At 31.5% G+C, this 64587-nt stretch overlaps 7 protein-coding genes and 1 pseudogene across 8 annotated transcripts in view; 2 read left to right on the forward strand and 6 right to left on the reverse strand.

Moving 5' to 3' along the window:
* Positions 1–8297: 8297 nt before the first annotated feature.
* Positions 8298–14270, reverse strand: LOC107011404 (DEAD-box ATP-dependent RNA helicase 18). Its single transcript, XM_015210898.2, has 11 exons — positions 13898–14270; positions 12695–12931; positions 11762–12019; positions 11584–11663; positions 11366–11471; positions 11130–11243; positions 10395–10493; positions 10192–10281; positions 9240–9346; positions 9019–9162; positions 8298–8926 (listed from the first exon to the last, which is right to left on the reverse strand). The coding sequence occupies exons 1-11, from the start codon at positions 14159–14161 to the stop codon at positions 8641–8643; spliced, it is 1785 nt and encodes a 594-aa protein (XP_015066384.1). The 5' UTR covers positions 14162–14270; the 3' UTR covers positions 8298–8640.
* Positions 14271–20323: 6053 nt separating this feature from the next.
* LOC107011405 (internal alternative NAD(P)H-ubiquinone oxidoreductase A2, mitochondrial-like) lies at positions 20324–25398 on the reverse strand. The gene is made up of 9 exons (XM_015210899.2): positions 25010–25398; positions 22838–23523; positions 22338–22551; positions 22033–22193; positions 21870–21935; positions 21629–21792; positions 21419–21533; positions 20796–20975; positions 20324–20612 (listed from the first exon to the last, which is right to left on the reverse strand). Exons 2-9 carry the CDS (start codon positions 23423–23425, stop codon positions 20457–20459), a joined length of 1644 nt encoding a protein of 547 aa, XP_015066385.1. The 5' UTR covers positions 23426–23523; positions 25010–25398; the 3' UTR covers positions 20324–20456.
* A 2443-nt stretch (positions 25399–27841) lies between these two features.
* Positions 27842–29870, reverse strand: LOC107011877 (endonuclease 1). The gene is made up of 9 exons (XM_015211552.2): positions 29715–29870; positions 29463–29643; positions 29259–29366; positions 29128–29183; positions 28943–29026; positions 28721–28816; positions 28523–28587; positions 28313–28386; positions 27842–28203 (listed from the first exon to the last, which is right to left on the reverse strand). The coding sequence occupies exons 1-9, from the start codon at positions 29829–29831 to the stop codon at positions 28076–28078; spliced, it is 909 nt and encodes a 302-aa protein (XP_015067038.1). The 5' UTR covers positions 29832–29870; the 3' UTR covers positions 27842–28075.
* Positions 29862–39872, reverse strand: LOC107011878 (endonuclease 4-like). Its single transcript, XM_015211553.2, has 10 exons — positions 39712–39872; positions 39487–39623; positions 38132–38312; positions 37705–37812; positions 37580–37635; positions 36361–36444; positions 35851–35943; positions 35267–35328; positions 35115–35188; positions 29862–30326 (listed from the first exon to the last, which is right to left on the reverse strand). Exons 2-10 carry the CDS (start codon positions 39598–39600, stop codon positions 30208–30210), a joined length of 891 nt encoding a protein of 296 aa, XP_015067039.1. The 5' UTR covers positions 39601–39623; positions 39712–39872; the 3' UTR covers positions 29862–30207.
* Positions 39873–40924: 1052 nt separating this feature from the next.
* On the reverse strand, positions 40925–42465 carry LOC107010714 (annotated as a pseudogene).
* A 1250-nt stretch (positions 42466–43715) lies between these two features.
* On the forward strand, positions 43716–48034 carry LOC107011036 (quinone oxidoreductase PIG3). Its single transcript, XM_015210351.1, has 6 exons — positions 43716–44095; positions 45240–45419; positions 45622–45703; positions 45776–45883; positions 46133–46291; positions 47695–48034. The coding sequence occupies exons 1-6, from the start codon at positions 43844–43846 to the stop codon at positions 47889–47891; spliced, it is 978 nt and encodes a 325-aa protein (XP_015065837.1). The 5' UTR covers positions 43716–43843; the 3' UTR covers positions 47892–48034.
* A 352-nt stretch (positions 48035–48386) lies between these two features.
* LOC107011035 (beta-galactosidase 8-like) lies at positions 48387–54575 on the reverse strand. The gene is made up of 19 exons (XM_015210350.2): positions 54170–54575; positions 53959–54054; positions 53686–53798; positions 53517–53583; positions 53329–53421; positions 53030–53173; positions 52754–52842; positions 52554–52659; positions 52388–52475; positions 52165–52283; positions 51669–51833; positions 51262–51461; positions 50958–51064; positions 50609–50718; positions 50383–50487; positions 49849–49959; positions 49451–49662; positions 49015–49342; positions 48387–48661 (listed from the first exon to the last, which is right to left on the reverse strand). Exons 1-19 carry the CDS (start codon positions 54332–54334, stop codon positions 48551–48553), a joined length of 2529 nt encoding a protein of 842 aa, XP_015065836.1. The 5' UTR covers positions 54335–54575; the 3' UTR covers positions 48387–48550.
* A 7600-nt stretch (positions 54576–62175) lies between these two features.
* Positions 62176–64587, forward strand: part of LOC107011037 (transmembrane protein 184C-like) — a 5332-nt gene continuing 2920 nt past the window's right edge. The window contains exons 1-4 of one of the 2 annotated variants that reach the window (XM_015210352.2): positions 62176–62352; positions 63035–63338; positions 63462–63584; positions 64263–64553. In XM_015210352.2, coding sequence (XP_015065838.1) covers positions 63075–63338; positions 63462–63584; positions 64263–64553 — 678 coding nt within the window. In that variant the 5' untranslated portion in view covers positions 62176–62352; positions 63035–63074. Of the gene's footprint in view, positions 62353–62380; positions 62482–63034; positions 63339–63461; positions 63585–64262; positions 64554–64587 lie in introns of those variants that run through there. The other variant, XM_015210353.2, reaches the window with a different exon arrangement.

Raw genomic sequence — 64587 nt, forward strand, 5'->3', positions numbered from 1 at the left:
TATTTTTTTTCATATTTATGTTATTCTATCTTTAGAGAAAAAGTTTGAAACTCTATAAATTGAAGATCCTGATCTCTTATAATATCATATATACACAAGAGCATCCACAATATAAATATTTAGAGAGTTTTAGTTTTCATACGTAGGCCAAATGGTCAAACCATATAATAAATATTATGTTTTTAAAATAAATTTTTTTCATCTAATTTATCACCATCTTAATTTGCAATTATAAACTTTCGCATGACGTCCTAATTACTTTCGAACTTAATCAAAATCAATGTGATATATCAAGTAGTTTATCTACTTATCGAGAGCTTGAAAATATTTGCGATTGAAACAAATCATAATTTGACAATGTATATAAAATTTATTATTAAAATTATGAAATATCAAATATATTTATAATTCATATCAAATCAATAAATCATAAACATCGTCTGCTAGTATAAAAAATGATGCAAGTCATTATCGGCAAATCATGTCAATATATTAATAGGGATGATAATTAAAAATAAAGCTAGTCTGAATACAATGCAACGAGTCCATATTTTTTATCGTGAAAAATAATAAAATAATATAAAGCCATCGGGTCCCAATTATATTTTTTAATGATACACTTTTAATTATTATAATTGCTATGCTAAATGGACCCAATTATATTAATTCCCACGTGTTGTGGATGTAACATGACTACTAAAATATATTGCTTTCACATAACTTTATTGGGATTTTATATTTTGCTTCCACCAGACATATCTTATACGCTTAACTGGCATTGTACCCACCACTAAATCAACTTCCAATTAAAAATAATATTATTTTGAACACATAATTTATTCTAACTCTCTTTCTTTTCTTTTTTTTAAAACAAATTGGAGAAAAAGACAGAGAATGGAAAAGTAATAAAGACTCGGAAAAAAAAATGAGATGCAGTGAATAAAGTTATTTGAATCTGTATCTTGGATATGATATTTTTTAATAGGAAATATTTGTTCAAGTGAAGCTTTACATAATATAAATATAAATTAGTCATATTCTATTATTAACATCGAATACTATATTGTATTATACGATAAAGGAAAAAAGGTTTATAATAAATAAAGTGAATGGAACAAATAGTGTGTCACACTTACTCGGAGTAATTATTTATATAATTCAAGTAACGTGTCCGAAAAATTGAAGCCTATAATGTCATCATCTGTTTAAGCATATTCTTGACATGTAAGAATTCCACTTTTTAGAAGACAAACTTTTTTATAATAAAGAAATGGGATAATGTGAACAGAAAAGGAAAATGTTAAATAAATACGATATATATATATACATAATTTCTATAATAAAAAATTACTAAATCTCTTTATGAAAATAGAGGACAGTTATATGTGGGACTGCACGCGTACCTGTTAATAGTGAAGCTATAAATAATACGGAAATGCTTTTATACCACCGATACAATCTAAAAGTATCACATGCGAAACTATAGCTCGAATCCAGCTAAAGAGCGCGACAAATAATCTCTAGTTAGTCCTCGAGCTTATGAGATTTATGTACTTTATATCTAAAAAAAGGATTAGTATAGTCAATGAAATGTCAATAGTACTCCCTCCGTTTCATTTTATATGGCAATATTTGAGTCGGCATAAAATTTAAGAAATAATGAAGATTATGTAATGTTTATCAAATTGTCTTTCAAAAAAGCAATTCAGTTTTCTCTCTACTCATAAATATATTAGAATATTAAATGGGACCAATAAGTATAATAGAGAAATTATATCTTTAAATACTTACCATGACATTTCTTTTGGGACTGACAAAAAAAGAAATGATGCTACATAAAAATGAGACGGAGGGAGTACTTTATTACGACTCCAATAAATAATAAATGTAAAACTAATAATGGCTTAATACGTAAATTTCATAAAAAATCAGGGTGATTATCAAAATAGTGGCTATATATACATAGGCACGGTACCATTTCTTCTCACTCGATAAGCAAATCAAAGCAAACAAATCAGTTAACAGCAGCCAAATCGCCGGAGTCCAAAATTAAAGCAATTAAATCACATCGGAGATTTTCAAAAATGGCCGGAGTAAGAAAAGAGATGATCAATGGAGTAAATATGTCAAGAAGAGAGGAATATGGAAGACCGATTCCAAAAAGAGGGCAAGTGAAGGTTACCATAGTTTTGGGTTTAGCTCACTCTCTGTCTTCTATTTTCTCCAATCGCCGGTAGCTATGGAGTTAGTGAAGAGAGAGAACATCCAGTTTTGGTAAATTTAGAGAGTGTTGGAGGGTATTAATGTCCTTTAACAGGCTAGGATTTTGAGCTTGGTGTGTTTTGTATTTTGTAAATAGCTGGCGATTTTGATAAATACTTCCTCATTAGTTTATTGAGATGTTCAATAATATTTTTCCTATTTTACGAAATTAATGGCTAATTTATCGTTTTTAATTATATTTATTTTTTCATTATATTTTTAAACGTTACATCTATTATATTAAAATTATTACTTTTATTCATAATTTTTTGTGGAATATCTAAAATTAACAGTGGACAAATATTACTTGACAAAAAAATGTACTACTTTACAAAGATTCACTAATTAAAAATAGTAAAATTAATTATATTTTAATAAAATCCATTATATAATAAGGATAATATCTTCACACTAACCATGATATTTTTTATAAAATATGAATTGATAGGTCTTTTATGTTTTTTTTTTCAAAATATAAATCTATACATCAAATTTCACATTTTAAAAAATGAAATCAAGATTTAAAAATTCAAATCATATTTTTTCAGATTGCATACTCAAAAATAATTTGAAGTCATAATTGGGATCTCAAATTGCATAGTCAAAATAATTTGAAATCATGACTTTATATGGCATATTTAAACACGCACCTAAATTCTACGCCCCTTAACTATTTATTATGATACGTATATTACTTACTATTGTATAATCTTTAGTTAAGAATACGATAAAATAAAATAAAAGATTGTCTTTCCCATATATACTAAAATAGATAAATACAAGCAAATGATTATTCTCATAGTATATATATAAATTACAAAGGTGAGCGGATGGAATAAATGTATAGTTTTTTCATTCATTTTCAATTGTTATATTACGTTTTTAAAAAGTCAATTTCACTAATTTTCAGAGTTAATGAGATTACATAAATTGATATTTTGAACAAAAAAGTTTAGATATTCAAAAATTATATGAAAGTACTATAAATTTTAATTTTTTTTTGCAATATATTAATATGATGATAACATACATCATAAAATGTTACTCAGAGTTCTTATAAAAAATTAAAAACATGATAATTGAAAGTGGACAAAAGGAGTATGTAAAATATTTGAGTTCGGAGTCTAAAGGGTATAAAATATTAACAAAAATTTCAAAATGATATAAAATTTTATATTAACCAAAACGGCAAAATCGCTGGAACAACAGCGATTTACTCCACCGGAAAAAGCAGAATCACTGCTACTGCAGCAATTTTGCAAAATGTGATTTGTTTTTTTAAAAAATTCAAATCACTACCTTGGCAGCGATTTTCAATTTTTAAAAAAAAAATTTTTTTTTTAGAAAATCGCTGCCTAGGCAAAGATTGCATTTTTTAAAAAAAAAATTAATTGTTTGAAAATTGGCAGCGACTTATTAAAAAAAATTGAAAATGCAGCGTTTTTTTTTTAAAAAAATTGAAAATCACTGCCTAGGCAGCGATTTTCTTTAAAAATTTTTTTAAAAATGGAAATCGCTGCCTAGGCAGCGATTTTCAAAAAAAAAATTTAAAATAAAATTGAAAATCGCTGCCTAGGTAGCGATTTGAATTTTTTTTTTAAAAAAAATCACATTTTGCAAAATCGCTGCAGTAGCAGCGATTTTGTTTTTTCCAGTGGAGTAAATTGTTGTTGCTCCAGCGATTCTTCCGTTTTGATTAAAATAAAATTTTATATACCGTTTTAAAATTTTTGTTAATATTTTATACCCTTTAAGCTCCGAACTCTAAAATATTTCACCTAATGCGAAGGTGTGTGTCGTGTCAAATTTGATACTTTGTCATCATAAATTAATCCAAAATCAATGAACCATAAAACAAGAAATAAAAGAACTAATTAACAATCTTTGCAGCCTCTTATGATAATTTGATCCACTAAATTTGGACAAAGAATAATAAAGTAATTAGATTACAATCTAATTCCACTAAGCTATAGATTCTAAAACAAATAAATAAAAAGGAAAAAAGTCATTTTCATAGAAGCTTCATCCAATAATAAAACTATTTTTTCCTTTTGAAATAAAATGATTTCAAACTTTAAGTCTTAATTCATTGTATCTCTTAAACAACCAAAATGAACATGATTGAATCTTGTCTGCCTTTCTTATAACTTATTTTAGTCAAGATTGATTTATTTTTTTATGTTAAAAAAAGTACAAAGTTGTAATGAGATTGCAATAAAATTAGAAATTCTTAGATGTCAAACCTTATTAGTCTTTTTTGGAGAAAAAGTTTGAAATATATTTGAATTTTGATTGAAATTATTGTAATAATATCGAACTTTGTAAAAAGACATTTATTCATGTACTATTTAATAGTATATTTTTAAAATATATGTGTGTATGTGGACATTATAAATATGACGACATCATAAATAGTAACGTATTCACGTGAGCACATATATTCTTTTAAAATACACTATTAAAAAGCATAGAGATAAAAGATTCTCTATAAAATTTGATATCGTAATAATAATTTCGACCAAATAGAATTATTTTTCAAATCATTTTCCTTTTCAATTTTGACACGAAAAGGAAAAAAAGAAGAAGCTTGATCTTTTTTAAATTTTTTTCTTTGTAACAGAACATGTTTTTGGAATTTTCTATGAAATGGAATATTTTCTGGTCAACTTGTCTCCTAAAGAATTATATAGGAAAATAGAAGAAAAAAATAGTACTGACACTCAATAAATCTTTGTTATGGCTTGTCAAATTTTAATATCACAATTTAACATTTCTTATAAATCTTTTTTGTTAAAATATAGATGATTTGAAGTTCATCTTGACTTAGCATATAATTATAAGTTTCCATAATTTTAATTTTTTAAAATATTTTGAATTTTAGAGACTTTAGTTTTTAAATGGTCAAATAAATATTCTGGTCCATAGATATCAGTAACTTTAAAAAAATTCAATTAAAATCAAATCAATGCTAACAAAAAAAATACAAATAATAATTCAACACTAAGACTGACAATAATTTGAATATTTGTTTTCTTAGTTTTACAATGATTTAGATAATTTTAAATATATAACATAATTTTTTAATCTAATCATGTAATTAATATTTATAAGTCTTATTTTAACATGATTTGGTACTTTTTAATTATGATCGTTCTCATTGTGACTTGTTAATAGTCTTATTTTAGCATAATTTAATAGTTTAAATTATGATTCATTTTCATTATGACTTATTAATTTCTAATATTTATTTATGCAATTTCATTATTATCGTTTGTTGATTATTTTAGTTTAATCACTATCTCAATATTTTTTTGTTATTTCCTAAAAAAGCATCTTAGTTATATTTTTATGAGACTAAAAACATATTTAAAACATAAATTAATTATATATGTGTATGAATACTTTACCGTATAAACCCAAGAAAACTCAAAAAAAAATTGTGAATTCTATTAATGTTGGATAATAAATTTAACAATTCTATGTAAATAATTTATTTTGATATTTTAAAAAATCCAAACTAATTCGGCTATGAACTTCCCCCCTAATAAGAAAAAGAATTATAGATATGCAAAATTGATATATAAACGCTATTTATAATTCGTTTTACTTAACTTTAATCATCTAATATATGTTTTACTTTATTAAATAATATAATAATTAAATTTAATTAATTTAATACAAATACTCGATGTAGATAAAATATTTTCTCACATAAAAACAAACATTAAAAAACTACAAATAACTTAGGTGTGAATGCATCTTTTCGAACTCCACTGAAAATATATATATACGTGTGGAACCAAATTCATGCAAGTTGTATCACTAACCGCTCAAAATTACAACAACTATAAATTCAAATTTATTCACTAACAACCCTAAAATCGAAATTTCTCGTCAGCGAAAATAAAATTTTTTATCTTTTTAAATTGAGCTCATTACATTAAGCTTAATTATTTTTTATAAATTATCTTTTTTATGTGATTTGCAAGCTATTTATAAGAGTTAAAATTTTATCTATACACATCCAACGAATAGCAATTGCGATTTTCTATTGTCATAAAAAATTAAAAAGACTATATAAATTCGAGTCAATTAATAAGTGAAACTTAAATAACCAAGATAGTTGGGAAAATAGATTTGTAAATTAATTGCCATGTCATCTTCGATTCAATTATTTAATGACCAAAGGATAATAGAGAACCTAAAGGAACATTTTATTATTATTAAAAATTAATATTTCCATTATTCGGCAAAGCATATTAATTAATGTCACTAATTAAACGAAAAAACAAGTCTTAATGCAATGCACGAGTCAATAGTTTTCAATTAGATTATGATAAAAAGCCACCGAATCCCAGCTTTTCCTTTTTTATTTTAATGATTTAGATTTTTAATTAGCTACTATCTCTGTACACTACTGAAATTATATTGACTTGACATATTTTTTATATTAAAATATAGGGATAATGCACAAGTAATTTCTCAATCTATGTTCCAAATATTAGAGACACACTTATACTATACTAAGGTACTATTACTCTCCTAAATTTATTTTATTAATAATTTTCTACCTTTTTCGGCCTACGTGGCACTATCTTGTGGGCCCAATGCTGGTTGACTTTTTCTTTCAAGCTAGTGCCACGTAGGCAGAAAAGGGGTAGAAAATTACTTATAAAGTAAGTTCAAGAATGTAATAGGACCTTAGTATAATATAAGTGTGTCTCTGGAATTTCGGGAATATGTTGAGGGAGTACTTGTGCATTTTCCCTAAAATATATTTAGAAATATTGAATTTAATTATCATAATATGAAACTTTTTTGACGCGAATTCAAATTTAATTCACTCATCAAACGTCAATTAAATAAATGGATTTGGTGTCAATCATATATATTAATTCCCACGTGTTTCTTCATACAACTTGACAATTAAAAAATTAATTTTAGATATCCTATCTTTTGGTTCGACCAGACATATCTTATACGCTTAACTGGCCTGTGCCCACCACTTATCAATTTGCGATTAATAAAATATTTAATTAGTTCGAATCATTATCGTTTTTTAAGACATAATTTAACTTAAATCTGTTATATTTTGTTTTTTTACTTAAATTAAATTAAAGTAAACGACAAAGAAAAAAAAAGAACAAATTATATGTCACACTTAAAAAACATAATAAAAAAAGCAATGGCATAGTTTGTAATTTTCACCAAAAGCAGAGGCTATTACCCCAACTGCTGGACTATATATATCACGGATCATTTCACTATACCCACACCAACAATCAAAGCAAAAGCAGAGTAGTACATACCTACCACCGAAGCAACAACCAAACTCACCAGGGTAACCGCCGGCGAACAGATCCATCGCCGGAGTTCATTTACAGTAATTAAAGCTCGCTGTAGAAATTTAAAGATGGCCGGAGTAAGAAAAGAGATGATGATGATGAATGGAGGAAACATGTTACGAAGTGAGGAATATGGAAGACCGATTCCGAAAAGAGGGCAAGTGAAGGTTACCATAGTTTTGGGATTAGCTCACTCTTTATCTTCTATTTTCTCCAATCGCCGGTAGAGATGGAGTACTGAAGAGAGAACCCCGTTTTGGTAAATTTAGAGAGTGTTGGAGGGTATTATTGTCCTTCCACAGGCTAGGATCTTGAGCTTGGTGTGTTTTGTATTTTGTACATAGCTGGTGATTTTGGCGCCCATTATGTAGTGTTTTGGAACTTAATTTCCAACCAATACCACTTCTCTTTTACGAAAAAGGTGAAATTTTAAAAAATATCCACCGTTAATAGTTTGATTTGTCATTGAGATGTGCGTCAAGTTTTTTGTCTGTACACAAGCTTTAAAAGTATGAATGTAATGCAAGATTAATCAAATGATTCAAATCTGAGGAAAAATGAAACTTTTTATGAAAAATCACACCAATAATACTTTCTCCGTGAATATTCTGATCTGACATGAAATTAAAAAAAAATAAAGATTAAGTAGAAAAAAAGGTCTTTATTTCGAAACGAAAGGAGAGATACTACTTAGCAGGGAAACAAAAAAGAATTTGATTAATCTCGTATGTTACTCTTACCTACGAACAATACATAAAAATAAAACATTTATCATTCAGCTAAGTAATTGATAAAATTAAGTGTATCATGATATATGAATTACACACGACAAAAGTAGTACAAAATTTGGCTGCCCATCCATGGATCTGCAATCCAATGTAAGGTGGTGGATGCTTGATGAACTTCAGTTTCTGAGTGACCAGACATATACTTATCTTTCTTTGCTTGGTTGACTACTAACTAGTGTAACATCTGCAATCACCACCACATATGAATGCATTAGACCAGCAGAATTTGTGCCTTGATGTTTAAATCATATGTCAGAAAGCAAGTCTTCTGTGCCAGTCAATTTTGCAAACTCATTCTCATCGATAGCTCCCTTTTTTAGCTTTTTCAATAACCGGTACTCCCTTGTGATCTCATCTTCATCTTCAACCAACTGTGTAGCACGTCTTTGTTTCGCAGTTCTCTTTCTCGAGGCACTTGCTGTAGAATTTGGTTCTTTTTTAAGTCTCTGGGTCTTCTGTTCTTGTTGTTGTGCCATTGCAGCTTTTTTCACTTGTAAATTTTTCTTTCTTTGCTTCTCTCTGGACTTGTCCCTGAATGGAAAAAAGTAACAGCTAAGTATCAAAGGCCAAGACCCCACAACAGATCTAACATTTATTGACCAATCTTACGTGAATAAACTTACTTAAACTTGATGTTGTCCAGGTTGATATCTTCAACAGCAGTGAATCCCTTTGTAGAAAGAGAATGATGTTTCACATCAGGCACAGAAGGAAGCTGCAGAAGACCATATCCCATGCCCAGCTTCCCAATCTCAAGCTCCTTCCACCTGTAAATAGAAGACTAACCTGAAGACGTGGAATGCAACTACTGTAATTTTTGTATTGCACCATGGCCTTAACTTACCTTAAGATGTAAGAGCAGTGGTGCTCTTTATATGCACGGATGTATGATACAAAGGCTCTGAGTCCTTTCTCCATTACATCACGATCTTTCTTTGCTGCTGACCGTATCTAGAAAAAAGGAACATCAGTAACAGACAGAATTCATTAGTCAACTGCAGCCTCTTCAACCTTTCTGAACACCGAGGACAAGATTTTTTCTTGGGGGGGAGGGGGGGGGGGAGGTACACAATTCTGGATCCCATTATGTTATATCTAGTTACAATTTTTTTAAATTGATGAGGATCATGGCCTTGGAGGAACATATGAAGATCAAAGTCAACATGGAAAGTGACTTGTTTTGTGTCACAAGTTACAAGAAAAGCATGCTCAGACAACCTTCAGAAAAGAGGTTCTCAACTCTGTAACAGGTGCCATCTTTGTGGAAAGAATTCAGAAACCATCAACCAATTTATTTTTGTACTGTCCCATTGTTTCGCAACTTTGGAATTATTTATGAATATGCTGGGATTGCAATGGACAATGCCTGAAGATACAATTGATTGGACAAGAAGCTAGTATAGAAGGGACTTGTCAAAAGAACAACACAAATGGCAGAGAACTATCCCAGCTACTATATAGGTGGACTGTTTGGAAAGAGAGAAATGCAAGATGCTTTGAAGAAACAGCTAGTTCTATACAGAATATAAAAGCAAAGAACTGTATACTTTTGTTTCCTTTTTGGTGTGTAAAGAGGGTTTAATTAATGATGCAGAATCTCTGTTACACACACTTGAATCCATGCTGATATGATGTGAAGTTGGATCTTTTTGTAAATAGTTAAGCGCAATTCGTGTTGCATTTATAATACTTGCCCTTTTCTCAATTAAAAAAAGAAGGAATTAAAACTAGAGGAATAAAAGCATTCGCACTACAAAGCAAGGGGAAAGAGAAACATGGCATAATGTAATTCTTACTTCATCTATAATATCAAGAGCATCAGAGGCACATTCTCCCTCTTCTAAAAAAACGTCTTTTATACGCAAGAACTCCACATATGCTTCCTCCTAAAAAGACCAAGATATATCATAGTTAATAAGTAAGTTTGGAGTAACCCTGATAGAGACTATATCCAAACAACCTTCAAAAAGTTTGATACACTAGAAGTGCAAGACCTGACCTTTGGTAATAGAAAAACAACAGCACTACCTTGTCGGCCCAGCCTAGCTGTTCGGCCTACTCTGTGTATGAACATTTTATCATCCTGAGGAAGGTCATACTGCACAATAAACAGAATTAAAGAATAATACATCCATATAAGTTCCAGCTGCTTATTATCATGCTCACAATTACATGCATGACTGACTATAGAACTATATTTCTTTAGGAGAGCAGTGGTTCATATTCCTACCACAAACTTCCATCTGATACCTGTTCATGAAGGATTTAGTGCCTTTGGTGTGGCTAGCTGGGTGTACACAAAAGACTTAAGCATTTATTTGTTTTAAAAAAAAAATGAAAATATTTCCTGAATTATTTTTAGATTTTGCAAAAACTGAAAAGCTTTTCTTTGGTGTTTGACCGAATCAAATTTTCAGAAAATTGAAGAAGTTTGTCGAAATGATTTTTCAACACTTCTCGAAAACAAATGCCAACTAGATCATTACTATACAAAATGCAGTCTGTGTGAACTATTCTTTAAATACTGTAGTGTTATATAAACCAGGTAACTTTTTCTTATAATGATATCATGTTATTATTCTATAGGGGAAGGCAACAGTAAACAATATGTAATACTAACTTGACTACCATCGGAAATTATTAATTCTGCGGCACACATTCTCAGTTCTTTAAGTTCAAGATGGTGAAGGAGTGATAAACATAGCCAAAATTATTATGTCCAATAAGAAAGTACCTGTATTATATAATCAACACCTGCAATATCAAGTCCACGAGCTGCTACATCTGTGCATAAAAGAACACCACTGGAAAGAGATGTAAATGATGCTAGTGCTTTCTCCCTTGCACTCTACAAAAATTATAAGAGAGTTAATTTCCTGAGCTGCTATAGAACCTTCTTTAAATAATAGGCCTTAATTAACAATTTCATAAAATAATAGACCTTTATTATTAAGACGTCAATAAATGTACCTGCTTCATCCTTCCATGAAGAGAGATTAATGAAAAACTTTTCAGACAAGAGAGACGTGGAAGAACAGTTCCCCAATAATCAACACAAGCACAAGTCATGAAATAACTGCAGGAGTAAAAAATATCAAGTACTAAACACCAACGTGATCTCCTACCATCTATGCAGGTATGTAAAAATATATGATATACAATTCAAGATTCCAGGATAGTAAGCTCACACTATAATTTTTTTTGACTTGTTCTTTGTTATGAGGTGTACAAGCTGCGATGATTTCTTGTCCGCTTCACATTCCAGATACTGCCAAATTGAAGAGACATTAGAATATGGTAACCTATTCCTTGATATAAATAAATTCTTTAGGAACAAACAAACACTGTGAAACAGTGGGAGCATACCTCAATATGAAGGCCAGAAGGTGTTTTTGACGAGGTCGAATTCCCAGACGCAGATCCGCTCAACTGTTTTGCTTCTGCCCGAACTTCAACCCTGACAGGATTTCTCAATCCTGCCTTTGATAGTTCTTCAACTGCTTCAGTTTGAGTAGCAGAGAAGAGACCCGTTCTACGAAGCTTAGGTAAACGAGAAATGATTGAATTTAGCTGCTTCTCGAATCCCATGCCTAATAGCCTATCAGCCTCGTCTAATATCAGGATCTGCAAATGATATGGTTTTTTCTGAGTGCCTAATTGAGATGTAGTATTTCATATATCACTACCAAATCCTGAACACACATGGACAAAAGAAGGTTGAGGAAAGGGGGCGAACTCAACGCCCATTGTTCTATTTATTGACAGCCAATTGACTGCGGTAAGAACATGTAGGAAATCAGAGATTAATTTTTCTTTTAAAATGTAGGAAATCAGAGACCACTTAAGTCAGAATGTGATTATAGGCAATCATGAAAGTCAGCCTTGAGTATGAACATATGATCTAGGAGGTAAAACTTAACTCCTTTTGGGGTAAGGCTGAACTTAGTTAGCATTACATCAGTGCACAAATGGAAAGCTTTATATGCAGCTAAATGGTTTAAACACAGGGCTTATGGCAACTTCATTTTTCCTTTTTAAAGTATCATATGCAAAACATAGATTATCATCTATCAAGTAAAAGATTTGACACTCTTAATCCCAAGCAAACTTAATCTTTAAGAGTAAACAAATGGTTAGCAGCTAAAGAGATACTGCAGCACCCGAGCAGAAGAATTTGATACTCCTAAATTACCAAGTTAACTTTCTTTAATAGTAAACAAATAATTAACAGCTTAGAATCACTATAGCACTTGAGCACAAAGTTCTATGTTTTCCACTGAAGGAGGCATAAAGTAGCACCTCAAGATCCCGAAAGTCCAGTATATCCAGGCGCTCCATTATGTCATATAGCCTCCCAGGTGTCCCAATCAACAAATTTGCTCCTTCCTCCTCTATCTTTTTGATATCGGCCTTTACTTCTAATCCTCCAACAAGAAGCATAGGCCTAACATTTGCTAATGTGGAAATGAATGGCTGAGCAACATGAAATATTTGTGACGACAACTCCCTGGTTGGTGATATAATTATACCCATTACCTGCAAGGGCATCAAAGAGACAGCTAAACACAAAAAGAGGACAAAGTAGAAATAAAGGAAAAAAACAGAAAGGGAAGTATATCACAAGGATCTTTATTGGTTGTCAAATGGGTCTATTTGGATAGAACACAATGCCTTAAGCATGGAAGATCCAATTTTACAGAGTATAACATGTGCGGCACAGATGAGTCAGTGCCTTTTGTTTGTAATGTACGGCCACGGCTTTATTTATCTATTGTAACTATTTCTAGGGTTGACAGCAACACTGGCAAACAATAACCAGACAACAATCGAAGCACCAGAGAGCAACCTCCGGTCTTTATAATCTTATAGTAACTCCCAACTGGCAACTACTGCTGAATCAAGTTCAAACTGGTACACCGAAGATCCCTTAAGTTGGAAATATTCCAAACCAGAAACACCTTAAATGATCCAACTTGACAATATTAACCAGCAAAATCAATGTCTTCAAAAATACCAATAACCAAGTGACTCATTTTTTACAAAGTCAATCAGCAGAGTCCACTTCCAAAACAAGTGAAGTGGATGACAGTGCCATTGTTTCCCACAAGCATATGTATTTGTATAAGTAACCATTCTACAGTCAAATTTGAATGTCCTCTAGAACTACTATGAAACTTGACTTGGTAAAAATGAGCGCAACTGCATCTGTTTCTAGCTTATATCAAAATCATTCATGACAGGCCGGTTAATACTTAAAATACTAGTTCTCAAGCGTCTTGATCATATTAAGCTCACATACCTCAAATTGGGAATACTATATTCATTATAAGCTAAATCAAATTTAGCTCCGGGGTTCTCTGTATGTAATCAATATGTTACAGCAAAGCCCCAAATTTTCCTACCTAACAAATCTAAACACTAGTGCCGGAACAAATGCTTGCATACTTTACATAAGTAAAAGCCTAAACAGGTCTCGTAAAGCAGAAGAAGGAACCTTATTACCTTGTGAGGTTTGGGATTAGAAGAGGAGCGACGGATGATCTCAACCACAGGTAAAACGAAGGCTAGGGTTTTACCAGAGCCAGTGGCGGCGTCAACGGTGACATCCTTGTAGCTGCAGAGTAAGGGTATGGTGGCGGCCTGAACAGGAGTACAGAACTCGAAGCCGGAGTTGGTTAGGGCTTCCAAAACTGGCTCAGCAAGCCGCGGTTCGAGGTCGGAGAAACGAGTATTCGTTAAAGCTTTGTTCTGATTCGCCGACGCCATGCCCGCCGCACTCGCTAGTTTTTCTTCAACCCAAACTATGCTAGTAATTAGAACCGACCGAGTCGAATAAGAACCGCTTTACAAAGTTTTTCCGGTCCGGTTTGGCTGCTACCCGGTTTACTCCACTCTTGTATTAAAATAAAATAATTTCAACTTTCCCCATCAAGAAAAAGTTTTCGTTTTCATTTAATTTAATATTATTAAATACTTTCAGTATAATTTCATTAGAATTATAATTTCATAGATAATTCTAAAATTCATAAAATAAGATGACGCTGTTCAATTATCCTAATTTAAACACATTAAATTCAAACAATTATGAAAATGTAATATAAAAATGAATAAAATTTGACAATTAATAAAAACCCATTATGGAGATTCTCTAAAAAAGAAGAAGAACAACAACACCTTTCTTCCAATTCTATGCTTATCATTAAATAATTTAAGATGCTGGTAATCAAATTTAAATTTCTGAAGTATAATAAATAAACTTCAAAATCTATTACTTCTCTATTTATTTTTTAAATAAAAAAATAACACCCTGAAATTAGATAATGAAATATTTGAAAGGTAGTGAAATCACTATATATTTTTGTAATTCGTTTTATTTATACAATTTTTTCAGCAACCATTTATAAAGCGATATCAACTTCTCTAAAGAAGACAAAATTACCAACAAAATTCATAAATATTGTAGTTAGTGAAGATTTTTTGACGATACATACTTTTTTCGAAAATTACGTCATATATAAATGTGAAATTTTAGTTATATATATATATATCTTGATACATGTAAAAGGATTAGTGTAGTGGTTAAGAGGAAGAGCCTTGTTGGGCTCATAATTATTACTTTCTTCGTTTCACAGTGAATTGTCTAGTTTGATTTGACACAAAATTTAAAAAAATAAAGTAGACTAAAGTTATATCAAATGTACAAAATTACTCTTTAATTTTGTGGCCTTAAACATGCCACGTGAAAAACTATTAAAATATCACCTGAAAAATTGAAATTAAAATATTATCAAAAAAAGAAAGAGTTCATTCTTATTAAAAAAGACCAAAAAAGAAAAAGAGGCCAATATTTTTTTAAGCTCAAAGAGTAATTTTATTTGACACCCTCCGTGAAAATTTATAGATGTGTCTCAATTGTTACTACCTAGCTTCCCTACCAAATAATCTATACTATATTAAAAGTATAAAGATTATTAAAAATATAGATTGAATTTTTATTTTTTATTTAAAAAGTTTTACAATAAACAAAATTATTATTTTTGTCCTCTTTCTATATGTTTTATTATAAATTAATATGTTTAAAACACATACACTTGACTAGTACTTATTTATTACATAAAAGTTGTGTTTCCATTTGAAAACACAACTTTGAGACCCTACTAAGTCAATATCTAGTCAAGCTAATGATTCAAATTTATTCAGCTTTACATTTCAACAATATTTGCTTGAATTTGAAAAGAAAATACTTTTGAATTGAACCCCACATACAAAATAGACTATACATTAAAAGGGGTAGTTAATTCAACATTATTTACATGAAAAAAATTGTACCATGCGTATATGTTATATATTCACTTTATATAAATATATTAAAATTTGAGAATATTAAATTTGAATCAATTATATGAACTTGAGTTGGGGTATATAGTTAGTGGCAATATTATACTTTCTCCGTTCAATAATAAAATGTTCGACAATACTTGTTTATTTTATTAAATTAATAGATAATTTTACTCTTAGTTCCTATTTTATTATTACATTTTTTAAGATATTTTATTTATTATATTTAAAGGGTGATATAATTTTACTCTTCTATTTATAATTTTTTAAAAAGTGTTTAGGTTAATAATGAATAAGTATTGTTGAACAGAAAGAACAATTTCTTAAAAAATGTGCAAAGTCATAAATAAATATTATTCGATCGATTCAATGTATTTAATAATCCTAAATCTCACTTTTTTTTTTAAGAAAAAAACAACTAAATAAATTGGTTGTCATAATTGACCAATGCATGTGACACAAAGGAACATTATATTATAGTGTGCAATAAAAGAAAACGAATCTTTGTTTAATGCACGATTTTATAATGTTTTTTCGTTTTGAAAAATAAAGATTAGACAATGACAGAAAGAAATTGGGACCCAAATTAATTCCTTTATACCAATAATCAATAATGAATGCTTTTACTAAATAGATTTTAAACCAATAATATTAATACCCACGTGATTTTTATGTAACGTGATTATAAATATTGCTTTTAGGAGCGTCTTTACTCTTGCTTCCACTAAACATAATCTTTATCCTTAATTAATTGTCAATGTGCTCTCCATTATACACCTTCCAATTAAAAAAATTCTGGTTTAAAGACATATATACCCCTCTATGTGAATAAAAGAAAAAAAAATTAATTTGGAAGAAGAAAAGTAAACTGATTACCAATCTAATAATATATTTATTTTTAATTTATCTAAAAAAACATATTCCCTCTGTCCCTGTTTAGTTGTTCACTTTAGAAAAGGTACACATATTAAGATAACAATAATTAACATAGTGAAGTTATAATTCTATCCTTATTAAATATGATTTCAAAAATGATGAATTAAAACTTATAAATTTTTCAAGAAGTTTAAATGAGTGTATAATAGGAAATTCTTTTTTATTCTTTCTTAATTTGTCAAAATGAACAAGTAAATAGAGATATCTAAAAGAAAAAATATAAACAAGTAAATAAAATACTATAATTAAAAATAATTACGTTTAATGAAATAATTTATCACCAAGAGAACAGCAAGGGCAATATCGTCAACACAATTTCATAACTTCAATAATGGAGATAAAAGATAAGGAATGGCACGTATAGTAAATTTGCTTAATGCGAGGGGTAATATTAACAACTCAGTTCTATATATAGGTGTTCCATTCACATTCTTCACAAATCAAAACAATCAATCAACCGCCGGCAACTCAAATCACCGGCTACGAAATAGTCAGTACAATTCACTACCAGTAAAAAGACATCGGAGAATTTCATTTTCAAAGATGGCCGGAGCAAGAAAAGAGACAATGATGATGAATGGAGGAAGCATATCAAGAAGGGAGGAATATGGGCGACCAATTCCAAAAAGAGGGCAAGTGAAGATGACCATAGTTTTGGGCTTAGCTCACTCTTTAACTTCTATTTTCTCCACCGGTGACCGATCTGAGTCTGGCCGGAGGACAACGCATCTCCCTTGAGTTCGCCGATAGAGACGGAGTGTATCAGTTTTGGTAAATTTAGATAGTTTTGAAGGGTATTATAGTACTTGTAGGAAGCTCAAATCTTTCTTGTGTACAACTTTTTCTTAATTTTACAAGTTCCGTCTGTATATACTAATTTTAGTAGTTAGGTCCATTGTCCTGTATATACTTTGGGAGTCAATTTTCATTAAGTATATACTAATTTTAGTAGTTTGATCACGTTATATTATATCACGATATAATATTATGAAATAAAATTAGTATTTGTATACATGATTTTAAGTTGATTTCATTTCATGATTCTATAGTTTTCAAAAATATGATATGGAAATACAATATCATGATTTGAGATATTTTTAATACAAAGATTGATTCAAAAATTTATATTTTGTTAAAAACTTCACATTTTTATTTACTAAATCATTTATTTCATATGTAAATAAAATTTATAATGACATCATTATTTTTTAAATTTTATTATTTTCACCAACATAAAATTTTTTTTAATACCAACACAGTCAATTTAATTCACATTGTTGAGTAATATTAAAAACTAGTACACTATAATTTATATTTAATTTTTTATTGAATTAAAATTTGATAAGTTAAAATTAGATAAAACAATTACTTAACTAGAAAACAAATAGCAATGTAATAATATATTATATAATTTTATAATTTTTTATTTATTTGAAAAGATTGAATAAATAATTGAGGATATTTTCATAATTTTTAATTTCATCCAAACAAAAAAAAAAACATTAACTATAAACTATAAATTTATGTATTGAAATGATTGTCTTTTCTCGTCTTTACATCAATTCTTTATCCACCAGAACTAGGTACAACTATACCAACAAAATTTCTTGATTAAGACACAAAACTCACGAAAATAATTTTTACAAAATTGGATGGGATTTGATTATTCTAAAATTAAAATTCATAATCAATTAGTAAATGCTTCGTAACATTTTAAAAGAGTAAAATTTTTGTCTAAGTTTATTGTTTAGTTTGAGAGAATATTTGACTCAAAAAATAAACGTGGAGCATATTGTTAGGTAATAAAATAGAAAAAAAGATATTCATAAACTAATTCTCATAGGTTAAAATATTTTTGACCTTTGTCTTTACAAAAATAAGTTCAAATAATTGTTAGTTTATGAAAATTATTATGGTAAAATATAAATGTTATACATATAGGGCACGCAATGTTAAGTATTTTAAAACTAGGGTACTAGACTTGATTGTGTTCCCACATGTTTTTCTTGCATAAATTTAAATACACACATTACTTGATCTAATGTCCAAATTCCATTAAAATGGATGATTAATAATGATTCAGTATAATGTTCCATGTTCTCTAAAATATTGTTACGAATACTTTACTAAAATAATGTGACATAATATTTAATTACGTTTTGAAATAATGTAACATTATAACTCTAACGTCTTAGAGTTCGACTCCCCACCCCTTAATCCCTTGGAGTGCGGAGTTAAAAGGGTAAAAAAAATTGTTAAAAATTCCAAAAGGGCAGATCAATTTTTTTTTAAAACCAAACGGTAAAACGCTCACGATGTAGCAACTTTTGCCGTCTGAAAAAGCGAAATCGGTGCAATAGCAGCGATTTCTTAAATTTGATTTTTTTTAAAAAAAAAATTAAACAAATCGCTCCACACGGAGCGATTTTCAAAATAAAAAAAAATTATTTTTTTATACGTCGCTGCTTCTGCAGCGACTTCCATTAAAAATTTTCTTTTTTTTTTAATTTTTTGCTTTATTTAAAAAAAAATTGATTCAATTTTTTTTTTTTAAAAAAAAATCATTGGCAACGATTTTTAATTAGTTTTTTTAAAAAAATCAAATCACTGTAAAGGCAGCGATTTACACTTAATTTAATTTTTTTTTTGAAAATTTAATTGAATCGCTGCAAAAAAAAGTTAGCCGATTAAATTAAGTTTTCAAAAATAAAAATAAAAATCTAAGTGTAAAACAAAAAGTGTGTTAATTAAGAATTCATTTTATAAACACATATAAAGATCAATCTCAAAAAATGTGTTAATTAAGAATTCATTTTATATCGTAGTTAACACATATAATGCTCTTAATATATCATTCTCTTTTTAACAATCATCTTCCATTATTTAATTAACATGGTTAAGATCTCTATGTCGTTAATCAGAAGTCTCGAGTTCAAGTCTTTACGATTAAAAAAAATTAAATTGAAAATGTCACCAAAAAACCGAGTGGTGCATTCAACGAATTCACATGTCACTACGATATAAAATGAATTCTTAGTTAACACATTTTTTGGGACTGATCTTTATATGTGTTTATGTTATGAATTCTTAATTAACACATTTTTTGCTTTACACTTAAATTTTTATTTTTTTTTGAAAACTTAATTTAATCAGCTAATTTTTTTTGCAGCGATTTAATTAAATTTTCAAAAAATAAATAAATAAATTAAGTGTAAATCGCTGCCTTTACAGCGATTTGATTTTTTTTAAAAAAACTAATTAAAAATCGCTGCCAATGATTTTTTATTTTTTTTAAAAAAATTGAATCAAAATTTTTTTTAAATAAAGCAAAAAATAAAATAAAAATTAAAAATTTTAATGGAAGTCGCTGCAGAAGCAGCGACTTATAAGAATTTTTTTTTTGATTTTGAAAATCGCTCCGTGTGGAGCGATTTGTTTAATTTTTTTTTTTTTTTTAAAAAAAGCAAATTTAAGAAATTACTGCTATTGCAGCGATTTCGCTTTTTCAGAAGGCAAAAGTCGCTACATCGTGAGCGATTTTACCGTTTTGATTTTAAAAAAAATTAATATATCCTTTTGAAATTTTTGACAATTTTTTTTACCCTTTTAACTCCACGCTCTAATCCCTTGCCCCAACCCTCATAATTCCATTTTGACAAAGCACTTTTTCCCCCTTTTCTTTTTGAATCCTCAAAGATATTAACATTATTGATAACACTACAAGGTAGGTTATTAAAAGTGTTCAAAAAATGGATCAAAACATGAAAATCCTACTAGAAGTGGTAGTTTATCCTATCTTAGTATTGTCTCTGCCAAAGATTAACGTTGTTCCCCAGTTCATAGCCACGTAAAACCTGTTCCTCCAGCTGATAACTCGAGTCAGATATGCGGACCGCCAAATAAGCCAGCTCATGAAGCCTGCTAATGAGACACCCTTCTCACCCTGACAAACAAAATAAAGATCAAAACATAGTATGGAAAGGTACATATACATAGGACAAGCTCTTTCCTGATTGATATTACACGAACAGACGAATCCAAGATGTAGAGTCACTGAGTCCAACAACCCCGACTGACTAAATGTTTTGGTCGAAGAGTAATAGAGATGATGATGGATATAATGTACCTTAGCTTGACGGAGATCAACAAGAGCCTTGTAACGCCCCACAGTTGCCATGCTTCCGAGATGCTTGTAAACAAATGGATCTCCTAGAGTGATGTCTTTGGCTGAGAGAGCTTTGCCTCCATTCTGGTTCCCAATGTCGGTGAACAATTTAACAAGATACTTCCCTTGCCTTTCAGCAACCTGTTAAAAAAATTGCACTTTGAGAAAAATTTTGTACTCTTCCGTCATTTTTCAAGAAAACGTAGTAGTTTCTCAAGATAACTCAATTCTTGAAACCCAAGAAGAAGGATAGGGGTAAATATCTACTCCTAGTTATGTCTAAGACACGCAACAAAGACGGCTTCTTGTATTCTTGTAGTAGAAAAGGATATCTGGTCAACTTTCAAATAACATATCACTGTAATCCTTGACAGCATGCAACTTTAAGGTTGTTCATTAAAACTCAGGCCTCAGTCAAGTTCATAAACGGTTGCAATTGAGGCCATTCCACATAAAACTAAGCGGGATCAAGAAGAAAAAAACATACAAAGTACTACAGGAAAAAAGATCTGGGCAGGAGAAATGCAAATGCATAAGAATAACATGGTTGGACAAAACAAGGACATATCAGGAAATTATACTACCTGAGCAAGAGCCGGAAGCACCGGCTTTCCAGTCTGTTCAAGAAAACCAGCACAATCTCCTATAGCAAACACATCTTCTACGGAAGGAACTCGCAACCATTCATCAATTCCAATCCTGTAACATGTCTTAGGATTAGTTGACTAGATACAGAAGAGTGAACGAAGGACCACAAAGTACCTAAGTTGTTGGAGAAGTTAAAAACTTTTTACCTTCCACCAGGAGACTTGGGAACATTTAGTGATTTAACAAAATTGGAAGGACCAACTCCAGTAGACCAAACGAGAAGGCCATATGGAACATCACTTCCATCACTGAGAACTATTTTATCTGGATGTACTTCTTTTACAACACCATGAACAAGGCGGACACCAACCTGATATGTATGAAATTTTGCTCACAAAAACTGAAGAAACTTCTTTCTTAATGCAAAGCAATTGAAGGATTCATTACCTTGGTCAAATGCTTTGTCGCATACTCCCGCAACCCAACATCAAATGAAGACAAAATCTCATTAGCCTGTCCATGGAAAGTGTTACTAGACCATACTCAACAGTCAACATAATGATATTTCCTCTGCAATTTTAGGTTTACCCATATACAGCTGGATATTTACCTCAATGAGGGTCACATGAATGTAGTTTTTGACATGAGCATAACGTTCGCGTACATCTCTCATAATAAAATCACTTAGCTCCCCGCTGAATTCAACCCCTGTAGGTCCACCTCCAATCACAACACAGTGCAACAAGCGCTCTTTCTCTTCTTCCGAGATGCCTGCAATTATACACATGCACAAAATTTATACTACACTCAATTTACTATTGTAAAGTTGATGTCATATATTATCCTACAGAGTCCAGATCTACCAAAGAAGTCTGGTATTTCTAGAGTAAAGACTATGGAACATGGGGGAATAACCTGGAGTTTCTGAGACCATCAAGTTCATAAGAAGCTTCTTCCTGATTTCTTGGGCATTCTGTACTTCACGGAGAAAGAAGGCATGTTCCTCCACTCCCTTTATGCCAAAGGTCAAAGGTTCAGCTCCAGAAGCAATGACAAGCTTGTCATATGCAACCTTAAATCTGTAATGCTCATGAGAGACTCCACGATCGCCAACCGTTTCACAGTATACCTGTATTGTGTCTTCTCAAATCAAAACACACACAAACATAATAGATGGAACACAATAATAAGTTGAATGCAGTTTAAACAAAGTCCCTTTCCCTTTAACTACTTGAATGTATTGCTCGAATAATTCTCTGGTCGGTATGCCATTTACCTAGGTTTCCTAAAAAACATTACCTGAATGGATGTAGGTAATCATGCCTATATATTTGATCAAATTGAAAAGAGGAATTATATGTTGTAATTGAGACATATTTTGGATGTGAGAAATAATAAGAGCTTGTTATACTCACTTCATGTTTATCAGCATCAACACCAGTGCAGGATGCTAGGAAGAAATATGAATTTGGATCCTTTGCCAGTGCTTTCTGTATCTGGGTAACTGGTTCAGCAACTGATCGGAATTCCAATGTTCCAACACAAGTAGATGCAAGCAATGGTGTAAAGACCATATGGTTTCTTGGTGCTATACAAACAACATCATACATACTAGTGTCTATTCCTTTGAGGAATCTGCAAGCGGCCCAACCAGATCCAAGAACAACTACTCTAGGTTTTTCGCCCTGTTTTGTTGCTTCAAGGCCTGGATAACTGGATCTTTCATTCTTTGAATCAGCACCCCCAACCGTCTGAGCTTCTGCATGTGGAAACTGATATTGAGGGGTAAACTTCATTCCTCTGTTCCCGAAATTTAATTGATTTATCATCTGGGTACTTGGAATGTATGATGAATTGAAACCTGTTACAGCTTTTTCAAAAACTGGCGCAGGATGTCTAAACGGTGAAATGCCTTCACATAATATATTTCTCTCACTTGCATAGTTTCCAATTGCACCTCCAGAACGCCTAAAGCTACTCCTTGCAGCCCTTACCAATGCCATGTTCAGAGTACCCCTTAGCGAAGCTGATACAGTTGAAATCTTTTATTAAGGCAATTACTGTTTGGACTATTGATGGTATGCAATGTTTAAGTATGACACTGAAAAAAGGAAGAAAGTAGATGTGAGCTCTCAATACGAAGTTGCAATACACTCGTAAAAAAGATCCCCCCAGTTAGCGTGGAAAAATAAAAACAATGAACATTGAAGTTAAGCGTATCAGTCAAGGATAAGACAAAAGCAATACAAAGATGGTTCCTAGGACCACCTAGCAGAAACAGGAAAGACAAAATTTGCATTTCTACACTGTGGCAGTTTCAGTGTGAAGTGTTCTCGCAAAATTCTTAGTATGGATGCAGATATAAAACACCTGGATTCACAATACACCATGATCTTGCATGCACTCACTACAATCTCAGTCCTCTAGAAAAATATGACCAGTTAGTGCCAAATTCCAAAATTGGTAGCAGATTTTACAAGAATATGGTCAAGAAAATGAAGAGTGCAACCATACTAACTATGCCAATTTCAATTTGAAGTTTATTTGCTCAAGCTTTGCTAATACATACCAGATATGAATTTCGCATTTGAATTCACTCTAGTCAGTCTGTGTTATGAAATCCAAACCTCTGTCAAGATGATGATATCATTGCACAACAACTTGATGGTACATATAACATTATAGGTTATGCATTTCATTACTTCAAACCTTAAAACAAACTATTTTTTGACACAATATCACAAACAATCAGCAAAGGTCCGTTGGATTATATTTCTGAACACGACATACTTAAGTTCAAATTTGGAATGACAGAACACACGTCTAGCAATGGAAGAAACGTGATCGCCATCAATGCAAGCAATCCATATTAAGTTATATGATTAGTTAGCAACTAAAAGGTTCAATCTTCTTTACAAGAAAATATCTAATTCTATAAATAAATTAGCTTGAACCATCAAAAGTAAAAACTAGAAGCAAAATCAAGACGTCACCAAAAAAAATCAGTCGAAGAAATAAATGACAGCATTACGGAATCAAAAACGATTGTGAACATCAGCCTACCAATATCTGCTACACATAATTTAACATTCGAATTTCTACAACCAAAACTGGACAAGAAGAAAAACAAACATCTTTAACTATTCACAAAAAAAAGGTGTCCTACATTAATTGAGAAAATGAGTTGTTGTCCACTTAGATATATTGGACAATCCTTCCCTCGTGAGCTATATCTCGGATTGAGTTAGCTTAAGCCAAAATAGATCAAGAGAGGAGAAGATTAACAGTATTGAGCTTAATATGCCCAAATATTAATTTTTTTAACCTAGTAACAGAAATAGTTTGTGGGTTCAATTGAATCCTGGATCCACCCTTAGATCAAGAACACCTATGTGCTCAATATATAACATCATACTCATAAAATAGCAGTAAAAACTTGCACATGATTAATTACATACTCAAAAGGTCACAACATAAGTTTCAATAATGATGAAACTGTACATGGTACAATCAAGATCCAGCATAACATATATATATATATACATAGAAAAGCCTCAAGAAATCAGAACAAGAAAAAAAGGAATTACCTTTAGGAATTTAATGAAAAAGATGAAACCCCATAAGAAATTCTCCAGGATATTAGGAGTCAACAGTATACTTTTACACTTCAAAAAAAGACACTCTTTAATTTTATATAGACAGAACCTTGATCAGCAAGAAAATATTGGTCAAAATCTGATAGCTCCACATGCATATTTTTTTCTAATGTAAAACAAAAAGGGTATGGAGAAATCACAAATACAAGTTCTCTACTGCTATAATTTAAACATTTGGGTGATTTGCTGCAAAATATGTATATATAAAAGCATGCAACTGTACATGAAGGCAAAATGAAAGAGGCAACTCTGCCATTTCGGTGGAACAAACGACAACGTTTTGGTTCCTTTTTTTTTTCTTAGGTCAATTAAGGAGTGCTAATTAGCGAATATGATAATTAATTACATATTACATCATGGCCTTTGTAACGTTGCTAACAAATTATCAAACCTCCCTATGATCGGGTAAAACTTATCTCCATCGAATATTTATATCAAAACAATATATGCATGTCCTTATAATTTATTTTACTTCACTAAATTACGTAAAAATGAAAATTGTATTAATCTAGTGTAAACACTCAATGCAGATAAATTTTTTTTCATAATTTATTCATTATAACGACATTTTGCTATAATAATTTTCAATCGGTTCGATTTTTGCATACTTCTATTTATAATAGCTAAATATAATTATACATACTTTTATTTATAATAGTTAAATGACATTTATACGTCTAATATATATATACACATACATACCTACCTCACTATAATAATCATAAAATTTTCATATAAAAGTTCTCATTTTAGAGGAGTTTAACTATGTATATTTGGTAACTATTTTTCTTTTGTTTTAATTTATGCGACAGTAATTAAATTGAAATAGAAATAAAATATTATTTAAAACTTAAATTATTTTTTAATATAAAAAATTATCTTTAGACAGCCTAATAATGTAGAGAATAACACTATACATGACTTTAATTAATTGATTTACAATAATTAATAAATAAGAGAAATCAAATCTTCTAGAACAAATTTCGTTATCAATCACCTAAAAGAATTTGGCTTCGAAAATTCAGAATATTCCAATGATGTTTAAATAAATACATCTAGAACACGCCATACAATTATACAAAAGTAGAAGCAAAGGTTAATTAAATAGTATAACAATAAGGATTTAACTTAAATTACATTGTCAAGATTAATTTTTTTTTTAAAAGTATCGTTGCAATTTAATACCATATTAGTAATAGTAAATTAGTTGTATTTTTTTTATCAAGTTATTAACAATTCTACACTATTTTTTAAAATGTTAATCCATTACAAAGAGATATATCTTTATAAATTTTCTTAATTAAAACTTTTATTTTCATACATGTTTATAATTTTAGAAGTTTTAAATATTGTAGCCACACAAATAATAAGTACTATTGTGAATATTTTAAAAAATGTTTTTAAGAAAATTAATTAAATTTTACGTCAAACAAAGTTAAATGCAAAGAGTAAATACTTATCAAAAAATATTAATAATTTGATTATAAAAATATTTTATATAATATCATATATCGTGCATTAAAATAACTGAGTAAGACAAGTAAATAAATGGTCTTTTTTGAATCACACAAATAAATTCTATTCTTATTTATTTTGCGACTCAAACTTACAATTTATTATCTATCACATAAATCAATAATATTTTCATCTATTTTCTGACTCGAACTTATAATCTAATCGTTCACCGATTCAAAGTTAGCCTAATTTTATTTGGAAGTCAGCTATATACATTACCTATAAAATGCTGTAAACATGTGAAGTATGTGCCTACGTTATAAGTCGCGTCAAAGTCCATATGTTTCTTTCATGTTTAATTTACTTTATTATACCTAATAATATTAAAAGCTGACGTTTATCATTTTGTTTCTTCTAAAATTGACGTCTGTATAAACGAAAGGTAATCAATTAGTCGGGGCTTTAATGTGGCACTCATAAAAAAAATTAGAAAATTATCTTTAAGCAACAAGCTGTTATCTAAGGGCATTTCTAATTTTACACGAGTATTTTATTTTATAAATATTTTTTTTTTATTTTTTTAGACAATCAATTTTAATTCAATTCTTTAGGAAATTTTTTTCTCCTTACTATTATTGTTATCATTCTTATTTTCTTATTTCATAATATAATTTTCTTTCTTCCTTTTCTTTTCATTCAAATAATCACTCTTGTATAATTTTCATGAAATATATATTTTATTTTATTTTCAATTTTTTATCTAACTTAAATTTTATTTTATTCTAAAATTTTGAATACATAAATTACAAATAAATATTATATAATATACAAATTAGTAGACATAACTGCAACCATATTTGGTGTGATAAAATTATTGTGTTATTTCATATTTAAATTATTATATTATTTATTGTATTTTAAAATTAAAATTTACTTATTATTTTAATTATATGTATTTATCATAGTGATAATTAATAATAATATCAAATCATATTAAAGTGAGAAAATAAAATAAATTTGAGATATTATTAATTCAAGATGAAAAGAATATATATTAAATAATATATTTTAGAAATATTATATTATATATAAAAATAATTACATTTAAATATTTAAGTAGTGATTTTATATGAAAAATAATGTGTTAATTATAAAATAATAAAAATAATAATAAAATAATTAAAAAGTAAAATAGAGAATATGATAATAGTTCTTCAGCGAAAGAAAAAGAAATGAAAGAGCAGAATGAATTCTCTATTTAACTCTTTAATATAGAAAAAGAAAAATAACATGGAGGTGGATTGAAGATAATCCAATATATAGTATAGTTAAATATATAAATTACCATTTTATATTTAAAGATAAGACGGAGCTAAGTACATGTAATTACACTTTAAAAATACATCTCTGTGGGTAATTACAATTTACACGAATTTAAATACAACAAAGATGTGTCATCTAATTTAGTGTTTTATTTTATTTTGGTCAAACATGAACTAATATATGGTTTTTCATTACTATTTTATTAAAATTATTTGGTAATTAAGTTGCAACAACTGAATCTTCTTGTTGAGAAGCTCCAAAAACGTTGTTTAAAAGCATGGCTAATCTTATTCCACCTTGTGCTACTCGTTTCATTACTATTGGAAGTCTTGAATTGAAGTAATCATCTACACAAATTAAAATAGATTAAATGTCAATTTATAATTTATTTTCCCAAATATTAATTTGTATCCCAAACATACACAATAAAATCGTAGACAGTCAAGTAAAAAATACCTGATAAAGTTTCACCGGCTTCAACACCTTTGTATCCCCATTTGCATGCTATACTTATACTTTCCGTTGCAAACCTAAAAACATCACATCAACAATTAATCAATTTCTCAAGTGTAAAATCGCTATTGAAGTCATAATCAAAGTATATATATTTTTGTACGTTTAGTCGTTTCAGAATCAACTTCCGATTTACATAGAGAAAGAACTCACTTGTTTACACAAGAAAAGACATTGCCACATTCTCTCCAAGAAGCAAGATCATCAGACCAAATTCCCTGAGTATGTATAAGATTTAACAAAATCAAAATTTAAACCGAAAATGTCTAGTTGGAACAGTTTATTAGGAACCTGACTTGGTTCGAATGTCTAAATGAAATGTTCTGACAAATTTAAGGGATTGACTCTTACGTCAGTGAAGTTTCCTTCAATGTCTTCTTCAAGGAGGTTTATATCCTTTGCATAGTAGTCTTTTGCAGCTGTTAGTATTATCTCCCTATCCCACACCTATAACATTATTTTTTTACAAAGGAAAACATACGTCGTTAATCATCTTTTTTTCTTACTATCATAGCCAAATTTGAACGCATTAACTTTAAATCTTGGATCAAACTCGATAAGTTATATACTTACATGGTGCAAGTTTGATTTATGCCTAAACCAGCGCAAATCAATAGAATTTCCTCCAGCATCACTTGTAAATCCAACATGCATTGGCTGAAATCACAAAAACAACAAGGTAACAAGTTTTTCTAATAATCATATGTTGGTTGCTATTTGTTTAACGTTTCAAACGCGAAAAAAGAGTGAATACATACTTGATGGATATCTCCCATGAAATGTGACAAGAACAACAAGGCCTCTGTCATATTATCTGTAATTATTGATAAATTATATGGTATCATAAATGAATCACCCCATAATGAAATTTACTATTTTTGATTCTTACATCGACGATCAGAAGTTCCCTCTCTGTAATGAGAGAGTTGAGTAGTAAAGTTCTGAATTGCACCAGCAACACACATATCCTTTACTCCATGTTGATCATGACAGTCCCCTTTTCATCATACAAAAAAAAACATTATGAATTATAGGATCAAATTGTGAAAAGAGAGAATAAATACATCGCGTTTTTTGGATGCATTTGACTTACTTTCATAATCAAAGTTGCAAGCTTTATCTGGTGTATCAATGAAGTGTAGAGGGCTTGTCCATTTATACTTATACCAGTGCCTGACTTGGTCTGGCCACACACAGAGGGCCGATAAGTCACCGTTAACATATTCCGGCAACAACATCTTGACTGCATGAGCTGCCTCATCATTCAACAAGCCCTGTTTCCACATGCAATAGTTCTTACAATTTGAAGCCAAAAAAAAAAAACATTTTTCAAATAAATATATACCTGCGCGATTCGACAAGTCATCATATGCCCCTCTTTGCTCCATGCTTCAACACCATGTTGGTTGATAAAAGCAACACAGAGAAAGAAAATAATGCTTAATGAAGTTAACCTCAACATCCTCAAAGAAGTTCTATAACTTGACAGATATTGAAAACCAGAAGTGTCCCACCAAACTTGGACTTGTTCTATATATACAAAAAAGGTTGAAATGGTTCTTGTTGTGTACAAGCTGAAGATTCCTCTTATCTTAAAAAGTAAAATAGAGGTTGATTATCCATAAAAGCAACATACAGCATATTCCAATATGATAGTAGCATCTATCATGTAATAATGGACTAGTTGTGCATCTAAAGTTACATTTTATTACACCTTTCTTAATACAATAGTTGACTTATAAGTCACTTATGTAGGTTTCAGTTCTTGGCGTGAGGAGAACTTCCAAGTTATAATGGATAATTGAATACATAGAGTGGTTTTCTTCTGCAGTTTATCTTCATTGTGCAGCAACTGATGGTTTTTTAGTGAAAATTCTGTTGAGAACTTCGGCCAAGCGGACCCCACCTTGTGCCAACCTCTTCTCCACAACAGGAAGACGAGAGAGGAAGTAATCGTCTGGAAAACAAACAGATAATGGAAGATTAGTAATACATTGAATACAAAAAATATCCGCTGAAATCCTGCAAAGTGTGGTCTAGGGAGGATATAGTGTATGCAGATCTTACCATTACCTCGTGGAGGTAGAGAGACTGTTTTCGAAAATATATTGAATACTATATTGTGTAATATTTTGTGATGCACATGGAGGCTTCTCTCAATGTTAGCTAATTATTGATACACAGAACATAGCTGTACATAGCTTGGCTTTCCATGTATATTTTATAGGTGATTGTTGATTTGTAGGGAAGAAATGTTAAGAAAATGGATCCATCTAAAGATCATCTTAACAATAATGAAAACTAAATTAATTATAGGAAAAGAGTCCCATTGAAGTATAAGTTTTATTAATTTTTTCAAAGAAAAAAAGAAATGAACAGAAATTAATTACAATATATTTTTATTTAATAAAATAAGATAGTAATTTTATTACTATCCGTTTTCTTAACCTGATTATTTGATACTTCATATATTAATTGATTTAGAGTTAATTAGGAAAGGGATATAAAGACATTACGAAATCAAGAATGACACAACTTTATAAATTAGTTCAAATTATTTTGGAAAAATGATTGGAGGAAAACACTGTGAGTACTATAAAGTCCATTTTTTTTAATAAAATAAGTTCGCTTATCAAATCCTTATTCAAAAAATTTGATTGTCTCGAGTCTAAGATTATTATTTTGTTTAATTATTATTTCAAAAAAAAAAAAGCCATTTTAATTAAAACATAGTTAAGTCCTAATGTATCATCATCCTATAGGAAAATATGAGCTCATATGGAAAGGAAGACAAGAGGTCAAGGAATGATCAATGACTTTTATTTAGGCCCCAACACTTTTAAGGACATGATATGAAAGTATGACGAATTATAGAAAGGTGTAGTGTTCAAACGCTTGAGATTCTTATGAAGCCTCGTTGTTGAGCCACAAAGGAATTTGATAGAAAAACTAGTACATTTTTGGAACCCATTAAATAATGTATTTCATTTTTCAAACTTTCAACTTACCCCCGCTCTCAAAGAGATAGGCGCATTATTAATGGGAATGAGTAAAAATCTTCACAAAGAAGAGCCATGATACCAAATCATGTTAATGGTAAAAGGTTTTTAGAGTTGTTGTACATCAATAAAAACAAAATAAGTGGTTGCCTTGATAATATATGGGTTCTTTTAGACTTTTTATACAAAAGATATGGCTGAAAATATGAGTTCGGTTTATATGGAACGAAACTCCACAATGGTGGGTGCCGCCTGACCTGGGAAACACACAGTTATGATGCCTTTGTAGTAGCTTTTTTGGGATCATAGTGTTTCAAAAAAAGGGGAAGAAAGTTCAACATAAATTTGACTACAATCATTACAACTTTTGACAAGAAGCCTAACATCACCCTCGTACCTAGGTTCTAGCAAACATTTACCCTACTCTAACAAGGTACAAGGCTGGAGAAGATTATTTTTGAGGGATACAATGTTTTATTGCAAATGTGGATGATTAAGCACATTAGTTATTACCCTTAAGTAGTGAACTTCAAAGTAGAATGAAATGATTACATTGGGACCACAAGGAAAGAATTAAAAATTAAAGTTTTCCAAAGGACATTGAAGCTTGAAAAAAATACCTCAATGCTTTGACAAGATGAATTATCATTAGTTCCCATCAAACGAGGGGATATACATGTCTATCATTCATCGTCCTAAGGGGTTTCGAGTTGTCCAGCCTTACATGTCACTCAGAGTCATGCGGCAATTTGATCAGCACCAACTTTACCTCTTAATGAAGATATGCAGAAATTCATGTATGAGTTTCGTTCCAAGATTTCTTCAATGGAAAAAAGAAATATTTAAGATTTTGGGAGACAAGTCCCCATGATAAGGTGGAGGATCGTGACAAAGGTGAGGTGGGCCACTCATACTTAGGATGGTTTCATGATCAACCACCCCTAAGGTTATGTCAGAATGATCGGCGAAGGGATCCATAGATCGAGAAACAAAAGTTAGAATCAAGCAAACTCCACTCGAGGTTGAAGAAAATTATAGATCTACTCACTCTGGATGTCTCAACTAATGACCTAAAGAAGAGTTGACCCAACATTCGAATCTAGAGTAAGGTTGGTTCAATAAATGGGTTGAGAAGGAACATCTCCTACCATTCTGTCCTTACAAGAGGACTTGTGTATTATGACGCAACAATAGGAGCAAAACATTTCAGTGTTTATCAGGCTGAGTGTAAAATCAACATCGATCAAATTGCCACATGACTATTGAGTGGCATGTAAGGTTGGACACCTCGAAGACCCATGTATATCAACTCATCTGGTGGGAACCAATGATAATTTCACACAATCTTATCAGCGGCTACAACATTGAAGTATCTTCCAAGCTTCAATGTCATTTGGAAAAATCTAATCTTTATTTTTTCCTTGTGGCCCTCAATGTAATCATTACAATCTATTTTGAAGTCTAGTACAACAGGGTAATAACAAATGTGCTCAATCATCCACATTTGCAATAAAATATAGCATCCCTCCACGGTAAATATATGCTAGAACTATCTGTTCAAGGGTGATGTAAGGCTTCTTCTCAAAATTTGTAATGACGGCAGCTAAATTTATTTTAATTTTTCCTCCTCTTTTTGGAGATATCATAATTCCTAAAAAAGATACTATAAAGGCATCATAACTATGTGTTTCCTAGGTAAGGCAACATCCACCATTACAGAGTCTCGTTCCATATAAATCGAACCCATCTTTTCAGTCATATCTTTTGTATAAAAATTCTAAATGAACTCATAATTATCAAGGCAACCACCTATTTCGTTTTGATTGATGTGTAACAACTCAAAAAACTTATATCATTAACATGTTTTGGTATCATGGGCTCTTCTTCATGATGATTTTTACCCCTTAAAAGAACGATGAAATTTTGAAAAAATATCCAATTAAAATAACTATTTTGAAAATGGATTATTTTATTTCAGAGTCACCACTTAGAATTGAGTTTCGGTATTTCAAGTAACTTAATTGAAATCGTTAATAAAAAGAAAATTAACTCTATCTTTTATTGGTCCATGAAATAAAATTTTGGATAGAGATCCTATTGACCGAGAAGAAAATATCAAACATCATTGGGATCCCGTAGTTTTAATAAAATCACTTTATTGACTTATATATTACTTGACTTAATTTTTATATATATTATACATATGAACCTAGAAATTACTTGTGTCCCATTTCTTTAATTTATTTTAAAACTCATTAAAATTTGTCTTATTTTACTAAAGAGTAAAAAACCTATTTTATCTATGATCTTGATAGCTCTGATGAAAGATCAAAGTGGTGAGCAAAGTTTGATTTTTATCTTTTTTACAGTAAAACAAAAAAAATGTTTTATACTCATTAACCATTACCAACTCTTTAGTGGTAACTTGTTTTGTTTTAAAAAGGTAAATAATATTACGTAAGAAAGTTACTATATTTTACTTGTAAAATTACTTATATTTTGTATACCGTACAAAATTCAAATTCTAAGAAATTTATTCTATAAAAACAACAATAGCCTCAATTGAATATGCTCGGGCAGTGACCGAATGGATTGGAAATCAAAACAAACAAAAAAAACTAGCTTTTCACGTTACTTTAAAGTTTTAGTAACATTCTTTATGCTTAAAACTTCATTTCTTAGCATACTTCAATAATCAATATACGTCATTCGTCCGGAATTTATTTGTCATTTACGCTTTTGGAAAAACAAAAAGTTAAATTCGATATTTTAAACAAAAAAAATTCGATATTCTAAAATTATATGAAAAGTATTATAAATTACAACTTTTTACATATTAATACGATGAAAAAATACATTTTAAATTTTTTATAATTTGACTCTAAAAATAAAAATCATGACAAAAAATATTCGCTCATAAGCAATACAAACACATGGTATAATAAATTTTTAATTTTCTCCCGTCTCTTCTTCCTTTCTCTCTTTTTTTTTTGGTTACTTTTTACTTTGAGAAACTCGTTATACACGTATCTTACCTAACTCTACGAACAAATAGGTAAGGGTGATAACTAACCTTCAAATTGCTTTCGATTAACAAAGGAACGTAATGTACAATCTATAGATTTCCAAATCAGGTACACGAACACGAAACCGCAAACAAAACCTCCAACTCTACTCAATTCTCGGAACACTCTTTTCCTAAACTCTCAGATTTGCACTCTGCTTTCTAACTCTCATTTTCTTTTTTTTTACATTTTCCCAATCATGATTCTTCCTCTCAATTTCTATCTCTTTTGCTTATCAGTTTCTCTTGCTTGAGTATATATATAGAATATTGGATGTATAAATTTGTTCAGAGGGATAAGGAACGTGAGGGAGTGGAAGATTTTCTTGGTTGAGGTTTTTAAGGATGAAAGCTGAAGAAGAAACGTGATGGAGTCTGTAGTTTAATTTAGGTTGACTCTTTTTTTTTTTTTATAATTATATCCATACAAAAATTTAAACTAACTAATATTTTGAACAAATTAATATATAAAGCGTTAAATAATCAGATTAAGAAAACGGATAGTAACATAATAATAATGAAGTTACTATCTTTTCCTATAGTTTTCAAATATTTTAAAGTTAAGCCTAATAAAATAAGATAATATCTAGTTTAGATCATAAAATTTTAAGTTCAATCGAAAATTAGGTGTTACACTGATCTAATTAAGAGTGAAAGAAGACTACAGATGATCAGTTTTTACCTGTTAAAGTGCTTCCCGGGGTTGCATTTCTGTAGGCAAATTTGCAGGCCAAACGGATACTTTCAGAAGCATATCTGTAAAAACGGATTCCTCAAAATAGTGCATTCTTTTTATATATATGTATGTATGTATGTATGAATATATACACTTACGGATCAGGACAAACCATCTCCTTGCAATCTTCCCAAGATGGAACATCATCGGACCATTCATGCTATATCCAGATACAAGTACATTAGTTACAAGTGATTATGGGAATACAGAGAATAGAAGAAATGACAGGATGCACACGAGTCTTGAGAAGCTAGTGAAATACACATACTAAAACTGAATGGTTTTAAAGCTTAACAAGTTCAGGAGTTAGTGCTATTTATGCATCCGAAACAAAAAGAAACTTGCAATGTCACATATAATTGAAGAAAGATTTTCTGCATAAGCTAGGAAAAACAATTTGTTACATCTTGCTGGATCAGAAAGTGGAATCCATGTGAGGCAGATTTTGACTGCTATTTCAGAGACTCTGTTTATGCTACGAGCATAGTAATATTTTCTTTAAGAGAACACAAGACAGTGAGATTCTTTCCAATGAGCACTGTGGCAATGGGATGATGAAATCCTCCCACAATATTCATGCATCATTTAACAATTTTCCAACATCACTTGAAGAATTGTAAAGTTCAGACCTCTAAGAAATGGATATGTAATACTGTGAATGAAGAAATCAACTAAAACTTACAGTGATGTTTTTCAGAAGAACTTGTGTCATTAACATTATATCAGATTTGTAGTATTTCTTTAACGCAGATTCAATAATCATGTTATCCCATACCTGAAAAATTTAAGTCAAGAAGTTACAGTGGCTGTTTCAAATAGATGTCTGATTTGTGTGTGCCTCGCATTAAATAATTTACACCCTTCACCTGTACGCATACAGTTTAAGATGTATATAGTATATACTACTTCTCAAGTATTCTTGACAGGTGAAAGATAAGAGGTAAACATGCTCAGAACTTTCCATTTGTTTTCAAAGTAGAGAAATTGAGTACGTAATTTGAGAGTTAGAAAGAAGGTATTATCTAAATATATTTCAAATGAAAAGGACTATATATTATAGACACTTGGTATAATTAATGGTAACATGAAGTGAATAAGTCTGCTCGAAGATGTTACACTTCAACAATTTTGTTTAGTGATTTAAAAGAATAAGATCAGAATGAATTGGAACTCAAAGAAACGCACAACCTACATGGTGCAAATTAGTCTTCCTCCTGTACCAACGAACAATTATACTGTTTCCACCAAGATCTCCAGTGAAACCAACATGAAGAGGCTGCACACAGTAAACAAAATAAGATAAAACTGAATTTACCTTCCAGGACTTCCATTTTCTTTTCCTGATCACCACTCAACTTTAGATAGTTAAGAAACATCAAAAATATGCTGTACAAGCTTTGAATTTGATGAAGTCTGTCTCATGATCATTGTTTTTTTTTATCAGTTATCCTGTCTTGTGATCATATTTCAGACGATCACACGACAGAATGCAAAAATACAACTGGTTCAATAAAAGATAATTGGAGGGAGACACACAAACACACACACACACACAAAGATAAACATGTTGTGTGACCTACAGGGATTGGAATTTTTTTTCTCAAAAATCAGGCTTATCAGTCACATGCTTCCCCAGACGAGCAACTTTTTTACAAGACCAGTAGATGATTCAAACAAGGTCCAAAACAACTGTTTGTGGGGGTTCTAATAAAAGTAGCTTCTCACTTGAGTACAAGGTTCAGGTGTCATTGAATGATGGAAGAACTTAATCTATTAAACTAGACTGGACCTTCCTAGTTCATGTCCAGCCAAGCACAATGCAGGTAATAAAAGAGCTCCTTTCATAAGAGAAGCACAAAACTACAGAGGAAGAAGAGTTCCCCTGAATAGAATGTCAGCATATAATAACATAGTCCTCGCATGAGGAAATACCACAATATTTAATTCTGGATTTCCATAACCAAAATAAGTTTGAACTGAGTGGGCCTCCAGAAAAGGAGAGGGCATATATTTGGAGCATGGTACAATCACCCACTTAAGCAGATTATATCAGGAAAAGGAAGCATATTACTCAGAAATGATGGCATTTCTAACGGTCCAATTCCATTTCCCGTGGATAACTCCCACATCATTTACGCGTCAAGGTACGCTTACTACATTAGACCCCCTTAGAGTGCGACCCTTCCCCAGATGCAGGATGCTTTGTGCATGCTGCCCTTCTTTTTACTTCTATACCAGAGGCATAGCAGTATGGACGTTATTATTTAAGACTTAAAGAAACTTATTCTTTAATCAAGTATTTAAGACTGAAAGAAACTTATCGAAATAGTTCCAAAGATTTATATGCAGACACATACATTTGTGTTTATTTACAGTTACATACACCAAGGTTCCAGAAAAGGTGAGCTGACCTGATGTACGTCACCAACAAAATGAGACAAGAACATAAGTGCTTCAGTCAAGTTGTCTGTCACTAGAAATAATTAGTTCCAGTCCAATAAATGCATCAATAACACAGAGGGGCAGTCTTCCTCACATTTTTCTGAATTCAAATCATAATATCCCTGCGAAAGTTGCATTGAGTAGTTGTATATTGCTCCCGTAACACACCTGTCCTTGAGCCCATGCCCGTCATGGCAGTCTCCTATCAGAAAGTAGACCAAGGTCATTACTAGCTCAAAGCTAAGATACAAAAGTGTATTAAAAGGTTCATCTGAAGATGCCATATCAGGTTTTATTGTTATTAAAGAAAATATGCCAACTATGAAACGTTGGATCAAGTGCAGCTACTTTTACTTCAGTGAACCAAGTAACAATAGGAAATGCAGACACGAGCTAGAAATATTTTTCCATATTTCTCTTTTCATTCGATATCCAGGGAGTGAACTTGGTACCAAAATGAATAGCTAACATGAACCAAAAGAAGTTTTTCTACAGAAGCAATTATATGTAGTGTCACTTACGGCAATATTTGTAATTACACAAAAAATCAGGTGTATCTACATAATGTAACGGAGAACTCCAGCGGTAGTGGTAGTGGCGCCGAACCTCATCAGGCCAGGAGCAGACAGCTGCAAGATCACCTTCGGCTTGATCTGGGAGTAATGCTTTGACTGCAGCCAAAGCATCTTCTGTTAGATATTCCTGAAAAACCCAAGAGATTCACATAAGCTTCCAAAAGAAGAGCTCGACCAATTTTTTATTTTTATTTTGTCAGTACTTCTCCATATGCTTGCTTCCACTCAAAGAAAAAAATTAAAGAGTTCACCTAATTTGATAAAAATCTGTCAGAATCATAAATATGTCCACCATAAGAAGTTTCTGGGAATGTCTCAAAAGGATTTCAAGAATCTTCCTCCAATAATAATAAATAGATGACACCTTAACTTGTCTTCAACTAACAACTAAACACTCCAACTTTGAGAATGCACATCTAGACACCTCAACTCATTCTAGTGTGTTAGTTGAACACTCCACCTTACAAAATGATCATCCAGATACCTTCGAAATTTATGTGCCACGTTAGAATTGGGTGTCCACGAGACTCGGTAGGGATGAGTTGTTGAGGTGTCTGGATGTACGCTACTAAAGTTGAAGTGTTAACTTGCCATTTGACGCCATATTTGAGTGCCTATCTATCTATGTATTATGCCTTCATCATTTGAAGCACACGAAGACTATCTATTTTTATAAACATTATGATTCGATGTAACTATATAATTGCCAGATCAAGTTACCTACTACGTAACGGTAGTACCATGAGCTTCCAAGTAGTATCTCTGAGTTTCCATCAACAACAGTGTCGTCCCAATTTCCTCTTATTTCTTTAGTACCCTAGTTTGTTAAGATGGTGTTTTCTACAATGTCCAGCTGTTCCTGATTACTATTACACTCTCTATATCCAGTTGTAGCCACAAATTAAAGCATTAACGAATGAAGGAAAGTCTATCTTTTTCTTCTCCATTTTGCTTTTTTCTTTTCTTTATTTCCTTAAATCTTTGGTTTGGTTACTGAGCACTTGCTCGTTCTATTTCGGGTTGGTTATCGAACAACTATACCCTACAATTCTGCAACAATGGATGCACACCCATAAAACCCTAAAAGAACCTTCAGCCAATGCCAAATAGGAAATCAGATAACTAGTCAACGCAAATTCTTGCAAGCAAATACATAAAGATTCAACCTTTATGAATAAACCCACCAAAAAAGATTAACATTAAACACCCCATTACTCCAAACACTCAATCTCCACAAGAATTTTACTCAGAAAGTACATAGCTTAGCAAATATTTCAAAAAAAAAAAAAAACTCAATTTACCTCAGCAATTTTGCAGATAATATAGTGTCCCTCTTTCCCCCAACCAAGAATATTTTGAACCATCATCAGAACAACAGCTACTCCTACAAACCATTTGAGCTCAAACCCACCCATCTTTTCTAATCAAATTACTCAACCTGCAAGAAAAGAAAATAACTCTGTAATTTAAAGGTACACATACAGTACAAAAAGAAATAACATATTCTAACGAAAAATAAATTGTACCAGTAGCTAGGGGTTGTTTTGGTGGTTGAAGATCCAAGAATTATAATAATTTTTGAGGTGTTAGTTAATAAACCCTAGAAATGGTACTGAACTGAAGAGTCAGAGATGTAGATATATATATCACTAATAAGAATCAAAAGTTGTTGAATTAATAAACGCGGTAATTTCAAACTTCTATTATTTTAATACTAAGATAATGTGTATTTGGTAATCAATTTAAATGCTACACTACACATGTCATTTTGGATATGGTGAAAATAAAAGAAATCTAATCCAATCCTTTATTAGTACTTGGCAATTAGGTACACATTAAGGAAAAAGAAATTGTTTAAAGAAATTAGCAGTATTTTATTAACATAATTGGGAAAAGGGTCTGATATACCCCTCAACTTTGTCATTTGGAGCTGATATACCCCTCGTTATAAAACTGGCTCATATATGCCTTTACCGTTATACAAACGGCTCACATATACCCCTGTCATTACAAAATGGCTCACATATACCCTTCATTTAACGGAAGTTAAAAAATTAGTTTTAAATTTATATTTATTACTTCTAATTTTTTTAAAAAAATTATTTAGGAGTATATATGATTCTTCTATCAAAGTTCAAGGTATATTTTAATTTTTTTTCATACATAAATTATTTTTTGACTTCTTTTATTATAATTATTTGAATTTCTTATTCTTATTTTGTTTTTTTCTTTCATTCCTTAGTTTAAAGAATAAAAAATTAAACTATTTTTTTGTGTGTGTATTGTAATTTAATTTCATATTCGAAGAAAAAATTTGATCATCTACAATAAGTTTTACAAGAATATTAGTGAAACATAAATAAATTTGATTATCAAAATAATAATTATAAATTAGTCATTGAACCAAAAAAAAGTAAAAAAAAAATATGTTTGACGAGGATTAAATTTACTCATATGGGATTATAATTTTTTAGAAAAAAATAATAAAAATTTAGATTAAAATTATTATTTTTTTCATTTCCGTTAGAGGAAAAGGGTATATTTGAGTCATTTGTTTACAAGTAGGGGTATATATGAGTCATTTGTTTACAAATAGGGGTATATATGAGCCACTTTCATAACAAGGGGTATATCAGCTCTAAATAACAAAGTTGAGGGGTACTAATCTCTTACTGCACAGCCTACAAATTAAAGGTATTAAAATAATCTTGTTGAAACAGGTTCGTCTGGATAACCGCCTTTTAAATCAATTGAGTCATCCCGAAGGATAGTTTCACGTGTTCTATTGTTTCATTGTGCTACCAACTAGACATATGATTAGTTTCAAAACAGAGCAAACAAGATTTTGACATAGATGAACAAGGCAAATTCATGAAAACAAACAATGCTACTGCTACAATAGGAATTGAGCTTATTCTTTGCTACTAAGAATTCCATTTCCACCAGTACAATCAAGAGAGCCAAAGTCCATTGGCAAAAGTTCTCTCAGCAACATGTTTTCCACGAATGAAAACAGTACAAGAGTTGCAGTCAGCTGATAGAAGTGAACTAGTCTTGTACTTGTCATCACCACCAACAATCGCCATATCGACCCCTGACTTGGCTGGATTCTTGAAACTTGGCTGGTAAGTCCTGCCAAGAATGCCTTCAACTTTTGGAGACAAATTAAAGAACCTGAATTGCACTTCTAAGTGAGCAAAGCTATCATTTTTAGGTATACCATAACTATGTATCGCGTCCTCTTCTTGTGTCACAGGAACAACATTAGCTGATATTTCCACTATTTCTTGAATTGTAACTCTTACACTGTTTGTTGCTGAGGTCCTTTCCAGTTCAAGGTTTTGATCAGGGGAATTCCATACCGATGAATGGCCTAATGGAACACTTAAACTCATCCCATTATAAGTGAAATTCAAGTGATCAGCTTCTTGATCCCAATTTTCTGCTTTGGTTGCTTCAAGTGTGAAGTTATGTGAGCCAAACATGATGCCTATAGCTTGAATCCAAGTGAAATCTCGCGATCTGCCAGCAGGACGGATACCAATGAAACGAGCATTTATTTGCACGTTGACATCTGAAATTAGGCTGAAATGCTCATCTTTTCTGCCATGGAAGTAGAAAACAATCCCATCTCCACCTATGAAACGAGGATCGTAACAAGCTGCACCTGGACCATCACAATTTGGTTTTCGTTCTGTAACATATGCACAAAAATTCATTAACATAATGTTACTTCAGATAAAAAGCATAAATATAGCTTAGCTACAATGAGTCTAAAATACTTACTTCTGCATACTGCTTCACATTTAGGAGAGTAACAATCAAGAAAACACTCTTTAGCATATGGATCTTTCGGGTGAATTTGAGGGCATTCAGAAGGGCAAGTAATGTACTTGAGATAGCATTTGCTGTAACGTTTATAGCACGTGACGCGTTGAGGTTTGACATAAGCTGCTTGTGATTCTAGTACCATAATAGCATTAAGCAATAACAGAAGAATAGCAACAAAATGAAAGCCAAATGGATTCATTTTTTTTGATATTGTTGGATGATGAAAGAAGTAGTGAGTGATGTAGGAAATTATACTTCATCTAGTTCTTCTTATATAGTAATGTATAATATTTGACTTGGGGACTTTTGGATACATGTTATCTTCTTCTCTAGGTTCAATTTGCACACAAATGGAGAATGAACAAACTTTGGTTATAGAAAACTCTTTTTTTCTCTTTTTGATGCCATCCAATAGTGTTAAATGGCCAAACTAAAATGCCTTGCATGGAAAATATTACTTGGTGTTTGGTATGCATCCTTTATATGACTTTTCGTGTTTGGAGGTGGAGGGATCGTGACTAAAAAAAAACTGTAAATTATATGGGGATTTTTCTAGGGATTAGTGTGAAAATTCACATGAAACTTATCTTCCTGCAAATTTTCATACTAATTCCCAGGGAAATCTCTATGTAATTCACAGTTTTCTTATAGTGTAAGGAGCATATTTTTTACCAGATTTGAGTTATATATATTGATAATGTAAAGATATTTTTTGTAGCAAACTTATGACATATTTGCTTCAAGTTTGACGTGTTAAATTTAAATTTTTGACGATAGTACCAAAATTTAGACGTATATATTAAGAATAGTTTTGTTGAAACGAGTTTCCGACAATATTATCACTCATTTGAGATAAATATGAAAATTATCACACATGAATTTTCTACATTATTTGGTATAGATAAAGGAGATATAGGAGGAGGGAATAGCAAGACAGGAAATTCATATTTTATCAACAAAATGAAAGTTTACGTACTCAATTATATTTTCCTTTACAATCTAAGGGCTCATCTAATACGAATTGGTAACAAATAAATAATCTCAAAATTAATTTTAAGATAAATTCATCTCATATTTAGTTTAAATAAATCAAGAGTTATATTAGGATTGTACCATTATTTTTATCCTACCACATTAAGGATGGAATAACAATACTAAAATAAAGGCATAATACATATATTGGATTCTAAATTTGACTTCAAATTTTAACTTTGACCTTTAATTTTCATAATGCACAAACAGACACTTTAACTATCCAACTTTTAAATAAATAAACATATGAGTCCTACATGGCACAATACACGTAGAACACCACGTAGAACAAAAAATGACATGTAAGATGATATGTAGGACATGTATGTCTATTTGTTCAACTTTATATAAAATGAAGTGCCTACTTGTGCACACCCAAAGTTGAAGGGCATAAATGTGATACGAAGCCAAATTAAAATACATATTTATGTATTATGCCCTAATAACTAATCCCAAGATAATAACTTGTTCCCAACCATATGGGTGATGTTGCAACTAGACAAAATATATGGATAGAATTTAATTATTAAAAACTATATGGATAATGTTGCAACTAAACAAAACATTGGGTACGTAGAATTTAATTACTAAAAACTATATGTGTGATGATGCAATTAGACAAAACATATGGGTATAATTTATTTATAAAAAACTATATGAGTGATGCAACTAGACAAAAAGTAGAGCGTTCAAGAACAAGAACAGAAAGAAAATACAAGAAAGTCGTGTAAACCTCTCCAACTCTCTTTCCAAAACCTTGTTAACTCAAGTGTGTAAAATTGCTTTTGATTAAGGATGAAGGCTGTTGTAATCACAAGCCCTGGTGGTCCAGAAGTGTTGAAGCTTCAAGAAGTGGAAGACCCACAAATCAAAGATGATGAAATCTTGATTAAAATAGCAGCTACTGCCCTTAATAGAGCTGATACCCTTCAACGCCAAGGTAAATACCCACCCCCTAAAGGCGACAGTGAATACCCAGGTCTTGAATGTTCTGGAACTGTTGAAGCAGTCGGCAAGGACGTTACTCGCTGGAAAATTGGTGACCAGGTTTGTCTGATTACAGTTTCCTTTTTTTTTTAAAAAGATGTCAACTTTATTCTTGAAATTGAGGCTTAATTATTATTTTTTGTTTATCCTCTTCATGTTGGGTAATATGACATGGAGGAAGTTATCTGAAAATGCACAAATCTTTGAATCTATGGGACTAGGCTAAGAACAGAACAGAGAACAAAGGAATAAGAAATCTGAAAATGTCTAATCTTTGGAATCTTACTAGCTCCATTTCAATTTTTTTTTTTTGTGTGTGTTTTTTCACTTGGCATCAAGTTTAAGAAAGTAAAGAGATACTTTTAATTTTGAGGTTTTAAACTAAAATAGGTAGAGTGAACTAAAGTGTCTTTGGAAAAAAAAAACCAAAGTGTCTTTTAATCTTGTTGTCTTAAACAAGCCTTGTAAAAAGTTAGAACTAAGAGTTGCCAAAAAGGGAAAAAAAGACATTCTTTTTTGAAACGGACTAAAAATGTAATTAAGATAAACAAATTGAAACAAATGGAGTGTTTTTGTTGGAGTTTTCTATGTCAGGCTAGGAATAGGTAGGAATCAGAGAACCATTAACGAGTAATGGAATAAAATGAGCCCCAATAGAGAAGAATGGATAACGGATTCATATGGCTTGACTCCACCTGGTTTGAGTTTTTGGGGTAGTTAACTCGTTATGTTGTTGTGTATGGAGTAAAATATTTCCATTTCATTTTCTGGTGCTTCGTTTGACATAAATTTGGTAGAATTTAATAGTGGTGGAAGTGGTGATAATTAAGTACAAGGAGGGGAACAATGTCTATATCTTGATAAGTAAAGATTAAGGGCTTTGGAGTCGGAGTAGAGTGCAAGATGACCTCTGCACATCAGGGACAAAAGGCTTCTTGTTTCAAGATGAAAGAATTTCCTTGAGTAGTAACCTGAATGATTCTGGATAGCCCTTGTCAGTTAGGGTAGCAGTTATCCATTAACTTCCTGAAGTGAAACTAGTACTGTTTTAAGCTCCTGTAAAGCCTTAGCAGGAGACATTACAGTGGTGTTTTTATGATCTCTATGTTCTTTTTCTTTGTTGGTTGGTAGTTCACATTTCTATGTATTGTTTGAAAGGGAGTTTTGTTTAGTGCTTTGATGATGTAAAAGCTTCACATAATAGGTATGTGCTCTCATTGGTGGAGGTGGTTATGCGGAGAAAGTAGCTGTACCTACTGGACAAGTTCTTCCTATTCCATCAGGTGTGTCTTTACAAGATGCGGCTAGCTTTCCTGAAGTGGTGTGCACTGTTTGGTCGACCATTTTCATGACGAGCAAGCTTTCCTCCGGTGAAACGTTTCTGGTGATTAGACAGACCTCGCTATTCTTTAAAACAATTTGTTGTTTAGCAGTAGTTCCTTTTCTTTTATCTAGATTATCAGCCATTTTGTCAATTGGCAGAATCTTTTGGGTAGTATGTTCACAATTGAATCTTTATATCCCTGATTTCGGTCGACTAAGATCAAGTACGTGAAACAACTAATAGCTACATGTGTTACTGTCAGATACATGGAGGCTCTAGTGGAATTGGTACCTTTGCCATTCAAATGGCTAAGTGCCTTGGTGTCAAAGTTTTCATCACGGCAGGTTCATGATGATATCTTATCTTATTATGGAACTGAAATCATTCAGCTAACCATGTCAAATCTTGTCAACCAGGAAGTGAGGAAAAACTTGCCGCATGCAAAGAGCTCGGAGCTGATGTTTGCATCAATTACAAGACTGAAGACTTTGTTACACGCATCAAGGAAGAAACAGGAGGGAAAGGTAATCATTCTCATAGGCATCATTTATTATATTAGAAACTAGGTCTTCTTGATAAACAAACTACAACTACGCCTCAGTTCCAAATAAGTTGGGAACTTGGTCTTTGTGATGTATCAATTTTATTTGAATATGCATGTTTCTGGAGAAATTATGATGGTTATCATATATCTCTTGGGGCTATGGGGGCAAGCACTCAATTTCTTTTCATGTCTTACATTGATGATATTCTAACTTCAATGTTCAACACAGGTGTTGATGTCATACTAGACAATATAGGAGGTTCATACTTCCAACGAAACCTTGACAGCCTCAATGTTGATGGTAGGCTCTTCATTATTGGTTTTATGGGAGGAACAGTGACACAAGTAAATCTTGGCTGTTTGTTAGCAAGACGCCTTACAGTGCAGGGTAAGTGCAGATGTGCTCTGATATATTTGGAGCGAACTTTTCTGTGAAATGTATTCTTAAACTTGATATGGTGAACTTGTCTGACCAAATACTCGAACAAGAATGCTGTTTGTCAACTGGAAAAGAATATCTCAAGACACGCTAGTGTAATTCCAGTTTTCTTTCTATTCCCACCCCACTCTGACTAGCTCAATGAGTGGGGCAGAGAATGTATTCATATAGTTGCACATGCCAATAGATGACTTCTAAGGTCTAGTGTTCAGTTGGGCTTAGAGTGTAGATTCAGTTGGTTCATTCCATGGGGAAGCAACGGTTATCAATTGCAGCTGCAAAGCAATCTTAATTTACCTTGGCCTTTATATTGTCTAACTTCTCTTTATGCTGCACCTTATTTGTACATGCAATTGCTTCTACTTCAATGGAGCTATATAAAACAAGTTCCTCTCTTTCTCTCTCTCTCATGTGTGTGTGTATCCAGATCCTAGTGTTCTCCACTTCGCAAATGAATTGTCTTGAGTCTCGGTGTTCATTTGCCTCGTTGATATCCCTTATTTTGACAGAGTGAAAAGCTTACTTTTGTGACACGTGGAAACCATGTTTTTGTATCTTTCTTCCATTTTTATAAGGCTCTCTCACATATCCTATCATGCTCCTTTTTTTTTGTCCTCTTTACTTTCCCTCACTTCACTTCTACTGCTGTTCCTCCCGTAGCTTTATTTCCTTGCAGTAATCAGCCTCAATCATCTCATAACAGTCCTGGCTTCCAACCACCAACCATGGTTTATAATAATCTGGTGACTTCTAAGTGCACTGACATACTTAAATTTATTTCAGGAAGGGAAAGATAAGATAGTATAACAGAAGCAAAGGCAACACAGGCTTCCACTGATATTGCTGGCTTTTATTAGATGGTATAGGTCTCAATTTAATATCAGGAGAACTGAAATATTACGATTCATTTCACATATATTTACCTTCTCAAAGAAAAAAAAAAGAGAAGGTGATTCAGCTTTCATGTGAAGTTGAGCTATATATCTTCTTTGCAATCCTCATTTAGTAATTCTTCGTCAACTTGGTCAAATCTCGGCCTCTTCCTCCGGTGTACTTGTTATGGTTGGTTTGAATTTTGAAATTTGGAAATTATTAGTCCAGCTCTCCGATTCTCGCATAATCCTATACAACGTGTCTGTTTCCTCCCATGTTCTAGCTGATCCTTCTCTTAGTTGAAGAACTTTGAGGGAGTTCTCTTTTCATAATGAAGTGCACAGACAATTGGAGAGAGAAAAATCTTTTGGAATGTCGAAATCTAGTCTCCATGGATTTTTTTCTCTGAATGAATGTCATGCTCCTCATTTTTTATTGTGTTTCATTAGTTTTTTTGTCGATTTGTGACTTTTCTACAGCTGCTGGCTTGCGTAGTAGAAGCCCAAAAAACAAAGCTCAAATTGTGAGAGAAGTGGAAAAAAATGTTTGGCCTGCAATTGCAGCAGGGAAGGTAAAACCGGTGGTGTACAAGTACTTCCCCTTAGCAGAAGCTGCTGAGGCTCACCAGTTAATGGAAAGCAGCAAGCACATTGGAAAGATTCTGCTCACTGTTTAAATGTTGTAAAAGAGAGATTTTCTTGTTCTTAGTGTTAAAATGGCCTGTACTTACAGCCAGTCACCCCCACCCCCTCTCCAAACATCTGCTGCATGTATACTTTGCAATGTTCCAATAAAGCAAAACCTTTTTATGATTTCCCACTTTCCATCTTCTGTTTGCGTGAAACAGATTGCTATTTTACTGGTTCTGGGTGCTTAAAATTTCGACGATCGTACTTGAAATTTCCAATGTATATGTTTCAAATTGAAAGTATTTTTTAGAAACAAATTTGAACTACCAATCTTTATCCCTACAATATTTTTTTGTTTTTTTTCAAATAATATCCGCTTGACATAACTTTAATTGTGCATTAACATTTTATAATGTAAATCAATACTCTAATCTTTAACTTTATTTTTTGTTGTTATTTTTTTTTTTGTGATATTGCAACTAGACTGGAGAATGAATTTGCATGTCATTCCAGTAATAGAACAAAAGACATGAACACAGAGCTGAAAAAAGAGCAAAGGTTGACTTATAAACTCTTTTGTATCATCAAGATTAGGGCTGTACCGAAGTAAAGCTGGCTCTGGCTAAAATATACAAGAAGCAGAAAATTTTACTAAGAAGGTTACCGCGCTAAGCCAATGATTACACCGACCATAGAATTTGATGATTCAAACACTGCAAAAAGCTTCAATAGCCAGACTTTTTTGTACTCCAGGACATGGGTCACCAAGTTTAGCCATGGTGATAGGAATGGAACATCCTGACTTGCCCACACACCCCTGCATAGTCGTTCAAGATTTTCAGATCCAAACATACGAGAAAATGGACTTTGGCTTAACTCAAATCCAAAAGCTAGCTTGTGAAGGAAACAAGAATCGATAGGTCTGGCTGAGATACCGTGCGAAGTAAATTGAACATTAAGTTTAACTCAATCCCAAAATCTAGCTCATGAGACGAGGATTGTCTTAGTCAAAATAAGGAGATCAAATTTCATTCCCTCAACCAATGTGGGATCTGATAATTCTTTGATAGTTCAAGCCTTGATGAACAACACTTTGAGTAGTATATGGGGATTTTCCAAAGTTATCACCAATATAAGTAGAAACAAATGAAGAAATGCTAATAATATTACCTGATGAACTATGGATAACACATCCAAATGGCAACTCCCTTCAATGAATGCTCCACAATCTCCTGTAGGAGTTCCAAAGCTAGCAAAGTTAACTGCAGTGATAGTCCATCCTTGTTCACAATTCAGTCGCAATAAAGGTTCTTGAGATGTTTGATCTTTGTCTGTCTTCCAAGTATCAACAGGTGGAGGATCTAACTCAGATACATGAGCACAAATTGTTTGCCCAGATCGCGTTGAGAAAGATATTTTTGAAGGGTCACCACCAAGCTCTTCATGCAGCACAAGCAAGTTCTTTCCTGGCTTTAACCAACTGCGTGGTACATGGTACCTATATGAAGGTTTAATGGTCAGTACTCAGTGAAATCTATTTGCAAGGAGGATCATGAAAACACAAAGCATCAAGAATAAAATACACTAGCCAAAGCTATATACTCACAACACTTGAGCAGGTTGACCACATTTCTTCAAACATTTCCATGAATCATAAGGTCCTCTGTAGTCACAATTATCAGAACAGCCTGTTGAGGGTGAACGATAAGAAGACCAGTATCTCCCTATATGCTGCCCATTTACCCATGCCTGACCTTTACCCATACTAGACAGATTTAGCGATACAGGGCCTCTTCCTTCTGGAGGAGAAAAACTTGTCTGGAAATAAGATATCCAGAATCAAGACAAGAATACAATAGATGCAACAAATTATCTTAGCACCAGCATTGACATTAACTGCCACTCTATTCCTAGAAAGGTATTTTTTTCTTTTGTTGTCGGAAGAAAGGTACCTAAATGATAAGCAGTTGACATTAAACAAGTGAACCAAGCAATTCTACACACCTTGTACCATATCAAACTCTGATATACTGGGACAGAACTCCCCTGAATCCACAGAGAACTGTTTGCAAGACTAACTTTATCAAGTCCAAGATACTCACCTTCAAGACCTACCTGAAATAAGACAAGTTTCATATTATCCTTGTGATCTTACAACAACAAAGCCATAACCTTCTGAGATTACAGAGACAAAAATGAATCAACCCCTCACCCACAAGAGAATCAGGAAAAAGAAAAGGAAGTCTTTAAATTTATACCAATAGTTATGCTGCTTCATTATGCCTTTACACGAAGTCCTCTAATGTTCTTGTTAGAAGATACTGTCACACATCTTTATATTTTCACTGACTTGTTACTTCCTTTGTCCCTTTTCATATTACCTAGTTTGCTTCAAGTACTCTTAGAGTTTCTTTTTGGCATTTGAATTACTTATACTCTTAATTTTATAGTTAGGAATGTGAAATCATATTTAAACAAGAAAATGAAGACCGCACGAAATGGACATAATAAAAAGGATTTGTTTGTCACATGAAGAACCTGGTAGATCCATTCTGTAGAAGAAAAATTCTTGGAATTCTTCAAATCACTGAAGATAACAGAAAATACACCTGCTCCAGAGATGTCAAACCATGGTCCATAGTTCTGGAGAATCACATGAAAAGTGAGTAAGAATTAATGTAATTGAAGTGGAAGCAGTGACTTCAATAATATGTGCTTCAATAGGCAAAGCATTGGAATAGGCTATTTACTGAGATGGACTTACCTGCAAACCAACCATCATGCTCAATATGTCCACTGTGTTGTTTCCTTGCTTAAGATGGATTTTTTTACTTAGCACAAAGCTTGCATCATCATGATTACCGTAGCCAAATCCTAAAGAAGGCACCAAATCAGCTATCTTAGCACTTCTCTGTAGTCTTAAGTAATGTTCAAGGTAAAAACTGAAGCATATTAGTCTTCTTCTTGGATCCGTTGAGTTGTGTGAACCGCCTCATCAAAAAACTTAATCGATCAGAAAAATACACTTTTACTTTGTTGTTAAGATCACGTTGGAGTACCTGTCTAAGTTGTTAAACACGGTTAAAGAAGACGAGATTAGATGAGATTGTTACCAACTGGTTTCTTGTTTACAAAAACAAGAGCTGCATGTCCTAAGCTTCCAACCATTAACTGCAATTCTTTGGCTTTTCTCTTCTTAATGTTCTCCTCCACATTTATACTGGCAAGAGAAAGAAGAAGAGATATTAGATCAATGAAGTAAATAGCTTATCATATTGAACAAATGATTAAACCAGAGAACCAAGGTGGGGTATGCCCTTTAGTTTCTCATGGAAGCCAAATATTAGCAGCTTCAGATCAGCTTCTTCCGTAAAGAAATGTAGCATAACAATGACAAGTGAAGGAAAATGGATTTACCTTGTTGTATACCAAAGGAAATCACTGGTATCCTTTGTTGTATTTATCTGCTCTAGTAAGCGGGGTGATGCAAAGGAATGATTATTCGCGATGCCAACTTTTTCTTGGTACCAGCCCCAAGGATCCGACTCCAGCGAATTCTCAACTGTAACCGTGTTGTGAGTAAATGCTGTACTTCCTTTCGTTTTTTGTGAAACAACCTTTTTTCATTATGAGTAAAGGCAAAAAAACTGTTAGATTAGCAGTAACAAAAATTGAGGCAAAATAGACTTCTGTAAAGTTTCTTAAAAATGAGTTATACTTTCATAGTTTTAATGTTATAAGCAAGGTGATCAGGATATTTATTCTATGCATTTCTAGTAAATGAGTAGGAAGAGTTGATGTACTTATGTGACTGCAGTCAGTACCTTCGCCGTGTTGAATATGGCATTCTTACAGTCTGGAAGGATGCTAACAGACCAAGCAGGAAGAAAATATGACTTCCCATTAAATGTAACATTTGCATCTGAACTGTTACCATAGTTAGCAAGGAAGGCTGCACAGTCATTGGAGCTTTTGTAATATACATGTGCCTGTTAGACATTTCTGATGTGTCAAAATTAAAAGAACACGAGACATTGATCCAACATTAAAGAATATAGTTACTCACAGGCTGACAAAAAAGCTAATTCAGATGAGGAAAAATAAGATATCTAGTAGAACCCCATATAGGTTAAGGGTACGAGCTGAAGTTTTCTTATATGAACTTAGACAATCCTCACCTTTTAGTTAGCTTCTTGGGGTGAGTTAGGCATCAGGTACACTTTCTTTACGGTTTTTTTAGATTCAAACTTGTGTGTTATCTACCTCTAATCTATTAAACAGCTGAAATCTGGATCGAAGACATCTCACTGTGTCATTTACCTCAAGTTTCAGACCAAGGGACAAATGAATTGGATCTGCATTGACCAAATATTCTTCACAATGTTTTATAGCCTTGTGTAAATCGCGTAGGTGGCCCCACTTTGGCTGACTTATGAAACCTGTATCAAGTACGTATGATTAGATTAGAAGAGCATTCAAAAAGCAGCTTCAGGATATTCTTAAATAGATCAAATGTTTCCTCTTATATTTAAGATATCATTACCATACTCATCTATGGGGGCATCATAGTCGTAGCTTGTTGCTACTAGAGGACCTCCAGCAGTTCGACCAAAATTGGTGCCACCAAAATACTAAACAAAATAGATGGCATTACTTATCCCAGAACTAACAAGATCAAGAACAACTTGTGAATAGTAACATGCATTTACCATGTAATAATTTTGAAATGTACCACCAGTTTCAAAAAAACGTGCTACAGCAAAAGCCAAGTCTTCAACAGGTCGATAAGGAACAGGATAACCAAATGCAAGGAACCTGCAAAACAAAACAACACCTTGCAAGTGATGAAGGAGAAGAACATGTCATGAGTCAGAGCTCCCGATGATAATAAAAGAGGAAGAAGATTTACCATCCAACATAGTTTTCTGTCCACATCTTTGGCTTGGACAGGGAATTTGGAGTGAAGCGATCACAATAGAATCCATTACATGTGTTTATCTGCATAATCAACAGGTTTGCAGTTATCACTTCACTAATTTAGGAGTCCTTTCACTGTTGATTTTGAGAAGCAAAACTATCATCAGCAGGAAGTTTAGTGCAAAAGGGTCTTGAGATGACTGCATTTTGTGACATACTAACAAAAATGCTTCTGATATACTGCAAATGAATACCATAACCCCCTTACAACTGAATCAGGTGCATCTTCTTGTGCACACATCACCCAAGGGACGGTCGTATTAAGATTAACAGCAGTTTCTGCAGCCCATTTTACATATAGCTCTCCGCTGACTCCATACGCCCACTCAACATTTCCATACTCATTTTCTACCTGTTAAGAGGATAGATCACTGATTAACACAAAAAGAGCAACAACTAAAATTGAAAAGAGGAAGGTGCACTATCAAGTAATAAGAGTGTAGAATCAAGGAAGAAGATCTAAACTACCACAAAGACATCCATCATCACAAAGATGAAAGAAACAACCTGAGCGAGTATGATTGGACCTCCTTGTGTAGCGAAGAGGTTCTCATCCTTCATAAGATTAACAATCTTGGCAAGAAAGAGTTTCATTTCATTCTGCATTGAAAACAATACAGGTTTCTTCAACTATTTAACATTTAATAGGACCAAAAAATAGAAGAAAAAAAAAACACAGACTGGTCAACACTTTCCTTAAAAAGTTCATTTGTTGTTCGAAACTGTATTCCAGGGATAAAATGTAGCCACATAGGGAAGCCCCTGCTCAGAGAACAGGACGGAGATAGTAAAACAAAAAGTTAAGACCCCATTAGGATGTACATGATAAAAATAAGAAAATTGAGTTTGCTATGATGAACTAACCCATAGTTCCATTCAGCACAGGCATATGGACCTATACGGAGATGCACGTATAGGCCAGCTTCTTGTACTGTCTTCACAAACCGTACAAGGTCAAACCTGCCTTCAAAGTAGTACTGCAAGAGTAGGAAGTGATTATTAAAATTGACACTCCAAATGAGGTAAAACAACTTCCTATGTGCTAAATTGACAGATAAAAATTCCAACTAGTGAGCATCGTAAGGGGGGAGACCAATCAAACTCGCGTAAAAACACAAACTTGAAATGACTTCATACCTCTCCTTTGACAGGTTCATGATAATTCCAGAAAACATAACTCTCTATCACGTCCAATCCGCCTTCCTTAGCCTTTCTAATGATCTCTGGCCATATCTACATTCAACAAGAGACCGAACCCCTTTATAATCCATGTTACATATTCTCAAACTGAAAATCAATAAGAAAAGAGAAAACCCCACATTGCCATACATAAGAAGAAAACACTCACTTCAGGTGTAGTTCTTGGATAATGTATTGATCCTGATTGCAAAATTCTCCTCTTTCCATCAATAACCAATGCCTTGTGATCATAAGTTACTGTCGTCGACGCCCCTTTTTCAAAAACTAAAAGCATAGACAATATTAGTACCAACAACAATTTCTTACTTTCCATAGTTCAGCTAGATGGTCACATAAACAAGAATAGAGCAGTGACTTTATAACATCCAATAATACTTTTGGACCAATAATTGTTGTAAGGATTTATTTTTGTCCTTAGTATGTGTTGTTACTGAAAAAAGGTGAATCTTTCTTAGTTTTCTCCCCATAATTTTTTGTACTATAAGTCTGGAGTCATTGAGGTGATGATGGCTATGTATTACCAAGATTGTATTCAAGTGATGTCTCTAGCACTGATTAAAATTTCAAGAGCTATAGCCTACAAAATATGAAACAAATAGAAAATGTCAAAATTCAAGAAGCTAATAAATATGAGGTAGATAATCTTGTTACTTACCTTTTACTTAGTTACTAGTTAACATATCCGCGCTTCGCGCAGACACTATTAGATTTATAAATAAATTTTTTTGTTTAAAATTTATTTGGTATGTTATCTTTAGAAACATGTAAAGAAAGAAAAATAATTTCATGAAAATTTTCTTTTTGTTTATGCGACTGTAGTAAATTCTAAATTATATTTTAGGAGGGAGTTAAATTATACAGTATTCATAAAAAAAATATTAATGATAAAAGTTACTCTAAACAAATTGATAACCAATAATTAATAAATTAGAAAACATATCATATATATATGTGTGTGTGTGTGAATGAAATTCCTAGAGTGGAAATATACAATTAATTTCAAGTCATGCTAATCATATTATTTTATCTAAAATAATTACATCTTTTAGAATCTATTGCTTGTAAAATAATAAAAGGTTGACTTTTATTTTGGTGAAAATCATCTTCGGTATATTGAGAAATCATGTCAACACTACATAAGCAATTCAATAGGAGTATCATATTTTCATTATTCAACTAAACAATATACTCTACTTAATTTTTTTAATTTAACATGAATCTAATATGAAAAGCAAACATTCAATATTTAAAAAAAATAGCAACACAATAATTATCATTACAGAACGAAAAAAAAGCAACTGTTGCAATATACCAAACTGTTAATAAACACTTATAAATTTATAATATATAAAAAAATACTAATAAAATACAAAAACTCTATAGAAAATCTCTTTAAAATTGTTACTTGTAGCAACTAAGTAAGATAAGAAAAACTATATAACTTGCACATTAATTACTTTAGGGGGTTATCCACATGAAAGGTTTTGAAGTCATGAATATTATTAATTAACAATTAAAAATAAAAGTTACATATATAAAAAAAATGTTAATTATGCAAAATAATACTATTAAGTAATTATTTGAAGAGGAAATTTTGAAAATATATTTTACAATATCACACTGGTGAAGAAAAATAAAAAACATGCTAAATAATTTAGAGAAAAGATAAATGTGATCGGAAGTGATAGAAATGTACCACATCATCTTATTTATTTCTAACATTCTAACTTTATATGTAAATAGATATATTGGTTGTAAGTAAATAATAAAGAGAAAATAACTTAAAATATATTTTTAAAATTTTTATTCCAAAATTATAATCATAAGAAGATGAAAAAAAAAAAGAAAAAGAAAGTGGAAAATTAATCTATTAGGATTGTAAATTAGATGTGAGTTATGGATGATTATTATTTACTCCTAATAAAGTAGTATGTGAAAAGTTTTTATTGTAAATGTTTCTCTATTAATAAAAATTATTTTTAATTAATTAAGTAAATTACTTTTACAAAAATTAATTAATTTAAATAAGAAAAAAGGTCAATAAAGAGAAGGTAAATGTCACATCACTTTTTTTTATGTTTCTCATTTTCAATAATTAAGAGAAGTTAAATAAATTACACTTTTTAGTTTTAATATAATTAATGTGACTAAGGGAAAAAAATTTCTTCATTCTTTTCATTAAATAATTTATTTATTCATTAAATTTTTTAAAAGTACTACAAATAATTAATTTATTTTTTGTTTAGTCTATGACTATTTTTTAATATGATAAACTACATCATATATTTTTTAGGGATATCAATATGCAATAGCTATAAGAAATGTATCATGTGCAATACTATATTTTTCAACCGTGACAAAAATTAAAATATTAATTAGAACTTGACGAAAAAATTACATAAAAATAAAACTATATAACTTTTCATCTTCATTCATAATAATAATAATAATAATAATAATAATAATAATAATAATAACAACAATAATAACAACAATAATAATAAGAAGAAGAAGAAGAAAAAGAGCAAAGTAAAATGAAGAAAATAATGTTAATTGAGCTTTCTAATGTGTTAATTAGTAGAGTTTCATAATTTAATTTTTGTTGAATAGCATGAAATTATATATCTAACTAAAAAATATAATCAAAACAATACATGAATGAATTAATCTTCAAAATATTTGGAAATCATTCAAACTTTTTTACTAATATGACCATCTTCTTGATGAAATCTTGAAATAATTATGATTCCTTCTTCATTTTCATAAACTTGTACCAAACTAATGCAAACATCAATTTGATGAATCTTGAAGAATATATCTATGATCTTTATCAATATGAAGATCATATGGTGAACTTATAAAGTACATGATTGATGAAAAAGATGAAGAAAAAAATGTAAAAAGGAAAAAACTATACTAATAAAAAGAAAGAATGAGAAAATGAGAATGATCATTGAACATAGATAGTTGTTATTTATAGTTTGTGTAAACCATAAGAATAATTAAAAATAAGTTGAAAAGACATATTATTTAAGTAGGGAATGTAAATAGATGGAGGTTTTGTTGTAACTTATTAGGTATAATTAGAATAATAAATATGAATGAATAGAATAATAAATATGAATAATTTTTTTAATTAATAAACAAATTATTTAATGAAAAGAAATGAAAAAAAAATAAAAAAAAGGAGGAAAAAAAGAAATTGAAATAGAGGCCATAGAGAGGTGCCACATCAGCTCCTCTATGATCCTCATTTATATATATATATTGATTATTCTTTTTATTGGATTCTTCTTTGTTATCTCAATTTGTTGTATTTGAGCGGATGATTTTTTGAAAATAGTTACTCTACCTTCACAAGTATGAAGTAAAAGATTGCTACCTTGTTGGTTGATGATAGAGCTTTCAATATGGGTACCCACTTCATTCGGGTTAATCCATACAGATTTTGAAATTTGACAAGTCAGATGGGCCTTAGCCCATTTTTTGTGTGGCTAGAAATTAGTTGGTCCAATCCATAAGTTAATGGGCTACAAGCTTTGTCGGGCCAGATCTATTTTTATTAAAAATACACTTTTTAAAATTTTTAAATTAAGTTATAATTTAAAAATATTATCATAGATATCGACAAGACAATATTACATGTTGTTAGTGTTACTACTTGTTAATCAAATACACAAATAAAATATCATTATAATATTTATTAAGTTTGATTTCAAGTAAAAATATAAATAGCTAAATAGAAATATTAACCTAAATGTTTTCCAATAATCATAATAAAATACAAAAAAATATGACAATCTTTCATAGTTATGACCTATTTATTGATTTAGGAAAAAATTTATTTTAAGTACTACTTATTTTATAAACATAATTTGTATTTAAATTGTAATATTTTAAACTTTAAACAAACTTTGAGTTTAGATTTTGTTATTTTCAATACTCTATTTTATTTTTATTTTTTAGTTAACTTTTATTCGGCCTACGGGCCGACTCTATCCATATTTCTCAAGCCCCATAAATCGACAAGCTTATTCAGACCAGACTAAAAAAAAATTTAAAATTAGCTCCAAAAATCGTAGCCCAAACCCTATCACATTACGGGTTAGGGTAGGCTGACCCGACGGGCCTAGCCATATTGACGGCTCTAGTTGATTGGGGAAGCAACGCACTTTACAAATATGTTCACTTTTCAATTCTCTTGATTTGTTATTTTTTTTAACGGAAAAGGGTCAAAAATACCCTTAAACTATCTGAAATAACTCTATTTACCCTCAAACTATATTTCGATTCAAAACTACCTTTTCCGTAAAACTATTAGATCAAAAGTATCCTTCTTATTAAAGGAAGTTGTTAAATGTCATGTGGATGCCACATTGCATGCCAATAGAGTTCCACTGTCACATTGACTAAAAGGAAAAAGGATAAAAAGTACCCTTAAACTTTCAAAATAGCTCATATTTACCCTTAAACTATATTTCGACTCAAAAATGCCTTTTCCATCAAACTATTGGGTCAAACATGCCCTTTTCATTAAAGAAAGTTGTTAAATGTCACGTGGATGTCACATTGCACGTCAATAGGTTTTCACTGCTATATAAACTAAATCCTCAAATCTTAATTACTCTTTTTCCTCCTCATTTTATTATTTTCTGTTAACGATTTCACCCCTTCTCCCTCATTTTGCAGCTAGGGTTTCACATTTTTTTTGTCACTGGATCTCAAAATGGATATTCATGATTGTAGGTTAGTAGATTTTTTTTCTTATTTTATTATGTTTACAACCACGAATATCCACTTTGAAACCTATCCCCAAAGAAAGTTATGAAACCCTAGCCGTGAAATGAGGGAGAAGTTATGAAATCCTAACTATGAAGCTTTGAAATCGTAAACATAATAAAATAAGAAAAGAAAGTACTAACCTACAACCACGAATATCTACTTTGAAATCCAGCTCCGAAGAAAACTATGAAACCCTAGCCGGAAAATGCGCGAAAAGTTGTGAAATTCTAACTATCATGCTTTGAAATCATAAACATTATAAAATAAGAAAAAGATTTACTAACCTACAATCACGAATATCCACTTTGAAACACACCAATGAAGAAAACTATGAAATTCTAGCCGCGAAATGAGGGAGAATGAATGAAATCATTTTTGGAAAATAATACAATGAGGGGGGAAAAAATTAATTAGGACGATGTGGCAGGCGAACCCTATTGACATACAATGTGGCATCCACATGACATTTAACAACTTTCATTAATAAGAAGAATACTTTTGACCCAATAGTTTGACGGGAAGGGTAGTTTTGAGTCGAAATATAGTTTAAGGGTATAAATGAGCTATTTCAGGTAATTTAAGGGTATTTTAAACCCTTTTCCGTTTAGTCTATGTGGCAGTGAAACACTATTGACATGCATTGTGGCATCCATATGACATTCACATGGCATTTAACAACTTCCGTTAATAAGAAGGTCACTTTTTTTAAAAAAAAAAAACCAACAAAGTACCATTGAACCTATTAAATTGAGTCCGCCCTCAAATTTCCACTCACTTAACAAGTGGAGTCAAAACAAAGTTTGCAATCATTCAACATAAAACTAAAAGGCAAAGACGCTGATAATAACTTTTTCAAGTTTAGACATAATGTTAGGATTGACCGCAAGATGCTGATCTCAAGACTCTTGTAGACTTGAGTTGATTTTCCAATGGCCTATGACGTTTCATGTCTAGTTCGTGAAGCCTCTACTGCAGACGTCTATCTTTTTCTCCTTGCCCAGTTGATCCTGATACCCCACCTGTGACACATAATGCCCCTGCTGCAGACATCTCACCTCTGTCTTGTGGTCCAGTTTCCGGTACTCTCAAATCTCTATTTAAAGGTGGTTGAAGCGGAAATGAATCTTGTTGGATAGTAAGCACGAGTAAGAATCGTTCATTGTTTCTAACGTTATCCATTGATATGTGTCACACTTATATTTTCATTTGCTCGAAAGTGTTTAGTTACACCCGACTAATACAAGAAAAAATATTTTGGCTCTTCATGAGAAAAAATCAAACCTGGGATAGGAGGCGCAAGCAATTGGGGCGAAATCAAATTCACAAAAAGTGTTTTATCCCTTCAATTGATGGAATGCACAAAATAATGTTGAGGACTTCAATTTCTAAGGGGTTGCATTTCAGAGTTAGTGAGTTGTATCCTATAACTATTAATCATGTACTGTGTGTTAGCTTTATATTAAACCAAAATATTAAAGCATTTGAAACAAAATCAAACGTTTGACCATCAAGGTCTCCAATCATCACGTGTTGCCTCACTGAGTGCATTAAGGTTCAGAATGGGAAATTATATTGGTGGAACAACCATTTGAGCTACAAGTGAAGCTGGTTATTGTTATTGTTCAACATTCGGAGGCACAACATTTGAAACTGAATGAGTAATTTCTTCTAGTATGAAGCAAACAGTTATTGGTCATGGATAAGCAATGCACAGGTTCACTTTTCAAATTCTTTTGATTTGTTGTTTTTCTGTATATCAATAATGATGGGAAAAAAGAAAAAATAAAATATTGCTAAGATTATTCTCATCCATTTGTCTTCTTTTCTTAAATTTGCCGCAAATTAATTATCTTTTATATTTTTTATTTTTATTTTTTCTATTTTACATTTTATTCTAAATACGTGAGTAATTTACTATTTTTATCTTTTTTTCCAATAATTCAGTTGTCAATATGGGTCGACCCAATCATCGGGCCCGATCCGTATAGCCTTTGAAATTTGACGAGTCAGATCGGGCTAGCCTATTTTTGTGTGAGCTAATCGATTGGCCCAACCCACATACTTTTGGGCTGCAGGCTTGCTAGATCAATTTTCTTTTCTTAAAAGTATATTTTTTTATAATTTTTAAATTAAATATAATTTTAACAAATGATCATAAATATCGACAATGCAATATTACATGGTGTTGGTGTTATTACTTGTTCATCAAATATACAAATTGAATTATCTTTATAATCTTTATTAAATTTGATTTCAGGTAAAACATAAATAGTTAAACATAAATATTAACCTAATTGTTTTTCAATGATCATAATAAAACACAAAAACTATGACAATATTCCATATGTTGTGGCTTATGTAGTGATTCTCTAGAAATTTTACATTTTATATAGTACATATTTTATAAATATAATTTGTATTTAAATTGTGATATTTAAAATTTTAATATATTTTGAGTTTAGATTCTTGTTATTTTTAATACTCTATTTTATTTTTACTTTTTAATTAATTTTTATTTGACTCATGAACCGACTCTCTCCATATTTCTCAAGCCCTATAAATCGACAGGTTTATTCAGGCCGAGCTAAAAAGTAATTTTCTTAAATGGGATCCGAAAAGTGTAACTCAACCCTATCAAATCACAAGTCAGGCCAACGGGCCTAGCCCATATTGACGATCCTACTAAAAAGAAAAGTGAACAAATAATTAGGGACAAAAGAGTAAATAATTGAGGGTATAATAGGTAAAAAAAATTAGAGATAAGTTTCAAAACCACACCTAAATTATATCTTTTTATTTAGCTTCATACCTAAACTGTTGAGAGTGTGAATTTTATACCTAAACTATTAAGAGAGAATTTCATACCAAACTATCACTTTTTAGTTTGAGAAACAGACCTCTCTTTTTCTTCTCATTTGTGTTAGATACATATGCATATCAAAAATATCTTTTACTTGTCGTTGCTAGATATTTTTAATTATTTACTTATTTATGTTACATTCGGTACACTGATAGATTTTTCTAAAAATATATGTATATACATATCTAACATAATACTTTAATCTTTAGTTTTTAATTAAATATTAATAGTTTAATATTTAATTTTTATCAAAATGAAATATTTTATTCAGATAAAATGTTATGTATCATGATTTTTTCAAATGAAAGAGATTGGTGTGTGTTTTTTTACTCTTTATCTCAAAAAATTTCCATGAACAAATAGAAAGAACAAGTAAAAAAAGAAAATTTACACAAATAATTAGAACAGAAAAAGTAATAAAAAATACTATTAAAGTACAAGTAAAAAATAGAACAGAAATACCGCCTGTTAAAACGCGTATTTACACTCCATTCTTGAAATCAATATACTATTGAACGCACTCCATTCTTGAAATCAAATATATATATAAAAGTGCCAAATCCATAGTTAGATTATATTTAAGGCTAAGAGCTCTCACTAAGTAGGAATTAGAAAGCAAATTTACTAGTAGATTCACAATACTCCGCACGAATTTGTTGTCACTATCTTCATTCTTGATTTATTTTACTGTAAGTAGTGCAATAATTTCCAGAAACATACTACTGCTTGATTCTTTCTTTGTTTTTGTGTTTTCGGTGTGATTGATGATAACTTATCTACCATCTTCTTCGGTCTATGCGGATCTTGAAAAATTTCTGGTGCCCCAGAAGTCAAAAAGGATATGGATATTTTTTGTATTTATTCAATTTGCTGTGTATTGGTTTGGTTTGTTTTTTTGTTTTTCAAGAAAACATTCTATTTTGATTCCTCAATTGTAAAATCTGTATTTTTAACTAAAAGTTCGAATCTTGAATTAGAATAAAATTCTTGTTATATTTCCGGTTCCCTAGAAGTCAAAAGGATATGGGTGTTTTTTGTATTTATTGAATTTGCGATGTATTGGTTTGGGTTGTATTTTGTTTTTCAAGAAAACATCTTATTTTGATTCCCCCGAATGTAAAATCTGTATCTTTAACTTAAAATTCAACATGCCCCTTGAATCTTGATTTTAAATCAAATTGGTGGATAGATATCAAGCTCAAGTTTTCTCAAATTTGATATTCTGTTGAAGAGTTGTATGTTGGTAAATTTTGTGTGTGGTTCTCTGACCTTGATAAAAGTGAGAATTGGTTTGCACGTTTAGTTGAAAAGTGCAGGCAGTTGAAAAATTGGTGAACACCAATATAAAGGTCTTTGGTATTTGATTTGCAGGAGGAGCTTTGTGTTGTGTTCTTGCAAGGCTTGGTAAAATATGGACTTTGCTAGTATGGACCGTGCACAACTCACTATGGTGGGATCAGGATTTTCTGCTTTGCTTTCGATGCATTTCACGATACAGCTCTTGTCACAACACCTCTTCTTCTGGAAAAACCCAAAGGAGCAAAAGGCAATAATCATGATTATATGTATGGCTCCCCTCTATGCCATTGACTCATTTGTGGGTTTGCTAGATATTCGTGGAAGCAAAACATTTTTCATGTTTCTAGACTCAGTTAAAGAATGCTACGAGGCTGTGGTAAGTTGCTACCGTGTGATTGACATGCCTTTGTTAATGGTGCATACACTGTCTAATCGTATGCTTTCTAGTTTGACAGAAAAAATAAAGCAAAACATGTTTCATTTTGATGTTTTTTTTCAGGCAATTGCCAAATTTTTGGCTTTGATGTATAGTTATTTGAATATATCCATCAGCAAAAACATTGTGCCTGATGAAATCAAGGGGAGGGAAATTCATCATTCCTTTCCAATGACTCTATTTCAGGTGTGATTATACTTATGTTTCAGCTTTCCTCTCAATATATGCCAGATGATTATGCATTCAATGTATTTATAACTGATATCAAAATTAGTCTCCCTATCCCACAAAGGTAGGGGTAAGGTTTGTGTACATCCTACCCCCTCCCCAAACCCCACTTGTGGGATTACGCTAGGTATGTTGTTGTAACCATTGCGTTTGAATCTAACCACTATTGGACTTTCCCCCTTTAGTGTTTACTGTGTGATAATATCATTTTGAAGAATTTTAGGGGCAAGGATCCCCCAGTATATTTCTTTTTATTCTGAAGCACATGGCTTCTAGTCGTCTAAGATAGACAACCAAGTTATTTGAGTTATTACCTAATGTAACCAATTAATAATAATGACTCTATATCCTAAAGAAATTATATTAATCAGATCCAGTCTAAGTGCAGATACAATTGTCTAAACTTAAGAGTTAAACTGTTTGTTCTTTCATATCCGGATTACTTGGAGGCTTGGCTTGCTAACACTTACATAAGTTTTCTTGTAATCTGGGTGATGTGAGATATTAGGTTGAAGTTTGTCAGTTGTTTAATTGAGCTTATGCCTTTCTTACTCTATTTCACTAGAATGATTGATAAAGTAGTATTAGAATGGTGTGTTGTAACCATGCATCTAATGTTCTTCCTGCCAATTGCAGCCTCGCACTGCTCACTTAGATCACCGGACACTGAAACTTCTCAAGCATTGGACATGGCAGTTTGTCATTATCCGTCCAGCATGCTCTATCTTGATGATCACGTTGCAGATTCTTGGGTTGTATCCGAATTGGCTCAGCTGGACGTTTACCATCATTCTCAATATTTCATTCTCAGTGGCCATGTACTCCTTGGTTGTTTTCTACCATGTTTTCTCAACGGAACTGCAGCCACACAAACCACTTTCAAAGTTCATCTGCATCAAAGGGATAGTTTTCTTCAGCTTTTGGCAGGTAGAGACTCCAACTCATCTCCTCTAACCCCCCC

This window comes from Solanum pennellii, chromosome 2, assembly GCF_001406875.1.
Source record: "Solanum pennellii chromosome 2, SPENNV200".
NCBI lineage: Eukaryota > Viridiplantae > Streptophyta > Magnoliopsida > Solanales > Solanaceae > Solanum > Solanum pennellii.

What these genes read in the sequence shown, in the direction of transcription:
- LOC107011404 (XM_015210898.2), bottom strand. Translation starts at nt 14,161, where the DNA reads ATGGCGTCGGCGAATCAGAACAAAGCTTTAACGAATACTCGTTTCTCC. An exon ending in TTCATGGAAGGATGAAGCAG is followed by an intron (nt 11,244 to 11,365) that starts GTACATTTATTG and finishes TAATTTTTGTAG; the next exon opens with AGTGCAAGGGAGAAAGCACT. An exon ending in GTGTTGATTATATAATACAG is followed by an intron (nt 10,494 to 11,129) that starts GTACTTTCTTAT and finishes TTTATTGTGCAG; the next exon opens with TATGACCTTCCTCAGGATGA.
- LOC107011405 (XM_015210899.2), bottom strand. Translation starts at nt 23,425, where the DNA reads ATGGCATTGGTAAGGGCTGCAAGGAGTAGCTTTAGGCGTTCTGGAGGT. An exon ending in TTGATGCTGATAAACATGAA is followed by an intron (nt 22,552 to 22,837) that starts GTGAGTATAACA and finishes GACACAATACAG; the next exon opens with GTATACTGTGAAACGGTTGG. An exon ending in TTCATGTGACCCTCATTGAG is followed by an intron (nt 21,936 to 22,032) that starts GTAAATATCCAG and finishes TTCCATGGACAG; the next exon opens with GCTAATGAGATTTTGTCTTC.
- LOC107011877 (XM_015211552.2), bottom strand. Translation starts at nt 29,831, where the DNA reads ATGTTGAGGTTAACTTCATTAAGCATTATTTTCTTTCTCTGTGTTGCT. An exon ending in GGGAACTTCTGATCGTCGAT is followed by an intron (nt 29,184 to 29,258) that starts GTAAGAATCAAA and finishes CAATAATTACAG; the next exon opens with ATAATATGACAGAGGCCTTG. An exon ending in TTGAAGGAAACTTCACTGAC is followed by an intron (nt 28,588 to 28,720) that starts GTAAGAGTCAAT and finishes ATACATACTCAG; the next exon opens with GGAATTTGGTCTGATGATCT.
- LOC107011878 (XM_015211553.2), bottom strand. Translation starts at nt 39,600, where the DNA reads ATGGGTGGGTTTGAGCTCAAATGGTTTGTAGGAGTAGCTGTTGTTCTG. An exon ending in TTATCTGCAAAATTGCTGAG is followed by an intron (nt 38,313 to 39,486) that starts GTAAATTGAGTT and finishes TGGGTTTTTCAG; the next exon opens with GAATATCTAACAGAAGATGC. An exon ending in GGAAGACTAATTTGCACCAT is followed by an intron (nt 35,944 to 36,360) that starts GTAGGTTGTGCG and finishes TAAATTTTTCAG; the next exon opens with GTATGGGATAACATGATTAT.
- LOC107011036 (XM_015210351.1), top strand. Translation starts at nt 43,844, where the DNA reads ATGAAGGCTGTTGTAATCACAAGCCCTGGTGGTCCAGAAGTGTTGAAG. An exon ending in GCTGGAAAATTGGTGACCAG is followed by an intron (nt 44,096 to 45,239) that starts GTTTGTCTGATT and finishes TTCACATAATAG; the next exon opens with GTATGTGCTCTCATTGGTGG. An exon ending in AAGACGCCTTACAGTGCAGG is followed by an intron (nt 46,292 to 47,694) that starts GTAAGTGCAGAT and finishes ACTTTTCTACAG; the next exon opens with CTGCTGGCTTGCGTAGTAGA.
- LOC107011035 (XM_015210350.2), bottom strand. Translation starts at nt 54,334, where the DNA reads ATGGAAAGTAAGAAATTGTTGTTGGTACTAATATTGTCTATGCTTTTA. An exon ending in TTCCTTTGGTATACAACAAG is followed by an intron (nt 51,065 to 51,261) that starts GTAAATCCATTT and finishes TTCTCTTGCCAG; the next exon opens with TATAAATGTGGAGGAGAACA. An exon ending in TGTTATCCATAGTTCATCAG is followed by an intron (nt 48,662 to 49,014) that starts GTAATATTATTA and finishes ACGACTATGCAG; the next exon opens with GGGTGTGTGGGCAAGTCAGG.